At 43.5% G+C, this 72089-nt stretch overlaps 1 long non-coding RNA gene across 1 annotated transcript; it reads left to right on the top strand.

Annotated features, from left to right (window-relative positions):
- The first annotated feature begins 15511 nt into the window (after positions 1–15511).
- On the top strand, positions 15512–43497 carry LOC124053863. Its single transcript, XR_006842246.1, has 3 exons — positions 15512–15691; positions 41353–41502; positions 41830–43497. It is a non-coding gene; the product is annotated as an uncharacterized LOC124053863 (long non-coding RNA).
- The last annotated feature ends 28592 nt before the right edge of the window (positions 43498–72089 follow it).

The following is a 72089-nucleotide window of genomic DNA, read 5'->3' as shown; positions in this document are numbered from 1 at the left end:
TAGCAGGAAGCTTTTTGTGTATGGAGGATTTGATCTCATCCTGATCCTAAACACAGAAACACACACTTACTCTGAGCCACATACACTCGAATCAGACACACACACACACTACATTTGGCCCACAGGGCAGGGAAGGTGAAGTGTTTGGCTGCACACACAACTAGTCAATATGACAGCGGCCGTCTCTGAGAAGATCGTAGCCTGAATTGATTTCTTGCGACATTTTTATCAGATTTCACAAATGGATGCATGTTATTATTAGTAGCAATGGCAGCAGCTGTCATATCCCATAACAGAGTAAAATCTGTCTTACAAAGAGGAAACTGAAGGAAACATGATGAATACTCGATTAAGCACCATATTTTGTGTTCAACACCTTTTTTATATTCATTTTTGCAGGCTTCAGACACTTGATCAGGCACCCATGAAATGTAGGCCTAAATTGTGAAAAATACCACATACCAAATATGTACCAAATACTAAATATAATATAATTAAATATATACTAAAATATAATTTTTGTTTGTTTTGTTTGGTTATAGCATACCTATAATGGAACAATATCTACTCCAGTCACAGACAAACTTTATTTTGATCATCTCTTCTAACTTCCAGTGGAAAAGCAAAAAAAGTGTAACGGTCAAAAACAGTTACAGATACACAATACCAGCAAAACAATTATTAGCTCATTGTATCCTTACAAAAATCCACAGGTTATTGTCTTTCACCTCTCAAAAATCTGCATCGGTGCAGCCATAAAATGACCCCATGTACTATAGGTTCAAGATGCACACAGAAGAGGAAAGCAGCAGCTGCTCTGGTTATTGTGATTAGAGCAGCGCTTTAGTGATTTGGCAAGATGTTCTGGTGATAAACAAGTGATTATGTACATGATCCACTCCAGCCATCCCCTCCATCATCTCCCTTCTCCCCACACAGAAGCCAACATGTCGGCTCTGTGTGTCTGAGTCTCTGATTCAGTGCCGTGATTCGACGGAGGCTCTGGAGAGACGCTACCTTGGGGAGGTCTACATGGATAAGCATTTAAAAACACTAATCTCCCAATCAGGAGCGTGCACAGATAACCGTCTGCTTGGGCAGCGATCAGCATGGAGATTATGATTGTGATCTGGATCTGATCACTCCTGGTGATATCAGATGGGTGTTTGAAATAGATTTGGGGAGTTCTGCTCCAAAACTGAAATTATCCAGCATGTGGAAAAAAAAGGAAAAAACTTCACACTGAGAAAAGAGGCCCACACAAACTAAGATACCAATGAAACTCATGTCTGATGCTTGGAAACTATAGGAAGTGACAAAAGTTAGGTTAGTTTTTGCTACTAAATACTGAACAAAAACTTTCTATGTGTTTTTGTGCATTTATTACAAAATGTATAGTCAATAAGTTGTCATTACTAACTGTGGCCAACCTCATGTCTCATTCACATGTCAAACAGGCCTAATATGAAAAAGATGGACTTAAATGATGAACAAGTGTGTTTGTGTTACTCCCAGCTGCAAAGCTGAGCCACTCTACCGTCCTTAAACAACTAGCTCGCTAATAGCTTTAGCAATAAGTCCACTTGGCCTTGTGGAAGGTAGGCAGGTCTGTTGTTTAACTTGGGTTGAATGAAATGATTGGATGGACTTATTGCAGGCCTGTGACTGTAACAGACACTGGATTTTCTTCTTTTTTTTATTGATTACTGTGGATGTTAAGAGATTATCTACAAACAAAAAGGTTCAACCAAAAAGCTGTGTTATTTTTGGAAAAATCATGAATTGTGGCTTGTCATTTTAAAAGGTCGGTGCAAAATTACATCAGTTTGATGTAATTCAGTTTGGTGTATGCTATGATTTATGCCATAAAGGTTTGTGTCAGGTGGAGAAATTGATTTTAGCTCAGTTTGTTTTCTCTGCTACATGCTCCATTCTGTCATTTTTCAGCCCTTTCTGCCATTCGGCCACACAGTACCAAAGCCCTGATCCATACAGTGGATACTGGCTCCTTGTTTTGGTTGGGCCTCAGGTTAGCGCCGACCAAGCAAAGGCTTCAAAAAGGCCCTTCTCATCTTTCTACCTGAGCGTGGCGTAACCGCAGCACAGACAAAACACCAAATCCAAAGCTGATCGACATCAAAGCCACCACTCCTCTATCTTCTCTGTGTTCTCTGCCATCGCTCCTTTCACAACCCTTCCCCACAAACCCAGCTTCACCCAACTGTTTCCCCGTCCTTTCCCTGACCTTGTATCGCTCCTTTTATCCACTGATTATCAACGGCCGTGGCTGTTTTACCCCCCTCATCCTCCTTCTCTTTGCTCATCCCTCCTTTACTCTCAGTGTGTGGGCTGCTGCTCAACAGGAGGTCGTCCACAGGTAACTCAGTGGAGCAGCCCGCTATGCTAATGCAAAGAAAAGAAGAAGAAAGAGGGGAAAAAAAGTAGAAGAGGGGAAATAGGATTAGGGTGGGGTGTTGGAGGGGGGTCTAACAACACCACCATCACCATCATCGGAACCTTAATCAAGCCCAGTTACATCTCAAACCAGCCTTGAATGTTTGCCGCTCGTAATAATGTGCACCTTCTGTCTAATTTGGCCATTATTCAGGCCTGTCAGACTGCAATTATTTAGAGCTTATCTCTCTCGCACACGAAATGACGCGTTTGTCACGCTTTTGCTCCGCGCACAAACACACACGCACAGAAACGTGTGCGCGCACACACAGGGCAGGCGAGGCGCTTTAGAAATTCCATTGATGACTGCATGCGATAGGACCTGCTGCCCCCATTTCACCCTCCACCCCTTCCTCATCATTAATGCATTGATTACCTTGCTTGGCTTATCATCTACACATATTCAATCTCATCAAGGGAAGCCACACACACACTCACACACACGCACTCCATATTGTTTACGCGTAGATGGAGATTGCATTGTTGTTTATCCCCCGAGTTTGTTTATTCTATTGGCTGATTTGTGTTTAGTAATGTCATCTATCCCCCTCTGGACTTGGAGCCAAGCAGTGGAAAAGAAAAGAAACACAATCTCTCCATTCAGATTGGCTGAGAATAGGATGCATGATATTGGGTTTCTATGATCTTTTGTGAGCCGTAATTTGATGCCGCGCAAAGTGTTTAGCGGAACAAATATAGAAACGTTGTCAAATTATATCATAAATTAGTGATCAGGAGGAAGCGACAGAGAGAAGGAGACGCAGATATGTATGTATTTACTGCAGTGATTGGGTTACATTTGCCATAACAAACAAGACCAATGTTCCACATAGCTTTTTTTGTTTTTTTTCATATCCCAATTTAGTTAGTGTTATTTGGAGAACAAACCAGCCATGTAATACACAATAAAAGTTGGAGTAATGATGTTTTTAGGCAATAAAGCCAATGGATGCGGCTGTTATTAGAGCATCTTTAACAATTGAAAAACAATTCTTATCAACTGGGAAGCGCTACATTTTCCGAGGATGAGGAAATGAGGCCGCGAACAAAACTAGCCATCTGATAGCGCGCCTCCTTAATTCTCTCATCCCCTGTTAAATAATATCATTATCATTGCCTAATGACGATGGTGCAGCAGTGCTTATGGAATAAGCCGATTAGGACAGAGACAAACAGCATGGGGCCAGGAAGCACGGCGAGGCCATTTACCACTTCATACAGGACAAATGAGTGTGTCTCCGCCATCTTTCCTTCTCTCATTCCCTTTTTCAATCTCCCATCCCCTCCACACACACACACACAACACTTCCATCTATTTCTTCTCTTCTTTTTTTAACACCAGGTCATCATAAAGTATTTGATTTCCTCTCCTCCCACCTCTGCCTCCTTCCCTCTCTCCATTCCCCCTCCCTCCACCGCCCCTTCTCCTTTGTGCGGAGGTAATCGTAGATGCAAAGGGAAGGGGGCCGCGGGGCTCTTATCAGCCCATAACATCTGTTGGCGTGTCAGGTGATGAGATGGAGCGCTCGCGGCCTGCCGGCGGCCTGGACGGCTCCTTTAATGCAGAGAGGGGAGTGTGCAAACAAACAGCGGCTGATAGGGTCTATGCTTGTCACAATCGCTCAGGACCGTGATCTATCTTCCCCCTGCCTTTTTCGCTCTCCCTTTCTTTCCCCCTCTCCGTCTCCATCTTCCTCTCTCCTACTTGAGTGCTCTCGTTCTTCTTCGCTTTTCCCTAAAGATCTTTTTTTTTCCCCTCCTCACTCTTCCATGCACCCATAATTTTATTGTAAAACCCGCCCTCTTCTGTTCATTAGCCACTTTTGTTTGTTTCATGATTATTGATGTTGATCAGGTGGTTGTAATGGTTTTCAGGAGCCTGCAAGCAGAGAGGAAAGGGGAAGTGGCTGTCTGACAGTGAGATGTAGTAGATAAGATGGTCAGTGGGACTATCAGTGTAGACTTACAGTGCTGTTATCAGGAGCCATGCATGCTCAAAGAAAATGTTACTGCCTTATCAACATGCTCATTTCCACAATCATCAGCAGCATCAACAGTGCCAGCACCATCACTGGGAGCACCATCATTATCATCATCATCATCATCGTATCCATCATCATCACCGTGGTTATTAACAGTATTGGCATTGTGACGAAGAAAACCATCAGGATCATTATCATCATTATCGGCGTTGTGCATTTTCCTGTCATTTCTGCTCAGTCTGGGTTCGAGGACTGCAGAGGCCAAAACTAGGACTGAAACATGAGAGGTTCGGCAGCATTAAAACGGGTCTTTGGTTTGGTTTACCAACACTGGGATTTCCATAGTGCACCAATAGGCATGTCTGACATAAAGGTATATTAGAAAATAAGACCTAATAATTCTTGTATTGACCACAGTTTTCAGAAAGCAGACAAGGTAAAAAGAACTGGAGTGATGTGGAAACAAGGTGCCATCCTTCTGGTCCAGGGGAACTGAACTGGAAACCTCCCAGTCACAAGCTTCTCAAACCCTCCGGCCACCACTGCCCTTTGTACCGCCCTATTAATATGTTTGTTTTAAATATTACATGATATCGTAGTATTTGTATTATAATTTGTAGTTTGTCTGATTTGTCTTTGTGCGTATGCCAACAACTCCGCTTTGGTGTAGTGTTTCATTTTTCATTTATGTATTTATTCAATGGTCTGAATCAAGTGGTTTCACACAAACTACCGTGAACACATCACTGGACTTACTGTAGTCACAAGTGGCTCCCTGCACTCGAGACCCTCTCACGTCCATCCTTCCATCCAGTTTCTAAACCTGTCATCCCGTTCGGGGTCACAGGGAGCTTCTCCCAGCATGCAGTGTGTGGGAAACCCACACCTATGGGTAATTTAGGACCACCTATCCAACATGTCATAGCCATCACATCAGGCCTTTCTGCTGCATTCAAACTGATCACTGCACAGGAAACGTGAATCTGACGAGTCAAACGAGCACATGAACCAAAACTTGACGAAGTCAAACTGTGGGATATTTGTGGAAATATAACATGTCAGCATCCTCATAATGGCCAAATGGCCATAAGGGCACCCATCCACACACACACACCTTTACAACATGTGGAAGATGACATTTCAAAATTACATTGACGTTGTCACCATTCTGACACCAAGTAGTTGTCTGTTTCAAGACATAAAACGATCAGAAAACTGAATCAGACTGGAACTTCTACCCACAGCCAGCAGAAACCATTTGCTTTCCATCTCACAGGATTTCATCCCCGTGTCTGAGTGCTTTGCAGGGACTACGTCAGCCCCTGTGCTGAACTGTACGACTCCGTCTGAAGCTGCACAACTATAATGTCATTGTCAGATGGCTTGTGGCAGCAAGATCAATAGTTAGTAATTCCTTGGCTGGGGGTCTGAGAGTCCTCACCCTGCTCTCTCTGTCTGTCCCCCCCGAGCTAGAATGTCCTCTAATGGAGCAGGCCAGATCTAATCACTGCAGTAATTGAAGTTTACTTTGAAGCTTTCAATCTAGGAGAATATTTAAAGACAAAGCCACCATGAAACACTATCTACTGTCCCAGGCCTGATGTGATCTGGATCTAGTGGCCTCTTCAATAATAGATGAGAGTCTCAAACATACTTTTATCCCTCCTTTCGTCACATGTTTGCACATTAGATTTTACTTAATTCAAGAGTCAAGGATCTGACTGCAGTGAGCTTTTTGAAGGCCAACACTAATGCAGATAATGCAGTTTGTGTGACTTATACTTTTAAGAAGTATGGTTGCAAATCGAGAACAGAATTTGCTCCAACACACAGTTGAGTTTCCAGACACAGCAAAAAGTAAAAAGGAACACATTTTGAAGAAAAATAAACAAATGTAAACACACACACACACACACAGACAGCTTCTAACCTAGAATCTGTTTAGAAATGTTCATATAGTCGCAACAAGCCTGCAGCTCAACACAATCAAGGCAGACATCAATGGAATTACCTGACAAATAGCTGGTATTGTAGTAAGAACTGTGTCATCTGTTTGAAAGGCAAAGATAAAATGTCGATGTGGTTGTTCTCTTCCTGACAACCTGCTTTCAGTATAAAGAGCATTTTTAAACCCAACACTGAACACCAGGCCAGCATGCAAAGCTCCACAAGCAGAAGCAGCTGAGTTTGCAACCTCGAACATTCAAGCATGAGTCAGACTTCACCACCAGCTACATCAACAATGTAAAGGCACAAAATAATAGCATCAAGTGCTGTACATTTTTATATCAGCAACCACATACGAGCAGCAATAAGCAGCGAGCAGCAACAAGCAGCAGCTGAGCAGAACATCGACATGAAAACAGCAGCACTTACCTTAGAAAAGAGGAGCAATGATCCTTGTGATCCTCAGCAAATGAAGATTTGAGGTCGACATCTTACATAGCATTGATGCAGATAATCATGTACACATAGATACGAGCAAATTCCTGGAAAAGAGTGTGGCTTGAGTGTAGCAGCGGTGTAAACCATGGGAGGACATGTGAATGTGTTGGGTTTTCTGTGAGTTGCATTTTCTATGAAGGAGCAGTGCGAGACAAACGTCACCTTAACATCCCTACAGCAACAACAAAACCACAAACCGCTGCTCATTACACTCAAACATGTCTTCACCACCATGTGAATCGGGTGCTTGAAGGCCTCAACACCTGCAGCACATGAACTCACAGCTAACTGAAATGCCAATACTACACACAGCAGGATGAAAGCACCAAAAAGCAGATATTAGCAGCCAGCAAACACCAGGACAAACAAAAATGAGTATCTGACACACAATAGACAAAGCATCAGCAAACACACCAACAGCAGCTTAGCAAAGACCTGACAGGAGTTCACAGCCGAACTGAGAGCAGAAGCAGCCTTCATACCTTATTGAAATGAAGCTTTGACTTCTGGCGTCTCTGCAGAGAATCTCCTCACAGGATCCAGACAGTGGAAACAGGACAGCAGACCCTGGTGTGATGGACAGCCAGCACAAACCACAGAGTTAGCTGTTAGCTTAGCAGAGCTCATCTGGAACTTGATGGAAGCCAGGCTGGGCAAAATCAGTAGGCTGGGTATTGCTGGTTTAAAAGGCCCGCCTTGGTGCACTGGGGGTGCGTTTGATATGTTGCAGCCTGGAGAGTTGTGTGACATGTGACTGAAGTAAAAACCCATTCATTCTCTGCATTCAGTTTAAACTGAAGCTGAATGTTTTGAGCTCACATTCAGTATCTTTATTCCTCCAGATTCACTCCAAGAAAGATTACAATTGGAAAGGATTAATAACAGTTTTTTATTTTAATTCAACAACTCCCTCACCCAAATTGAAGCGGTGACATTGGATTTCAGTTGGATCTCCACTGACCTAACTTTAAACAAATCATATTCAGCTAAACTTTTCAACAGTCCTTTGCCGTAGTGACTGAACGACTCCTGTTAATTGCGTGTTCCACGGCTGTAGTGGTGTCAGCGGTTGCAGTTGCGTCTCTGGCATCTGTCCTGGCAGCGGCTCTCTGATTGATAGGCCTGAGCACAGAGGGGCAGTGGGAGATGAAGAGAGGTCTGATAGCGAGCCGCTAGATACTCCCTGATTCACTGTGTGTCAGATACTGATAACAGCGAGACTCAGAGACAGAAAAGCAGAGAGAGTCTGTGAGGGAAGTGAGAAGAGAAATAAGGGCGTGCATGAATACTTGGGGAAGGGGAAAAAGAGATGCCTTAGATGTCACGTCAGGAGAGATTGTGGAGTATGGGATTGTGGCCGGTAGTTTATTTCAGCACGCTGACAAATCGAGGTGTGAGTCCCATTGCTCTCGACGTCACGTTGTCAGGCGGACAAGCCTCCTCACAACATGATCTTCCTCCTTCGTCTCTCTCCTCCTCGACTCTCCGTCGCTCTTTCTCGTCTATTTCTCTCCTCTCTGTCCCTGTCCTGGTTTTTATTAATAACTATCTGTGGGGGATGAAATAAAGGCGGTGTGTTTTTTATGTGCTTGGCGTGGTCACAGTGCTGTCATCGTAATGTATGTCTTCCGATAGCACTTTGAGGGGGGATAAAAAAATGGAGTGTACCTTCCTCTCCTCTTTCTGCAGCTTCAGTGTATCAATAGCATCACTCTTCTCACTCGCCTCCCCCTCGCTTTCTTCTTTCCCCCTCTCCTCTGCCGCAATCTATCCGCTCTCCGTTTTTTTTCCTCTGATGCCCCGACCTTATCTATCCATTTTATCTTCCTCCAGTTTTCGGTGCCATTTCTCCTCCTCTTTGCCTGTCGCTCATCCTGGTGTCACCAGGTTTTCTGTCGCCGGGGGAAGGAGGCAGAGGGCGGAACTCAGTCAGGAGGTCACTGATGACACGTGTGCATGCAAAAAACCTATACAAGCTCACCTGATGGTCACGAGTCGTTTAGTGTGTAAAATAGATGAGCATTTTTGGAGGCATACCTGTCACAACGGTGATCCCACACAGACATCTGATCGAAGCTGTGAACGTTCCAGGCAACATTCCACACAGGAACAGCATACCTGAGCCTGTCATGTGGTCCTCGTGATCACGCAACACCTGCAGGAAGTGCGGCACACAGTGGTGGCCGTGTGGTTTTAACTACTGTGTGACCCTCCTCTGTCTGAACAACGTGTCTGACTTATTTTTATCAAAAAGCTTTCTGGGAATTTTTGCTTTTAATTCTTAACTTTTTGAGCTACACTGCATTGCGATAAAGTCTTGTTTTACTCATACACTTCTGTGTATTTCACGTTTGTGTTTATCTGCTTGGTTTCGTGAGGTGCTATGCAAATAAACTCTAGTGTTATTATAGTAATACTGACCTCCCTCTCTATTTACTGAAAACACAGAACAAACCTTTAATAGTCACTCTGATGTTTGAAAATTAAACTTTCATTTAATCTGGACTCTGCAGAGGAACGTAGAAAGAGTAAATGAACATATTGTAAGGATTTGGTTCCAGGTTAAAGAGGATTTCACTGTGGAGATTATTGAGCCAGTAAAACTCGTGCATGTGGCGAAACTGTCCTTTCCTCTTTGTTTTCTACCTGTGGGTGGCGTTCCCTACGTCAGCCAATGAGCCTGAACGCCTCGCGCAGCTTCTGTTATCTGCCAGCAGAAAGGAGAAGCCGCTCTGTGGTTTGTTATAGCACTGAGGCTTCTGCTGAAATCTAACAACCAACCAGCTCAGATTATGATTTTATATTTTTCATTTAAGAACCATTGTGCAGAGCTTAACTTCTGTGTGTCCTTAAAATATGATACCAAATTTTGCCTTCTTAAAGATCTGGTAATCATTACATGGACTGAGTTACACACAGGGGGATTTCAAGACGTGCATTTAACTCGTGCTTTAAACCACTTAATATCCATGCCACTTAAAGCGCACCACAGGTCTACCGTTGAATAGATTAGTCTGCCAATATACTGGGATTGTATTTGTATAGTGTATGTGATTTTATTGATCTGATCCAGCTTGCTTCGTTACATTTTTTATTGTATTATTGATCAATTCTGCGTTGGCTGTCTGTGAGAGGCCTTTGCATCACGATTAAAGCTGGGTTAAACGTGACGTGAGTGTGTTTCAGCATGCCTTTCACTGAAATATAGCAAATTAAAGCAATTAAAAAGACAAAAACAACTCATCTAGACACCTTTTGACGTGCAAATCACCACATATGCGGGTTATAGTGTTCTGTGGTCTCAAAGTGGTTTCACTCAGAGCCCCCAGTGGAGGACCAGTTTGCAGGTGAAGGGTAAGTACCATATGGTGGTGTGTAGGGGTGGAGGTTGAAGACAAGAGGATGTGCTCTGTGTTTAGCATCGATCAGCAGGAGATGGAGGTCTGAGTCGCAGCCCGGTGTTGTGCTGCGGCCTGCTCTAATTGATGTAATGAATGTGATTAGGTGCTATCGGAGGGATCGCAGAGCCTGGCCTTTTTCCTTATCTCCCGATGCTTCCTGGGCCCTACAGAGCGGACCAATAATGCATCAGAAGGCGGGGGGGGGGGGGGGTTGGACAGGCCTAAAGATGGACGAGTTACCAGAATCTCATCCAGAATGTGAACACAGTCCCATACATCAGCATCACGGCAGTGAAGCAGTGAAGCTCACACATGTGGCTTCCTCATAAAGTTGGAAAGAAAAATTCACTCACGTTCATCATCAGTGATGGATTTTCCATTTGAGGCAATCATGGATTTGACGGTCAGTTGTACTCGTTACTAATTGTGAGCTACTTCCATCAGTTATTCCACCGATCCTCTCATATTAGCTGACTTGTATCACTTGCGTCAGGCTGTGCAGGTTGGGTGGGGAGTGAGATGAGGAGACAGACTGAACATAGCAAAGTATTTCAGCAGTGCAACACTGGCATCATGTGGAGGAGTGAAGACTTGCAGATGGATAGAGGATCAACTTCCTTTAGCCATACCCCCCCCCTCCAAATGAGCCTTTTTGGTGTCATCTGGGACACTTAAGGACACTTAAAGTAAAGTCCAATTGCAGAAGTCTCTTGTTGACAGTACTGTGATGCTGTTGGTCAGGATGTGTAACTTAATGAGCCACCTGAATGTCGCAGTACACAGCTGACTTGCATGCAGTGGAAATGTGACCCTGAATAAGGATGAGAAGAAATAGTTGGAGGGATGATTCTGATGTGTCCGGGCTCTCCATGCCGCTCTGCAAAATCTAACAGCCTAAGGAGCCTCATTAATAAAAATGGCTTCATTTAAACTTAATTTTCAATTCCTTATTAAAAGAAGCTTCACAGTAATGAGGAGACGCCCGGTCGATGTGGTTACCCAGCGTTCATCCATTAATTACACATCTGAACACAGAAACTTGTCCCTGAGTCTCAATTTCTATTTTATTAGGAATCAAAAACTTGCGGTTCCCAACATAAACATAATACGTTCTATTAGTACTCCTTTTATATTGTCAGGAAGTGATACTTGGATATGACCTTTTATGAAGTATTAATTCAAAGGTCTCACACTCAGAGCATCACTAGACATTCTTCAGTCTTGTTGTTGTTGTTTTTGCAGAACAAAGATGTCTCTGCACAGACAAACCAGCTTAGAGTCATGTGTGATCATATTCTCCTTCGAGCCAGTATAACTTCAGTCCATGATCATATAACATAAACATAAAAATGTTTTTTCACCGAGCCATTAAATTAGATCATTTTTTGACAAAAGAAAAATGCATGCTGATCTTCTTAAAACCAGGCTGATACTGCCCCCGTGTGGTGTCATCAGTGAGGTTTTCTGTTTTCCACGTGCTGCTGTCACTTCCATCCCACATATGTCCTGAAGAGGGCAGTGTGACACAGCAAACACGCTCCCCCTGCAGGAATCCTCGGTCCCACCTGTGCAGATGAGGTGCATTATTGTCTATAAGATTTAACCTTTCATTTCTGCAGAAGATTATAGTCGCTGCACTGTGATTGGAGGTTTTGGAGCATTTCACACCGTTTCAAAACAGCACACTGGAATAAAACCGCTGAGAGCTGAAAAGTGGACACATAATATCCTCCATCCTCAGATTCTTGATCAGATGTGTAATTTTCCTGCGCTGGAGTCGATCGACTCGGGTTGTTACAGTGATGCTGGTGATTACAGCTTTCATGCACATTGATCATAAGCCATCCAGCCGTGTGCTGCTGCTGCTATTAATTACAGCAAATGCTGCAGAGCTTTCATATCATCAGAGGGCGCAGCCAGTCATTGAAATGACTGTCTGCTATTCGTGTCATGATGAAAGTTTTGCAGAATCCAGTAAGTTCTCAAAAGTGGCCGACGTGCAGTAGATGTTGCAGTCATTTCACCTGCAGTGGTGGCTGTTTAGCAGTTAAGACAACAACTCCCATGATGCTGCAAAAAGTTCTTCTTCAGACATGTGAAGAAGGGCTTCACATGAAGGTAATAAGTGTTCATGGGAGCGTTATCTAGTGTGTAGACTCTTTACTTTTGTAGCACACACAGCTCACCTCTTTTGTTTTTATTGAGGGACCCCTTTTGACAGAAAATGCATAGTGTGCTTTAATTAAAGCTAATATGACAGCAAATGTGAATAGCTGATGTATTAAACCGATATTGACTAATGTGAAGAGAAAAGAGGAAAGGAGGTATGATACTTCCTCAGTGAGAAACATCAGACATGCAATTTAGAACATGTTAGCATATTCGTCAGCCATTGTTTTCTAACTGGCAGCTAATCTCACAGCTTGTTGTTGATCCCTTTTATCTGAATGGTTGGATTAATATTCCAGCATGATACAACGTCTGGACTGTGTTGAGTCATGCAGTACCGAACTTGAAGGAGGTTGTTTCTGTAAGACAACACATGAGCCAGCTTTTACTGCACATAAAACCAGTCACAGTCTGGACTTACAAAATGTCTTTATTTGTCTTCACAGCAGCCATTTTGATGAGTCTGTGACGTCTGCCTGACGTTATCATTTTTCTTTGTTTTTCTTTCCCACATGAGCAAACTGTCAGGGTGTGACCCGTCTCTCCCATTGTGTGCTCGACTGTCCACTAGTTCTCGCTGCTGAGTTTCCTGTTCCTGTTTTCTTTACTCCAGCCGTTACCGACTGCACTGACCCGCTGCCTCACTGTCTCCTTAGCGTTGGATTTCTGGATGTACCTGTCACATGACTAATCAATCCAGATAGGCAATACAAATTCAGAACATGAACTAAGGTACACAATACAGACAAAAGTATTGGGACAGGGAGGTATTTCAGAGGTTGGGCTCGGCCCTTGACTTCCAGTGAAGGGAAATCTTTTTAAAAAAGAACTTTTTAAAAAAGTGGTATGACTTCCATAAGAATGTATCCTCTTTAAATGTACATATGTTTCCTCAAACAAGCTAATACAAGTTTTTTGGGGTTTTTTTTGTTTTTTTTTAAAGGCATCACTTGCATAGTTTTAAGCCTGAAATATTATAATGTAGGGATTATACTGGTTTATACTGGTTTACTGTTTCTGAAGACCAAAATCCTGGCTAAAGTGACTCACTACTCCCATCATGTGGTATAGATGCATAAATAACTTTCCACTGGATAAAGCTTTTCTACATTAGAGCACAAAAGCTTTCTGCCGTACTGTATTTACCCAGTGTCCTTTATGAAGGAAGCTTCTCGGCTAATGGTGAGATAAATTAATCCACAGAAAGCAGACCGCTGAAAGAGGTAAGAGAGCTGATAGCAGAAACAATGCGTCTGTCTGAAGGATGTCTGGAACTTTTATGTATTTCTGGAAATGCGATAATGGGGTGTTTTACCTTTCTGTGGAAGATGATCATCAATAATACGATTGAAAGACCCGATTTGGGTCTCAGTGCGTTCAGTTAAAAAAATACTGTTGTTAAGGATGTGTTGAACTTTGGTTTGCATAATCAAATGAAATGATGGCCTGTGATTATCCATAAATGAAGACAGATTGACTGTGAGTCTAAAGGGCAGCCATGTTTTCTCCTGATCTCATTGGTCTCTTTGTCTCCACACGTCTCGACTGAATCAACGAGGTTCAGAGGTTCTTTAAAACACTTTTCTTCTAAATGTGTCTCATAATGAAGAGCTTTATGAATGAAACGACTCCTCAGTTGCTCTCAAGTGAAACAACCTGATTTTTCCTTTCATCATAATCTCTGATATTATTGAGCAGGCCTGCTTTGACATCGCTGACACCTGCAGAATCCAGAGGCACAAATTTCAGGGTTTTGTCATTCTATTTTCCTGCCTTCTTTATGTTTAAGTATGGAAATGGACCTTGAGACTAGTGAAAGTTGGTAATAGAGCAGAACACCATTGGCATCCTGACTCAGATTTTAAATTTGAAGTGTCTAACCCTTAAAATGTGAAAAGGTGCGACAATTTTAATACATTTACTGCTAAAATAAAGTAAAATGCACCCATAATGGTAGCTGGAGTACTGGGACGGTTCCTCCTGTAGGCTGACCCAGTGTGACTCTTTGACTGGGCTTGTGTGGCAGCGCAGAAGGAATCCCATTAATGAGGCAGGGTAAGAGATGGGAGAAAGCCCAAAGACAGATTCTGTGCAGGGAAAGTGTCAATGAGCTGGATGGAGAGAGCAGATGCATGTTGGATGGCGAGCTGTCAATAGACACCTAGACAAGCAGTCGTCCAGTGTCTGTGCAGCCATAACAAGCTGTGGAGCCTCACCTCCTCCCCTCCTTCCAGCTCCCCTTTGGCCTCGGCTGGGCCTGCCGTCTGGGGCCCGGGTGCCTGAAATCCCGGTAATAACGGTGGCATTGATCGCTGTTGCCTGGGATGGCCAATTACAGCTTCCATGGCGTCTAATGAGGAGCAATCGCTCCGGTGGCAATTACTGCAGCTGTATAGCAGCCCAGAACTGAGATGGAGAGCTGGGAACACAAGGAAGTGCAAGAAAGACAAATAAAATAGGGCTGCTTTTACTGCTGCTCCCATACATAAACACACATGGAGGTGCACACCTCAGCTCACCAGTCAGCTGTTCAACCACAGTGAATAACGTCAACATGTTAAATAAAATCACATGTTCTTGTTAGATTAACACTGTATGTTTTAAGTGTGTGTGATTACTTTAAGTTAGCAGTGATATCTAAGTGTGTCACGTCCGATTTTCACTGCACACAAATACCACACATTTGGATTTTTTAAGGCTTTGAGGCACCTTGTTGTCTAAAGAGATTTTAGACAGACTTTTATAGGCAAACATTTCTGAGTACATTTTCAAAACACAAAACTAACAACCCAAATTCCGTAACTTAGGAGCTCAGGAAAGCTTTGAAACAACGTTCACACTGTTAAATGACTTACAGTATAACTGAATGTATAAACGAAAAGTTAAATGAGTAGAATGTGTTATTTGTTATTTTGTTGGGTCCTTTGTGCTATACGGTTGTTTAGTTTTGGGAATCAGTTTGTCACAGTCTGTGTTTTAGTTCAGTTACTTCCTGATTTATTTTGTGAATTTTTCTTTGCATTTCCTGTCTTTGACTTTTCACTTCCTTTTGGACAGCCCTGGTGAGTTTCACCTGTTCCTCGTTAGTTTCCAGTCAGTCCTCAGTTTGTGAGTTGGTCTGCGTTTCCTGCGTTTTCATGTGTCTTTTCCGTCGTCCTGGATGTCCCCCGTGTCTCCGTGTACTTTGGTTACCTTTCTGGACTCATTTTTTGGTCTTTTGGATCACCCTCATTTGTTGAAGTAAGTTACCCAAACTTTCCTTTTCTTCATTATACCTCCCCTTGTGTTCTGAGTCTGCATTTTGGTTTCTCTCCAATGTGACACAATTACTGTGAGTTGTGAGTGTCTTTTTCCTTTGCTGACCTGCTTTTTTATGGTTGTTGTTTGGCACTCTAATGCTTTTAAGCTCTGAATTTATTTAGCAGAGAGTTTTGAATACTTGTGGTCGAGTGTTTTGGGTGGTAGAATGAGTTGGTTTTACAGCCTATTGCTGGTGTTTTTCTTGTTTGTTCGGTGGCAGCTCGACGGTTGGCTTTTTTATTGGGACGGGGCTGTTTCTCAGGGTTTGGGCTCGGCCCCTGACTTCCACTGATCTTAATGCTTCAGCACACCAAGACATTTTGGACAATGCTTTGCTAACAGTTTGTTGAAGGCCCTTTTCTATTCCAGCATGACTGTGCCCCAGTGCACAAAGCAAAGCTCCATAAAGACATGGTTGGATGAGTTTGGTGTGGAAGAACTTGACTGGCCCACACAGAGCCCTGACCTCAACCCCATCCAACACCTTTGGGATGAACTGGAACGGAGATTGTGAGCCAGGCCTTTTGGTCCAACATCAGTGTGTGACCTCACAAATGCTCTGCTGCATGAATGGGCACAAATTCCCAAATTGTTATGGTCATGTGTCCCAATACTTTTGTCCTTGTAGCTGTAGGGGAACATGCATCATTGTCGCTCATCAGTTTCTGCTTGAGGAGGAGTGATGAGGTCACAGCCTGGATGTCAAGTATCACACATTGTGTTCACGTCAGTTAATCCACTACATGTGAGCTGGTGGACTAAACAGAGGACCAGATTAGGGGTTTTTGCCGTTGCTGCAGGCATCCCATTTTGTTCCTCAGGGCTTGTGCTGCTTTCATCAATCTAATTCATTGTTACAGAGGGTTAAAGGGCAGTGGTCACTGTTAAGAGTCCACCAGTTAAAGCAAAGGAGGTGGATTTGTACTTAGTGTGCCCGGATTGAACTCTGGGCAAAAATGTGTTCAGGTCTTTGTTTATTAAACTCGTTCCCAAGCAGGTACAGCAGCGCTCGCATTTTATTGTAAAGGAGTTTGTCAATATATTTCAGTACTGATGAGTCAGGAAATGGCACCATTTTAGTAATGGTTCTTGATCCCCGTCCTTACATTAACAGAGTGTGACAGGAGAGCAATACTCCTGTCATCTTTCACATTCTGCTCATTCATTCTCTCCTTTTCTATCACCATCTCTTTCTGGCTGTGGGAGCTGTCTGCAGATCTAACCATTGCTGTGTCTTTGTGATCTGCCTGCCTATTTGGATGTCTGACTTTCAGAAACTATTCCTTTTACTCTCCCACACCCTGCTTTATATATTTTTTTCCTGTGTGTAGATCTTCTATCATCTTTCCTCTCTTCACTCGCTGCATCTTCTCTGCTGTGTAGCTTTAATATCTGGGTTTAGAACAAGGACAGAGGCAGCAGCTCAGTGACAGTCAGACATGTGGGAGCAACACAAACACCCTTCAAAGCTCTTTTTTTATGCAAGCGAGGGATAAGAGAGAGAGAGAGACCCAGCACACACACACACACACACACACACACACACACACACACACAGCCATGAGAGCGTCTGACGGAGGCTTTGGCATGAACATGCCGAAGGAGGCTGTGGGCCTGTAGCTTTCATTAGCTTAAACACACACACACACACACACACACACAGATGTTGTTAGCTGAGAGGGAGTGAGGTGTGGAGAGAAGGGTGGAGAGGTTACAAGATAATCAACACTCTCTCTGCACCGTAAACCCACACAATAAAGACTTGACATCAATATGCCTGTGCAGTCATCACCACAATAGTGTCTGGCACTGAAGGGGGAAAGGGCCTCCACAGTATATCCGCACTGATTAAACCATGATGAGTGTGTGTGCGTTTTTGTACATGTGTGTGTGTGTTGTCTGAAGTGTAGCACAGAGTTTGCTTACTTTTAATTAGCAGGAAGGAGTTTGGCTGTCCTGTGTTAGTTTCAGGCTGGTGTGTGTGATAATGCATGGTCAGGTGGTCAGGAGTTAAAGAACATAATGGACTCCTCTGTCGAGTGTATTAATTTGTATAATGGGACACATCAGAATGCGTAATACAGCTGACACCACGATGACCTACTGAAGAGTCAGAACAGCTGAATGCAGTCAGCCGGCTGGTGTTGGTGAATGTGTGGTCAGGTTTGTACTCTTGGTGAGAGAATTAAGTCCTTTGAGAGAATAAAAAGTCTTAAATCTTTTAATTCAACCAGTGACAAATAAGAGCAAGAAATCACCTCTCTAACTGCCTTTCTGTCTTTATTTGTATTTATATCGGCCTCCCCAGCCAGGTGGGGAGGTGCATCACCACTTCACACGGAGGCTCTGAACACGAACTCTTGTTGCACACATGAGATATTTAAAGTTAGCTTGTATAAGACAGCTTATAAGGCAGGATGCTTATGCTTAAAGCATCCTGCCTCGGTGTTAACGATAAACTTGTCTGTGATGGTGACCACCTTTGAACACTGGCAGAGGCTCGAGTGCGCTGGACGTGCGCTTTAATGGTCTTAAGCTCTGGTGAACTATGAAATCCGCCGCCCCCCTGCAAGCAGGAGCACTTCAGCCCAATGAGTGTGCATCACGGGGTCTTCAGAGCTTCATCAGCTTCTCAATGAGCTTTCTGTTCAGCTTACTGTATGTTGTCATATGTTCATTAGAAGGGCCTGCAGCAGGGCTTCCCTCACTCCATGTTTGATGGCTTAAGCTCAGACTTGTTTATTTTCCACAAATATAAAGGATTTGTATCATATTTGTGTCAGGTTGGGTAATGATGATTGTGTTACAGGTGCACGTTTAGTTTTGTGCCTGTTGCGTTTGTCGGCAGCTGTGAGTATATGGACTGTATACAGGAAGCCTGAGGCCCTCGGCATAATTAGATTACTAAACACATGTTTGTCCGGCAGTAATACCTGGCCAGAGCTTACAGGGGATTACAGTGGTATCACTCCTGCCCGTACGCTGGACATTATTTGTCAAATTAAATCCCTCGCGCTCGTCCTTCTCAACCTCTCGCCCTGCCACAGCAACGAATCCTCAGCGACACAAGTGGCACTTTGAAGCCGTGAGCTGATCTTTTTTTTATTACATTTCACACAGAATAACTATTTAATTTGGACTGGAGAGAGATGTGTATGATAAGGCTGTAATGAAGCGTTTCAGAGTTCGGACACACACACACACACACACACACACACACACACAGCAGTGAGCAGAGCCTCGGTTAGGTCGTCCTCCACCTTTAGATGGCAGCAGCATGCCACTCCATCACACGGAGAAAGAAATGAGAGAGACGAGGATGTGATGGATGTCTGGAGCAAAGCTTCAAGCCAAAAACAAAGAGGGACAGTTAGAGCTCATTATTTCTTTGATTCTTTAATCTTCCTCATGTCTTCATCCAAATCGTTGTTATTGGTAATAGGCTGTCTCTTCCAGTGAGGGAGGGGGGAAAAACGACAATAACAAGAAAACCATCCTAAAACTGGAGCTGCTTCTCTCGTCTTGTTGTCTTAAGTTTGATGTCTCTTCCATGTAATTGAACTTGATGAATGCTGGCGTTGTTTTCCCGCTAACACGCTTTGTCCTTTCAACCCCGGCTGACATATCTGGGCCGGCCGGTTATTTTCAGAACGCGATTCGGTACCTGCTGTCTGTCTGGTGAACAGCTAAGGTTTGAATTGTCAATTATATGTAGTCATGAAGAAGGCAGGTGTTTCTCTTCCTGCGAGTGCTGCTGCAGGTTTTGCATGCAGCGCTGGAAAATCTGATTCTGTCAAGCCTGCCTGAATCAGGTAGTCAGTCAGTAGGAAGAGATTCAGAAAAGCTGATACTTGACTACAAGCAGATGGGCGTGTCCCATTGTCAGACGCTGAATCTGCAAATAAACTCTAATGTTTGGAAAGTTGGGGTGGATTTTCACAGAACGACGACGTCAGCCAACCAACAACCCAGAGACTCTTCATCTGCTCCGAATGACAAAGAAAAGCAACAGATCCTTACTTTAAAGAAGCTCAAACCAAGCAAATGTTTGACATTTCTGCTTCAGTGATCGTTAGAATCGTTGACAATTAATTCTCCTTCGGTCAGCCAATCGTCGCAGCTCTAGACTGGATTTCATTTCACGGTTTTCTCTCTCCTTTATGACAGTGAATGAAAAGTCTTTTTGTTTTAGACTGTTGGTTGGACAAGAAGACGTCACGTTTTCTGACAAAACAATCGATTAATCAATTAATCTTGAAAGTAATCATCAGATTAATTGATGCAGAAAACAGTTGTTGGTGGCAGCCTGTGCTCACATCACAATATTGATTCGATATCATCATATTGATCAGCCTTACTTCAGTGCTTTCCTGTTCCTGTCAGCTGATGTGGTCCCGCAAAGAGTTCACAGACCAGCAGGATTTACAGGTTCGGGTTCCGCTGGTTTTTGTGGTGTTTTCCTTTTAGCACAATGTAATCTAATGAAAAGTTTATTTGACAAAACTCTGGACAGTCACCCTACACCTCCCATGAAGCCAGGAAGGGAGAGAGTGCGCGGTAAAGGGAGGGAGAAACACCTATGAACTTAATTACCCAATGAATAATTAATGTTTGATTGCAGCGTTCCCCCAGGCTGTCAACACAAGATAATTTATCATAAGATTATAATTTATCACTAATTGCTTTGGCAAGAGGTTTATGATTAGAATAATTTGCTTATTAAATGCACAAATTTTATTAAGCAGCAAACTTTTGTGTAAAGTACGTATCGATTTAGCTGCGCCCACACCGTCGGAACGAGCGCCATTAAACCGCGTTTAATCGAGTTACACATTCGGGATTAAAAATAGTTGTTTGCTCAGTCATAATGCAGTCCTGCTCTCCATAATTTAGTTAAACAAAACAGGTGATTATTCTAATGCAGCGAGATGCATTCGACCCAGGGAGCGATTTTTAGCACAGAGAGGTGCCTCAATATCCTCAAAGCCAAGAAAAGCACAACAGCATCCTAAAGACTTAAGCTCCTCTGTGAATCCTGTTTACTCCTCTAAGCTGTAATGCCTATTTAGATGAGGAGAATTTGAATTGTTTGTCTCCAGCATAATGAATGTTTGTTGTCTGGCAGTGAAATCTTTGTGGAGTAGTCACAGTATCGTAGCTGTTGGCAGGACAGTTGGGTGGTTCGCTCTCGGTGGCTTCCAGGCCGTTCACTTCATAATAAATCAGTGTTTGGTGTCTGGCTTGGCTTTAGTCTTTGTCTCCGCAGCCAAATATTGCACACTTTTATTCTGTTTAATCATTTTCAATCTTTTCCCCGTTTTTAATACGCATATCGGTTGTCTTTCTTGTCATCTGTCATTTTGAAGCACAGGGTTGCAACAGTCATAATTTTTTATTACCTGGCATTTTAAGACACAGCTGATTTAATAGCATTTAAGTTTCGGAAAACAACTGGGATCACAGGAACAAGTAGGCCAGACTACTGTGCTGCTGCAGGAGGTCCAGACTGCCCTCATCGTTCTAATCTGTCAAAATGATAGAAGGCCTTCAGATTTTTCTGTCATTGTTAAAAAATTTTGCCAGTGATGAAAAATATGCGGTACAGCGATGCCTGCTATTGGCTGCATTAGAGATTTCAGATTGTGCTTCCAAGTAAAAATGTACAGGAACATCAAAACTGGTGGGGAAAAAAAATAGAAGCATCAAAAATAATTAAAGCTGCTCCACAGGAGAGTCCTGATGCAACGTGCAGTTTCAAAAGGTGCAATCGTCAGGCTCCAATTGCAGAACTTGTCGCAGAAACTGTATAATAATTCAATGTGAACCATGTTTGAAAAGATCTGACAGCACAATCCCGACAAAACACAACAGTGATGACAAGTTAAACCTGAGCAGAAGGGAAAGACGGACCCTCAGCAGCAATAGGTGCTAAAGATCCCAAAATTACAGCCTTAAAAATACCACAGACACACACTTTCAGTGTTCTGAGTGTCACAGAAATCTTATTTGCAGCAAGAAATTTCCAGGTGTACAAACCACTCGTATCCAAGGCCCGAACACAAAGACAAAAAACCAGGAGTCTGAGAGCTTTTCTCCTCGGTTTAGACTGCTTAGCGTTCAGAAACGCAGCCAAAGTGATCAGATTATTACTTTATCCATCAGTCAGCTGTTACACGCAGGCTCCCCACCACCAGCCACAGCAGCTGACTGCTGTTGGCTGACTGGTCTGCGCATGGTGCGTTCAGGGACCGCTTGGAAATTTCAAACATTGCGTTTCATTCCATTCACATTCAAGCTTTCACAGAGTTTTTGCTGCACCTGAATATTCTGCAGACTGGTCAAGAGAAATGTTAGTTTGCATGTTTATAAAACTAAACTTTTACTAGATTATCAAAGAATATTACAGAACTATGGCTTGAATTCTCGAAAGATCAAATTCTGAACTGACCCTCCTACAGCTAAGTGTGTCTGCTATGAATCAACCCTCAAACGTTTCCACTGCTTCTATCATAACAGACAGAAATCACATTCCTGGCCGAGTCACATGTTGTTTTTCTTTTAAATTACTCAAACCGCAGATGAACAAAACAACCACATGCACTTTTCAACATGACAGAATGACGAGTATTATCCATAAGAAACTTCCCAGACAAAACTGATAGTGACACACACATGCACACACACACTGCGTCTTGGCATTTCGAGGGAGGAGAGGAGTCGAGTGGGCTGCTGGAAGCGATGTGTGTACCTCGTCCTTCTGTCCAATCAATGTGAGAGGATGGTAGAGCGAGGGCTGAGGGCCAGTATAACACTTTGTAACACTCTCACCTCACAGTGTGCACACGTCACTAAACGTTACTCTCAACACACACACACACACACACACACACACACGCTGATCTCCAGGTTTTGTCTCACTGGTCGGGGAAAGGATGGTGTGTGTTTATCAGTGCAGCTGTGAGGTGCTCTTATCAGCCTCCTGAGGAAGTTGGACAGATATCAGTTCTGGTGGAAAAGATGTGGACTACATGTGGCACAGATAGGGCTCACTCTGACACAAAGACACACACACACACACACACAGTAGGAGACACCCCGTATTAAAGGGTTTGGCAGCCGTGTTGAAACCGTCAGACAGCCAATCAGGGGATCGATGGCAGCCGTGACTTGCCCAATGACCCACGCTGTTATCTCCGCTGGCCATCCTCCCATCTGTCCCCTCCTTTCTGCCTCTCCCTTTCTCTTTTTTTTTTTTTTTTACTTTTCCCTGCCTCCCCCCCTCCCCCCTCCGTCTTTACATCATCAATGGGTAGAAACTTTTTCCTTTTTCTCTTTCTCGGTCCCACCCCTCTCTTCTTCCCTTCCTTTACTGGCAGTCTGGTTTTTCTGGTCTAATGAACCTGGGGGGTCTCAGGGCGGCCTCCACTGGGTTGATTAGGATCCTCATTAAAGAGAGGAACAGACCAGACTCCCCTCCCTCCCCCGCTCTCCGTCCATCGCCCATCCCTCCTCCTTCCCTTCCCTCCACCCTGCCCTGTCACCCAGAGTGGCATTTTTAATTACCGCTGCTCATCATAAAAGGAAGCCCGATTATACACATCAGTGTGTGTGTGTGTGTGTGTGTGCGTGCGTGCGTGTGTGTGTGTGGTTTTGTCCATCCTTTCCTTTTCCTTTCTGCACTGATCTATTGTAATGAACTCAGAGTGTGGTGGAAACTCCATGGGAAGGCTCGTCATGCAAACAGACATTGCTGGCCAGCTCGTTGGCATTTTTAACACGCTAAAAAACACAACTAAACACAGCAGCCTTTAATGTTCGCTTTAGACTCTCAGGCTTCCGCAAGGCAGTAATGAGCATAAAATAACGTGTTTGGAAGAAAGGTACGCAGGAGAGAACAGAGAGAGAGAGAGAGAGAGACGGAGGAAAAATGCAGCATGGAAGTAAATGAGGTAGTAAAGTTTAGGGGTATAGAAAAAAGGATGGAGGGATGGAGTTGTGGAGGGGGAGGAGGAGAGCAAGATGGAGGACGGCAGGGTTAAGTCTGGGTTTTTGCTGTTGTGCTCAGCGACGGGATCAGATCAGATCAGCGCTGCTCCGGAGGATGCTCAGGGCCAAAAACTAAATCTGATTATGTCGCCTGAGAAGACTAATCTCTCTTGAATCTGTCTTCGTCTAATTCCAAAAACAATACTGTAATCTGTGTGTGTGTGTCTGTGTGTGCGACTTCTAACGAGGGTCACACACTTGGGTTGACTGACACCGGATTTTCAAACATCACTGAAATAAAAACATATGAAGCGATGGACTACGGGCCTTAAGTGATTGTAACCAATTAGCAGCCTGATAATCAGACTGAACTGCTGTGCTTGTTAGTTAAGTTAAGTTAAAGTTATTAAAAGTTATTTCTGTATGTCGACTCGCAGAGGGCCGCGTCATTCCCATCATGTGCTTATCTGGTGCAGGAAGCTGATGTCGCTATTCTTAAACCTGCCAGCAAAGCTCTGATTGGCTGGGGTGTATTTCATACCGTCCTCGGTGAGCAAAGCAGCTGACCTGTTCGAATCTCTGGAAACCAGGAAGTAAGGATGAACAGATTCAACTGTTTTAGAGCCAACCAGTTCTTATTATTAGTAATCTGTGATGCTGATATACATTTGCAGTAAAGATGGAAATCTTTAGAATAACCAGTGAAGGAATGGAACTAAGTACAATTTACTCTAATACTCCATTTTGTATGCTTTTACATGTATACTTTTCTGTCTGTATACTTTTTTCACTCCATTTTTATAACTTTAGTTACTAGCTACCATGCAGATAATTAATACAATATATAAATCTACTATTATCAACAATTATTTTAAAATGAATTTATTTTATCACAAAATGAAATGCTGAATATTAAATCTAACGACTGGCTGGGCCAATAATCGCCCTGTCCTGATCACGGGATCATAATAAGCACAGGATGGTTCTCCAGCTTTGTTTGGAAACTTGCAGCTTTTCTCAGAGTTAAAACCTCGTTGATTGAATATCTTTAGATTTTACATCCCCGTAAATCGGATATCTTTGGGTTTTGGACCATTAAACTATGAAACCATCACCTCGGGCTTCAAACAAATTGATTAGACGTGAAAACTAATTGTATGATTAATCCAAATTGCAAATTTTTGTTGCAGCCCTAATTAATTCTAAAAGTGCTGTCCTGATCCGGCCTGTCCTCCGTATGAAACATCCGGTCCATCAGACTTTAGAAAAGTTCTGTTACGTGACGCTCGCTCTCATAGACACGCATGCATGCGCACTCACACACATACTCTGTCACAATGCATTAGGTATCAGAACTGTTCAGTGAACAATCAGATAAGTACACACACACACACGAGTGCTTGTTCTGCTCTCTGACTTTCTGTTAGCACACCAGTCCACTAATTAGATTCCATTAAAGGTGGCGTTCATAACTCTAGAGGTTTCTTTCGCTGACACACCACTCGTTGTTAAAAATAACGCCAATTAGACACAGCTTCAATGCACCATCACGTCCGACCACCCAGAAAGATGAGACCTTGCCCTGCCTCGACAGGCGTTCGACTTCCAGCCCAAAAAAAGTCACAGGAGTTTTTCTGCCGTCTGCAATGGTCTGGCAACTCCTGGAAATTGAGGGTAGAGATAGAAATCATCCTCCCGGAGGGGGTGACGCAGAGCAGGCAGAGGGCTTATCAACAAAAGCAGCGCTTTGGGATTTAGTGGACAAAGTGTTGGACTCCCCGGGTGGCTGATGGGAAGGCAAAACAGGGGCTTTTTTCAGGCTAAATATCAGTGTTGTCTTCGCCTCTTCTCCGCTTTTGTCTGCCTTTGGTCTACTCACGGCGCCGTCTCTACCTGTCCTTATCAATGTCTGAAGCACCTGCTATTAGCTTAGCCTGCTAACTTGTGATAAAAACCTCGTGACAACATCTCAACCCTCTCCCCCACCTTCGCCCTCTTTTCATTTTGGAGAATGAAGAAGGGATGAGGAGGAAGAAAGACTTGGTGCACTGATATTTTGGGTCCCCCCCACCCCCGTCTCTGTAGCTCCGTCTGTCAGCACGCCAGCAGCATCTAAGCTAACCCAGGCTGGCGTCGGAAATGTCACTCGGTGCATTAGCATTTAGCCACCGTGCTCTGCTGTCAATCTGGGTTTATCTCTGACACCCCCTATGGTCTCTCACCTTAGCTTGCAGCCCCCCCACCCCCCACTTAGTCATTGTACTAATAAGGCAGGGGGACAGTAGAATTTATCAGGGCTAGACACTCCCGCCCCGCCAGCCATTACTCATCCACAGACCAGGACATGCCAACAGTGGCTAATTGCTTTCTTTAACATTGGCACATGTGACATTCAGCAAAGTCTTCACTGGAGGAAGACTGGCTTTTCTTCACAACAGCCATAGTGCTGAGAGCATATGGAGCTTATGAAGACCTGCTAGTTGTGAGTGGTTCTCTGCAGCTGGGGAATGAAAAAAGAAGCAACTTTGGTGGAAATCCATTTAGAAACATAACATAAACACTAAAGGGCCTAAGAAGGTAGATTTATTTGCACATTTGTGCTTCTGAGGCACAGCAGCAGTGTCTCCAGTCTAAATGTCTGCAGCCTGAAAGAGCACTGACCATTTGAAAATTATCGTTTATTTCTTGCTCGCTGTAACACTATGAAACTTGTTGTTTGCACCCATGCATGAAGAGCAGCAGGCAGTACAGAATCTCCAGCTCGAGGCCAGTCCATTGGGCAACAGAACTGGAGAATTAACCCAAAATACATGTTTTGGATGGTGGAGGAAAGGATTCACATGCAACAGGAGGACATGCAAACTGCAAACACGAAAGCCTCAGCCAGGAATCGAACGCAGCGCACACCTTCCTGCGAAACACTGGCCCGCCACCAAAGTGATTCTTTAAATGACTGAAAAGATGTTTCCTTCTGATGCAAAACCGGAACAGTAAGGCTCTGTCTGATACTGCAGAGCTGACCAGGTGGTAAATTTAGAAAATGATTTATGCTGAAATTTAGTTTGAGAAATTGCAGATGTGGTTATGAAAACCTGTGGCCCTTTGCACAAACGGTCCCTGGAAACCTCTGGTATAGTCTGTTCCATATACCTCTAAATGTAAAAGTAAAGGGAGGCACACAAAGGAATCTGATTTTGGTGGTGAAATTGTACAGTAAGCAATTTCCCCTTTGTTGTGAGAAAAGGGATTATTCATCAAAGCGGTGGTGTATGGACCAATATCTAACAAAGCTCTTTGTTTTGTTTGGTGGCAAAAGATTAATGAACAGAGCGGACTGACATTTCCAGCAGGACAGACATTGATCTGGAGGCCTTCTGAAGATCCTCATTGTCCTGTTTACCCTGAAAACAATGGATGACAGTGAGGAAATGTGTATGCTACACACACACACACACACACACACACACACACACACAGCGGCGGGGCGAACGCTCGTACACACAGACACAATCGCCAAACTCAGAGTTGTATAAGATACTATATTTGTTATTCATCAGGAGTTCCTTCATAACATCTGGAGGGTTTTTTTCCCCTCCATTTGTTTTATGTGTTTTTTTAAAGCAGCTGACTGGCGCCTGCTGATAGAACTTGTTGGCGTCATTCGTAAGTCGTCAGGGACCTAAACTATTTCTTTTGGAAATCAAACACATTCAAGCTATTGGGTTGACCGACAGTAAGATTAGAAACCAGCAACAGAACCGTTTTTTTTTTTTTTTTTTGGAGGATTTAAATGAGCCAACTGTCTCGATTCCCCGTTGACTTGGTCTACTATTGCTAACAAATGCGGACTGGAGGCTGGTGCCAATTTGGGGCAAACAAACTTTTTAGATGTCCCCTGGTTTTGGCAAGCTGATAAAATGTTTGAGCCCGTTCTGTCAGTGTTTTACTTGTTTAATGGGGCCATCAATGTGGCGCTGAATATCTCTTTGTCTATTTTTATTTTGATTTTTGGTATTTCTTTTAATCTTTGCAAGTTGCAGCAGAGAGTAAAGACCAACATACTGACAGTCAGGGTCTGAAATTAACGTTTTGGGTCTCTGGGCAGAATGACTGATAGATGGGGGAAAAAATCCAACAAATACACACAGTTTTTTACTGATCAAAATTAATACATGTTGGGATTGGCTTCAGTATTTAATTATTAAAAACTTTTGAATGAAAACAACTACCACAGATTATACCAAAATCTTGTTTTGAGCTTGCTCAGAACATTTTGATTTAATTTTTAGAACTCCACTTTGTTGAAATGAGTCGACTTCATGACTTCAGCATTTCATTCTTAAAAAATGCTGCAGTGAAATGTAATGTAATGTACAGACTTGGCTGATGTATTCCAACCAATGAAAATGAGAAAAATATAAACTTTCCCAATTAAACAACACTCGTGTCCATTTGAAAACCGGTTTCTGAGGTGCACTTCAATGCATCACGAAGTTCCCTTGGTGTATCAAACTCTGACACACATAGCAAACATTCACTGGTCAGTATGTTAGACAGCCTGGCGAGATTCCCTCACCAAATGGAGAATCTCCCCTGGTGTTGATTTCAGACCCTGCTGACGGTGTAAGTGAGGAGGGCAGAGGGGGACCGAATGGGAAAGGGACGCTTCTTGCAAGTTTCTGACCATTAACATCAGCGAAGAAACTGATGGAGGCCAACATAGTGCAGCTGTCTGTGGACTGTCTGTGTTGTGTCTGAAGAAGAGAGCCAGAAACCACACAGACCATCTAACCTCCAGGCCGGGTTAATGGCTCCTTGCCCTTTGCCATTCATATTAACATAACCCAACACTGTCTGATTACAATACCTAATGTGAGCAGATGGAGGCCCATTGTTGCTGCGCCAATCAAAATAATGTCATTATAGTGGAATAATGGCTGCGGTTGCCAGTAAAGCTGGAGAGGGAGGGCGAGATGAAGGGAAGACGGGGTGTTTTTATTGTCCCCGAGAGGCCAGTAAGATCCAATCAGCGGGGTGTGACTTACAGTGTGGGAGCCCGGAGCCCATCCACAGCACCTCCTCTCCACTCCAACTATCGCCTTCACAGACAGACGGGGTAGCCGGGGGAGCAGCCTCCATAACGAGGAGAAAGAAGCTGCACATAAACACGCTGAGAGTACAATGGCTGCTTTTCTGTTTGATTTTCGTGCAGTGTGAATTAATAAGCGACGTGAATGATACGCATTCGTGCTTGTGCAGGACTTTTGCATAGGCAGCTAATATTGTGTGAGTGTGTGTGTGTGTGTGTGTGTGTGTGTGTGTGTGTGTGTCTGCCTGCGTATTTGGCCAGCTCTCCAGTTATTGCTTTTGAAGTTGTTAATTAAACCCTCAACCATCTGGTAGCTCAATGAAATTACACTGAGCTTCTCAGCCATGGAAAAAAACATGACTGACTGACTGACTAAATGAATAAATAAATGGATTAATAATTTAATAAATGCTTCAAATATCTCTTGTCTAAGTGAGGGGAAAAACAAGAAGTCTTATTAATGTAAATTCGCTGCTCTGCGCTGTCACCCCTGTTGTGCATGCTTGTGTGTGTGTGTGTGTGTGTGTGCGCACGCTTACAAAGGCTTACGGGTGAATCAAAGACAGCCGTCAGTGTGACAACCTTTGATCTCCGTCGATGTCTTCTTCCTCTCCGTATGTATTCCTCTGTGTCACATGCAGGCCTCCTTGCATGGCAGAAAACACACACCTTGTTTAGATTCCCCTCGTCGATGCATTTCTTTGTAGATCACGAGTGAACCGTTCCAGGAAGAGAAAATGCTGTACTGTATTTAATCTTTAATAGCCTTCTGCTGAATGCGTCGTGCTGCTGCAGGAATATAATTCATCATAATGCACTGTATCACATGTTTCATCCTCTCCAATATTACATTGATGATATTTTCCAAATGTTTGCATTTCTGCTTATGTCCATGATGAACTAATCCCGGTGTAAATAACAAAGTGTTGGCCGACGTTAAACATTGTCTCCTGAGACAGTCAGTGTCTTCACCTAATGTTAGTTCATTAAAGGAAAGGGAAACCAGGACAGACCAGGAGATTATAGCAAAGTGTACTCAATAATTGAATTAGTGCACCTGTAAGGAGATGGTAGCGAGACACGTGCAGGGATGCGGAGACTGCAGCTGAACGAGACGGACATTAACGGACGATGCTCATAGGTCCAAACAGATTCTGGAGACGAGATTCAGGAGACCAGTTGTGTTTCCGATTGCAGTTACAATAGGTCACAAATGATGTCTGCCAACACATTTGTAGCTACTGTGTCCCTGTAATATCTTGAGGACATTGAGGACAATGCAACAGTGCTGCAGAGCAACATAAATAAATTGAATAATGTCCACCTCAATCAGAAGATGTTGGTCCAACCCAACCCAGTCAGAAGGAAGTTTTCAATCAGACTGAGAGGGATGTTTTAAACTTCTCTTAATTTGTTCAATAGGAAAATATTACCACCTAATAACCACACAAACACTTAATCTGATTGTTTCTCAGTAGCTGAAATAAATGTTTTCTGTGCATGGTTGCCCCAGTGTTGGGGTAACATTAGAAAAACATGGTTCTGAGGCTGATCTGATGAGCTGTGGCCATGTGAAAAGGTTGGAGTAGAAATATGCACTGCTGAGATTGTTGCTTAATTAGAAGAGCAGAAATGCAAATATTGTTCCTAGGACACAATGCCATCCATCTAAAAAATTGTAGTTACATACAGAATTTTCTTCTTCTGTTATATTCTGACAGATCAGATGCTTTGCAGCAGGCGGAGGTGTACTACATGGTGTTAATATATGTTGAAATAACGTGATGATGTAAAGTGCCATACAGTTTCAGATTTTATCCATATCAGCCCCATACAGCCCCATACAGCCCCCGCCCTTCATATCAGGAATCCATTCATGGCGGGTCCTGGTTTACGCTTCTTTCATATTAGGTTTGTGCAGTTGCAGTGATGGGTGGAGAAACGCAGCTGGGTGCATGCTGTGACTGGGTGGGGACTCACTGACGCTGCGACTGACAGACTGTTGTCTGGTGAAATGACTGTAATAACGGCGTCTTTTGAGGCCAGCGCTGGAAAATTCAAGGGAGAGACGGAAGGAGACGGAGCGAAATTATTGACAGTAACTTGGAAAAGTCATGTCACTGTGAGGTCAGTCACAGTTTTTGGTGAATGATAATGGTACATTTCCATAAAACAAAAGCTTTTTCACTTCACATGTCTGCGTGCACAATTTCCCGAGAAGACAAAGCTACTCTGAACATATCCATAGTCATTCTCTGTTTTGTTCCAGGACCAGTTATTATCCATTTAATGTTTTATTGTGGAGTCTTCATGTCATTGTTTGTTCTTCCAAGCACAAAAGTGTCAGTGAATTTAATTAAGACATGAATTTGTGAGCAGAGAGTCTTCCTTGTCAAAATAATGACGTGATACGTGGGTAAAAGTTTCAGATTCAATAGAATGAAAATCACTTACATGGGAGAAAGTCTTCCTGTACATGACCACTGACTGAGGACATTTCGTCTTCGAGATGTACGCGGCAAATGGGCGCTTTACACTTCCCACACTTTCTTTGTAACCTTGTCTAAAAGGCTTATGCGGCGGCAGACTACCCATTTGTGCTATACCTAGCGTCTGTGCTCTTTCTCTACCTTCGGATGATGATGATGAAGCTTTCTGGACTCTGCAGACTCTTATTAAGACAGGTCACTTAGAGATCCCCCTGGCGAGCAACAACCGTCTGGTCTCCTGCGTCTGCATTGACTGGCATTTAACCATGACCACTGACACTGCAATAACTTGTCATTTGTAACTGTACCGCAGAGGCAAATTTTTAAGATGCGAGTGGGAGGCTTTAACCTGAACGAGCTGGGAGACAAAAAGGAGAGAGAGTTTTTGCGTGGTCAAGAGCGAGAGGAAATATGAGATGGTTGCAAAGGGGATAAAGAGATATCCGAGTGAAAGAGTTAGAGATGCTGTCATTTTTTTTATTTATTTGCTTTAGGTGGAAATAAAAGTGAAAAAAAGAGGAGTGTGGGAGAGAAAAGTCAAAAGACCACTGAAGTGAAAGATGGAGATGCACAGAAATGTACATTTACTATTTCTCTAGTGACATAGTGATAAATTAAATGCTTGTTAGTCCACAATATAATGTAAAAGGATATACAGGATGAAGTCTCCCACACTAAAAGGTGCCTTCACCTTCTGGAAAAGAGACCGGACGCTTATTTGTTTATGTTTTCCAAATGGTTTCACCTGCGCCAGGCCACAGGACAACGATGGGAATCACATCACACCCATACAGCTGTTCAAACTAATGACAGGCTCTGAATTCTTTAAATGTGCCGCTGTTGGATCAGGACTTGATATCAGTGTGTCCAAAGCTCAGTCATCAGAACTGATACTAGAAAGGTAAAAATGGATTCAAAACATAAACAGCGAGTGTGTGTCACCATTAAAAAGGGGATAAACCTCTAAATATAAACACACACGCACACATAAGCGTATGTGCCGAGTATTTCATATAAAGTATCATTCAGAAAGGTAACTGCATTCACAGAGTGAAGGGCTAACTGCAAAGCAAAAGTATGCAGAGACATTAGTCAGTGCTCTCCCTCTCTGTCCTTTTTTCACTGTTGTTCTGTGATGAGATTCCATTAGACGCCATTAAATCTCTGCCTAAGAGCCCTCTGAAGCTTCACAATTACAGAAATAAAAAAATCACAATCCTCATTGAGCGCTCCTCTGCATTAGGGGCTGCCTGGAGTCGCGTGGGAGCTGTTACACAGGGCTCCGGCACAGACCGAGTCAGAGGCTCTGCAGAGCTGCACAGCTCATTAGAATGACTAAGAGCCCGAATGAAGGCCCTTATGTGAAAGCCATAATGGAGCAGGGCTCTTGTGCCGGAGCCGTAATGGAGGCTCTTGTGCGGTTGCGCTCGTCTCCCCTCCGCACAGCAGAGGCTTGAGTTGAAACTGTGTGGCTGGAGAGCTGACCCCCGCCGAGTGGCCGCTGAGGTGCGCTAAACACAGTGTGGCTATTGTGCTGGCTGGCTGGTCCCGGAGCAGAGGGCTTTCACAGCAGCCTGTCACTCAGTGAAGTGTGCGGAGGTGGTTCGTCAAAGGAATGTTTGATCGAGTAAAAAGCTTGGACACACACATTTTGCTGACATTAGTCTTTCAGTGAATGTTTTTGCTGTCAAGTCATCCAGCTTTGGTATGGTCCTTCCTTAAAAATACTCTGGAGTGGGTAAGAGGCAGCCACTTTACGCAGAATTGTACATATTTGTGGCATATTTTAAATAATTCTGGAAGATGAATTAGACAAACTGTGTCTGTGCTGCATTCTGCACACTCATCTTCCCATTTGTGTCTGATGTTTTTGATGCTATGGCAGGCTAAAATTTGACATTTTCACATTCTGCACATTTTAGCTGTAAGGAAGGGTTTTAATCTTTCAGATCAAGGCTGGGTGAGGCCCAGAGTGTTTTTACATGTCATTTTAAGTTAGTGAGATAAATAATACAGGAAACCTTTCCTGCCACATGCCATCACACTGTACAATAACAGATAAACTCTGGTCATAACAACAACTCTGGTCACTACGCACTTTATATGTTTTACACACTCGGTTCACTGCACCTTACATTCTACTTTATTTTGCACAACATTACAGTGTTTACTTGTTGTTTATACACATTTTTGTATTGCTTTGTATGTTGCTATTTTTAACATATTTTGTATAGCTTATTGTGTTGCTGCAGCTGCACTGTAATTTCCCAGCCTTGGATCAATAACGTATATCTATCTATCTATCTATCTATCTATCTATCTAAACAGTCTTCAGATAAGATGCAGGATTTACAGATTTTCCAAATCCAGCATCTACTACTTGCAGACAAAAATCTGTGTTGCTGAATATAATAAATGACTACTTGTATGATGCTGGTCGTAGCCAATCACTGCAAGCTTTCTTTAATTTAAACTTTGATTGGCTCCCAGCCCCAGCAGCTACACCCCATACATTCTGACGTGTGATCAATCCAAACCTGTTGTATTTGATAGAACTGGTAGATCAGCATGCTGAGATGCCACCAAGACTTTTGAAAGTGCGGCTAAACCGCACACCTGTGGCGTCGGATTAAAACAAACGCATGAAAGGAAGGATTATTTCAGGAAATGACTTTGGTTGATTCCTCTTTTTCTTGACAGAGCTGTTGTTTGAGAGGTCAGTCCTTGAACAATTACTTTCAGTAGGCGCAGGTTTCAGATTTCCCACCACTGAACCCCACTTTGAGGTGTAAGAATACACCCCATGTGTGTTTTCACTCACAAACTGTTCATGGCAGCTCTGAGAGACTTTCTGTGTTGTCTTAAGTTTCTTTAAAAATATGAGCTCCACGGTGCTTCTTTGAAATCAGCAACAGTGAAACTCTGAACACTGAAAATGGATTTTCATTTTGATATGCAGCTTTTGTTTTCGTGTCGGTGCTCAAAAGAAATCTTTAATAAAGCACTTACTGTTTTAATCTGGTCTTAGATACACAATGATTCTCAACTTGTTCCAAGTCAAAACTTTTGATTAAATTACTCCGTGAACCTGTTTAGTGACTTTGTATGTGCGAGACCTATTTTAATGCAGTCAGGTATTAGCTGGTACCGTCGATGTCTCTTTATAAATATATCCTCTGCTGTGAAGTTGACAAGCAGGGTGTTCTCGCAGCCTCTCTAATTTCTCTCCCTGTTAAATATCACTAGTCCTACTGCTGCTTATAAGCAACCCTGTTTTTAGCCGACTGACATTTAAAAGAAAACACAAGACCTTTTGCAACACGGGCTCTGTGCAAAATGAAACTCTTGAAATCTCCTGCATGAAACGCTAAAGCTCTGCTTTAATTATAGGAGAGTTGAAGTTAAAACTCATATTCATGTCAGAGGAGGTGGAGAAGATTAATTTGTGCAGTCTAAAAATGGATGAAACATTTAACTTGTGAGGGAGGAATGTGTGTATCATTCTCGCTCGTTCCTGTAATATTGACGAGATTGTTGGCAGTCGTGAATGCCAGGTCATCTCACTGTGTGTGTGTGTGTGTGTGTGTGTATTCCCGTCTGCATCTCTATCTCAGTGTGTGGGCACATGAGCCGCAAAGCTGTTGCATGGCCTCATCGATTTCATGCCCTCTTCTCACATCTATTCACATCTCCTCTCCGACTCACCTCCCTCCTCCCGGCTCTCCTCCTTCTCTTTTGGTCCATTGCCCATGGCGATGGTTCACCTTGGTAACCAGCAGCTGAGCAGGAAGTGGGAGGCGGCCTGGTGAGAAGAGGACCTCCCGTGAGTGTTGTGTAAGTCGCTCATGTGAGGTGTGTGTGTGTGTGTGTGTTTGGGGGTGGTGGGGGCCTTCGATCAGCGCCAGCGGGTGGGGTTAGGGGTCGATGGTGAGGGGTTTGTTCGCTGCAGGCTTTAAAAAGCGGAGGGAGTATGTTAAACATTTTATCGATCCACGTGCTCCTTCGAGGCCGGAAGCCACTGATAAAGAGCACACAATCACAAATCTTGAGCACACAAACTCTCCTGCATCATGGATAGGTGGAGGCAGTGAGAGTTGGAGAAAGGAAGTAGAACAAGAGACTTTGAGGGAATAAGAGCGAGGGTTTCTCAGAAGCTCTCTGCTAGGTGTGAGGACTTTGGGAAGTAGACCAGCGCATCCTGTTGGGAGGGCGGATTATTTTCAGCTTGGATGTTGTACCAGAGGAAGCCGTCACATACAGGGGGCCATTTTTCTTTACAGAAATGTTTACTACTTCAGTTTACAGGAAAATTCAAAATTGGGGGAAAGTGTTTTCTGTAGCGTATCATCTCCTCAGTCTGCCGTCATAATTTATTTGTTGATTATATTTTGTCATAATAAACTTAATCTGCAAAGTAACTAGTAACTACAACTAGTAAGTAGTAACTACAAGTTTACTCAAACAAAGTAAAAGTATCAGAGCCAATAATCGCTCAGGTATAATTAATATATGTGTAATTAACTAACTGACACTTAAGTACGTTCACATACTTTAAGACTTTTACTCATGTGGTATTGGAATAGGTGGTTCTCACTTTTACTAAACTAATATTTTAGCGTAATATCCTTACTTTTACTCAAATGACCTTTGTGCACTTTTTATAACCCTGCTTTCATGTTGTGATATTAATTTCAAAATCCATGGTGCTGCACACCAATCCATGGCTGCACCTGTCTGTTAATGTGCCATGCATTCCTATGACCCCCCCTGCACACACACACACACACACACACACACACGACCCCCCTCCTTCTTAGCGTGCGTGTGCGTGTTTCTGCGTGCGTGTTGCTAGCAGCTTCATGGGGCTCAGTGCTTACTCAGTAATTCCCTGGTCCCAGGCTGTGTATTAGCGGCTGATCCAGCCGACTGGGCCAAGCATCCACATTCAGTCAGCTTGGGATCTTCAGCTCAGAGCAGGATGCTGCCCAGGCTCTCTGATGCCTCCCTAAGCTCTCCAGCACAGAGCAATTTACTGGCACCGGATTGGCACAATCAGTGTGTGTGTGTGTGTGTGTGTGTGTGTGTGTGTTTGTGCTCAGTTCAGTTTACTCCTGCTTTTTGTCATCTTTCTAGCCTGTTCTCCACCTCGGTCGTTGGCCTGTCATGGCCCGGCCTGGCTCGGTTCGTTGGTGCGGTGCCCCTCGCTCGTCTTTCATGCCAGGCCAAGCTGACAGTGACGCTAACAGCCAGAAACATGAGGATTTCTCAACCAGCACAGCCTCTGTTTTCAGAAATGCTCGAAATGCTCTTTTCTCTGTCTTTCTTTCAAATTATCCGTGATGGTGCATGTTGTTTTCCTCCCTTGTCTCTTTTCTCTCAACTTCTTGATTTGTCTGATTTTAACTTGAAGTGTGTGGGAATACAATGACCTCCACAGTTGTAACCATTGAATAAGAAAATATTATTTTGCATCTCTGCCACTTGGTAATTTGCTAACAGGGCCCACTGGACCACTCTGTAGTCCGTTCTGTGATTTATTGTGAGTTTCTGTCAGTGTCCATCCATGTCTGTGTGTGGTTAAAGCAGCCAGTCTGTCTGCCAGCCGCTCCAGTTCTATGAAATTCAGCTAAATTGGCTCATTTATGTAAACATTCAGTCCAGGGCTGTCTTGCCCAACCGTCGGCCTCAAACAACAACAAGTCTACAGGGGGAGCTTTGGAGGGCGCCATATTGCGAAACTGCAGGCATTGTTAGAAATCAAAACAAGGCAAACAGAAGTATTGTTTTCCAGACATTTTGTATTTAGGATAATGATGCATTTGACAGGGAGCAGCAAAGTTCATTTGTTATTGTGTCACAGCATTGTCAGATGGTGAGGTGAGCTGGAAGTCGGCTGGAGTCTGCATCCTAATGATGAAAAACATCAGATAAACCGAACAGAAGAGTCCACATGTATTTGATCATAGCAGCCAATGTCTGTTGTTTGGGCTTTAATTTGAGGGTTACATAATGTCTCTCATAGCTCCACAACGATGTTTGAGTTGGAGGTATATTTCATTATGAGTTATATTCATATTGGTATCATTCTGCGGGACAGTTTATGCTTCAGTGCCAGTGCAGGAACAACTCTAAAGCATCTTTAAAAAAACAAGCCTGATTACCTGACTTTCAACGGGTGGCAATATTAATCAGTGGTCATATATCACCATTACATCTTACATCTACAGTTAACTGTTAACTATTAACTATGGCAACAGCATACTCTATATAGACAGAAGTATTCATGGGGCTGTTCCTCAGGGTTTGGGCTCGGCCCCTGACTTCCAGTGAAGGGAAATCTTAATGCTTCAGCATACCAAGACATTTTGGACAATGCTATGTTTCCAACTTTCTGCCAACAGTTTGGGGAAGAACCTTTTCTATTCTGATCACTGAATGGGTTTGGTGTGGAAGAACTTGACTGGCCCACACAGAGCCCTGACCTCAACCCCATCCAACACAACATGAGATGAACAGAGATTGTGAGCCAGGCCTTTTGGTCCAACATCAGTGTGTGACCTCACAAATGCTCTACTGCATGAATGGGCACAAATTCCCACAGAAACACTCCAACATGTTGTGGAAAGCCTTCACAGAAGAGTGGAAGCTGTTAGAGCTGCAAAGCTGTCTGAGTGTGTAGAATGAGATGTCATTAACGTCCCTGGTAGTGAAATTGTCGGGTGTCCCAATACTTTTATCCATATACTGTATACTGCTAATAAGTTTAACCGATTAGTATTTCCAGTCCAGACTGGCAAAGGTAGCAACATTTAATCAATTACATGACTAATCCCAAGTTTAAAACATGGGTCATAACAGAGATTAAGTATGCATATGGCCTTGGTTGCTGATTATCTTTTGGAATATTATTCACATGTGATGTTCCTTTGTAAGTAAAGACGCCGTCACTGAAAAGCGTGCTGGAGTTCAATGACAGATCATTACTGATAGCCAGCTGGTTGAGCTCAAAGTAGACAGCAGGACTGAAATCCAGTCAAATTTGTAGAGTTTAGTGGAACTGGGGGCTCTCACTCCAGTTTTAATCCACTGGTCTTTAGCCGTAACTCTAGAAAATAAACTTAAGTGAGTGCATTTGGCAGTATTGATCTAATCTGAGAGTTTTGTTTATTGAACGCCAGTGGTTAATGCTTTGGAAATTAGGTGAAAACGGCACACAGGAATTCTTCAGTTTATTGCACAAGATATTCCTGTTTCTGTCCAGAGTCTATCCTCAGTGGAGCTCGCTCTGCTATTCATAGCACTAAAATTCATTTCAAAGCACAAGCCAGTAACATCTGAGCACTATCTCATGAAGCCAGAACAGAGAACAAGATGCTGGTGCGTTGTGTTTGAGCTGTAATCTAAATCGTTTTCTCCTTTGAGTGTTTGGTGAGCAACTCTCTGTAAAAGTAATCAACAGCCACTGCGATGTATTTTAATGGCATGAAACACTCGTACCAGTGAACTCTGTGAATATGATTTGAGCACATGATAAGGAAACAAGTCAAATCACGTAATTCCTGTTAGATAATGAGCTTTAAATTCAGAGAATACATCTCTGCTGTGCATGTAGGTGCACATGAGTGAACACAGTAAATCACCTTATTTGTTTGCTTGTATGATGGAGCAGACGGGAATGCAAAAGCTCCAGTGGAGGAACAATAACCTAGTCCTCTTTTGTAAAACCGTGTGCTGAATGCAGGAACTGATCCAGGCTTTTAATTAGGTTTATAAAAAAGGAGCTTTTGATTTACTTGTAATACAGAAGGAAAGGAAGAGGAAAAGGGAAGAGTGCATATCAGGCTTCTAAAATGATATTCTCAGGGTAATGTTGAAAAGAATAACAGACACGTCGACCAACAGGAAGATTAATCAGCAATTTTGACAGTCAGTTGATAGTTGAAGTGATTTATCGAGCAAAAACACCAAACGATTGTTGTTTTCAGCCTCTGATATGTGGGAATTTGCTGCTTTCCTCTGACTTGCATTACCATAAATTAAATACACTTGAATATTTTCCACTGTTTGCTGGTTTTTATAAACCAAACACCTTGAGTATTTGAAAAGACAACCGCAAATTAATTCATAATAAAAAACCAAGTCACATTTTATCATTCAGCTTTGACTTTGACAACTTTTTCTGGCTCTTGATTTGGCCTACAGTCAGCGGCTGCCTTTCCCAGCCTTCACATCCCCCCCTCTGGTTAAAATAACCATCCTGGATTTTATCTTCTTTATGTTTCGGATTTCCGTTCTTCTTCATCACAAGAGCCAGAACTTCCATCTCCCAGATTAGCTCACTTGACGTTTGACAGATCAGAATACATTTGAATATATCTTAGCACGGGTCTGCACACGTGAAACATGTGATTGTGTGTTTGTGGCCTTGTGTTATTTGTGCCCTGGCATCCATCAGGACCCAGCTGTGTTGGCGTCTCCTCTATCACGGGAAAGTTAGCTCTTTGTGAGGTAATTAAAGTGGAAGCATCTGTTCCAACTCTACACATCTCACACCTGAGCTGCTACTAACTCGACCAGCAACCCGCCGCCAAGCCGGCTTCTCTGCTGAGGCTGATGACACATGATGTCGATGTGTTTTCATCATATGGATATTCAGGACGAGACAGAGTCGCTGCTGGTTTGCAAAATATTGCGAGAAAAACACTCAAAGCTTGTGTTTTCGGACTTGATACCTCAAATGAGGTGTGAACCTTAAAATTAACTCTTCAATTCTCTCTCTCTTGTTTTTATCTAATTCTTTCGTCATCATTTAATTGTTTACCTCCTCTTTTATGTTGGGTCCAAATGTCGACAGCTTTAGCTGCCTGCCATTTCCTATCTCATTCACAGTTCCCATATTGTAATGGATTGTGGATAATTATAATGGTGAAGTGTGCACCCCAAGAAGCCCCTCTGGAAGCCTCCAGAAAACCTGTTTGAGGCTCCTTGTGGGCTTATGAAATGTGAGTTTGGTCATCCCTCAGCACTTGCAGATAAACAAACCCTTCAAGTCTGCAAGGGTGTTGATGTTCAGACATTTGGATTCCGTCGGTGTGCATGTGATCATGAATGGTTATTTGTGTCAGCCCTGCGATGAACTGAGGGCCTGTCCAGGGTGTACCCCTCGCCCAGTGTCGGCCAGGATCGGCTGCAATAATGTCCGCTCATTCAGTCAGCTCTGCTCCATGTCCTCAGGTCGCCTTCCCAGACAGATACCTACACTGAATGTGGAGGTGTCAGTTTCATTTTTTTATTTTTTGGTATCATAGCTGTGACTCCGGTTCAGCTTTTTGATCCACTGTAACAAGCTGAAGCTGCAAACCTTTCAGAGCCGCCTTTCAATCCTACAGGTGCCGAATGCTCTCAACACAGGTGTTTGGAAGAGAACTCCTTTCAAACCAGCGCGTTATTCTCTCGAGGAGAACTTTGAGTTTGGATCAGTTGTTGGATAAATTGCATCCCTGGAGATGGTGAATGCAAAGTGCAGTCCCTCCGTCCTGTTTTATTTGTCCTGTGCGTCCAGCAGAAAGTAATGATGCAACACTCCCTTCACTCCAAATAATCCACATGGTGCAGAAAAGTGGATGAAACTTATCAAAAGTATTCCTTTATTCTGACTGTCCAGTTTAAACTGCGAGCGCAGGCACGCATGCACACACGCAGACACACAAGCATCTTACACAATTACAGTCAATTACATCTGCTGAGGAAAATAACTCCTTGTGTCATTTCACTTCCAGTAGGAAAGCTGAGCTGATCACCTCCTGTGTGGCCGCCATTTTCCCCCAAACTTGACTTAACTGGAGATTGAGTAACTGTGGGACCTCGGCCATAAACGCGAAGCCAAGTGTCAGAGCCACAGGTTGGCTGTAGCAAAATGGAGGAGTGTGTGTGTGTGTGTTTGTGTGTGTGAGAGTGTGTGAGACAAAGTAACACTATGTGTCTCTGTGTTTTAACAAGAACTCTGTCCTCCCTGTCCTTTCCAATCTCACACACAGCAGTGGACCTATCACTGCGCAGGTTTACTCATCAACTCACCCGTGGAGCCCCTCGATTTGAAGGGATGCTACATTAGTTCTGGTAGCTGAAAGCATAAGAGGAGCTGTGGGGGACGCGCTGTTGTGACAGCCTGCTATATGGAGCAATTTGTAAGCATGCAGCAATACATTGTTTTAGTCACTTCCTCCAGACATTTGCAAGATTCTTTTCAAATAAGCCATGTTTTTTTTTTTGTTTTTCTTTTCTTATCAAAATATGAAGCATGTGATGTCCACTCTATGCACAGTTGCTTTGGCAACTCCCTCCTGGGATGCAAAAAGTAAAGAAATAAAAAACACTAGATGCTGTGCATTCAACTGGACAAACAGAGTTGGAGAGAATTCAGGCAGAAGGCAGAAGCAACTTTCATTCGAACATCTGTTCTCAGACTGTGATGATGATGATGATGATGCCTCTGCCCTCTGATATGCCCTCAGGAAAGGATGCCTGGAAACCCTCTCACCGGTTCTCACGCGACACAGAGACGTCAGTGAAGTAACATGAAGAGATACCTGTCCGGTTAGAGTGCTCTCTGTAGCTTGTGTCTGTACTCAGCCAAAGATCGCTTGTGAAGAAAGAAGCTCCACTCTGTAACACCAAGTAACTTCATGAAAATTGAGGCGTGTCAGGTTAGGTAGTCAGTTGTATTAAAGACAGGCTTTTATTTCTAATTTGCTCATGTTGTTCACATTTAAACGTGAAGTTTCTCTGATCGGTGATGTCCTCCTCCTCCTAAGTTCTTGTCACTACATTATGCTGTTAATACAAACTCCTGAAGGAGAGAGTAAAATGAAGACCAGTGTGTGAGATGATCGGCCATGTCAGGCTACAAAGGAAGCTCAGAGAGGCAGTGTAGGCTCCTTGCAGCTTATGCGTTACAGTCGCCATCCAGTGGTGGGCAACAGTCACTGTTGACTTTTTCTTTCGTGTAATGTACTTTGTAGGTGTCCATTATCAGGAATAATTGGACAACCTGCAACCAATCAGAATTGAGGATTCCTCCTGACCATGGTATGAGCATCATTGGTATGTGGATTAAATGAAAGGAACCAGGAGTATCCACTCTTGGTCTTTGCCCTCATCTTGTGTTTGGGTCAGCCTTTATTTGTCTAGAGCTTTTATTAAAGACTTGGCTTTAACTGCAGGCTGTTATTTGCAAAATGTACTTACATGAAAGTATCAGACTGAACTTCGTGTTTTCCTCTTCATATCACAGCTGTACCACTTTATTGCAGCTGGAGTTTCTTATGCCACTCGGTGGTGGTGAGGCAGGTAGCGCCAGTCTCGCATGAGACACCAAGGCATCCGCTCTGTTGAAATAAATCTTTCAGTCACATGAGCCCTTGACGTATGTTCAGTGCTCTTGAACTCTGCTGTACCTGTTGCACCTACTGCTCCGGTCTACCTTCTTTGGCTTTCATTAGAGATTTCATTAAACAGCTGTCATCACACTGTGAGATTCTTGATGCTTCTGCCCTTTGATATCCACCACGAAGGAAATTCAAAGGACGCCTGGAAACACTCTCATCCCTCCTTACATGACACAGCAACACCGTCAGGCCCCGCCACAGCTTAAAAGCCAGTGTTGCATTCAGGCTCCCTGAAGTCTGAGAAGACTTAATGTGCTCATTCCTTGTGTTGTTTGATCAGAAATCAGAGGCCAGCTCTGTTCAAGTTGCCGCTTGTCCTTGGACTTTTTAAATGATGGAGAGAGGAAAGAAAAAAAAGGGATTCGAATAGAATGAGAAGTTCAGCTATGTTCAATCTGCCATCATTACTACAGTCCCCGCGTGAATAGATGGAGTCCAGTCCATGTGTTTGTGTGTGTACCTGTTCGTGTGCAGTGTCGGCACACGTCACTGTACACTCAAAAGGCTCATTAATTATAGTTGGAGTCATTATGGAGATAAGTGTGAGTCTGACTATTGGTGCTGAAGATAAGAAGAAGAATTACCTGTTTTGGTGCTTCTGCTTTCTAATCAGCTGCCCATTAGAGATATCAGGGGACTTTTATTATCACTTCTGTGTTCTTCCATGTCTCTTTTTCTTTTATTTCTCTGTTCGGCATTTCTCCATCGTTCGATGTGTCCTCGCCACCAAGTCTGTGCGTGTGTGTGTGTGTGTGTGTGTGTGTGAGAGTGTGACTGGCAGCTGTGCTTCCCATCGTCATCTAATACCCATCATAATAAGCAAATAATCATGTAATCTGGAACCCTTTGTTCATGATTTGATCCTTGTGTGGACATACGTTTTACACAATTATCTATGCATAACAGCAAAGGTGCACTGCTGCAGCCTCAAACTGATCTGCAAACACCAAATACCAATTTGTACAACAGTATTTTCAGCTCGAGCTTAAAGGATTGGAAAGATAACTCTTGAAATTCCCTCGTTAATTTCTTGCTGATTCAGAATTAGTTAAATCTTTGGGACATTTAAGATGTTTTCAAGTGTAAAACACTCAAATACAAGGTCAAATATAATACTCAGTTTGACTTCAAATATATGATATACAACATTCCTCACCTCGGGTGTTGCTGGTTTTGTCTCACTGTTGCTTCCTGTTGGGAATCAACTGTCACATCATAGCTGTTTGTAAGTTTCTTTCTTGAGTCCTAGATCTTAATAGTGTTATTAAAAATGTAAAAATGTCCCTCTGTCCTGCAGGAATGGACTGTATGTGCGGATGTATAATATCTCCCAGCCATGTTTTAACATACTCAAGTTTTGAGCAATTAACTCAGAATACGTAATACCTCCTTCGGGGCGGACTTTGCCTTCGAATGACTTCTGCAAAGTTTCGGAGAGAAATGCACCTCTGGACTGTTATTCGAGTGAATATAGGTCAGGCCACGTGTGTTTTGTGTGCGTCGCTGTGAGTTCTGCTGTGATTTCACCTCCGTTCTGTGCTGATGCAAATGCTGATTGACATGTTTCTGATGTCCCCAGCATATGGCTAATAAAGGTTTTAGAGCAGCAGAGCCACAGGAGCCCCGAGCTGCCAGGATCAAAGTGACAGAATCAAACAGGCCTTTGTGTTCTTCAGCCATTAGGGCATAGCAACGCCAGCACCTGGTGTGAGCCATATGAATACCATTAGCTCAGTTTATATTTTGTGTGCAGGTGGATAAATAGATGTGAGTAGATGAATTTAACTGTTATATGTCCTTTGTGAATATAACATTTTGGGTCTTATTTTCTTATTGTGAGTGTAAAAGGGCAGTTTACATGAATGCAAGCATTCAAATGATATCCAGAGTGTCAGTGTCTGGAGTAACGCTGTCTGTACAGTAATACAGGGAAAGCTGGCTATGCTAGCCAGTTAGCTTACAGCTGAAACACTGAAAAAGTTCATGGTTCCAGCTCCTCACATGAGTCTGGTGCTTTTCCTCATTGTAAATCACATTAAACCATCCAGTCTGATCTTGCTGGGGACTTGGACTGAAGGTTCGACACGACTAGCAATTTGAAGATGTCAGTTTAGGATGTGGGACGTAATGATGGGTGTTTCTCAATTAATCCGGAAAACAATCAGCAGATGGAATAGGAAAATAATCACCAGTTGCAGCCTTATGTGATTACAACCAATATGAATGGAAGCCAAAAGTATTCAATTAAGGTCGCTTGATTTGAGCCTCAAAACATTCTTGATTGCATTCATTTGTATTTGCAAACAGGATATTATGTGATTAAAGTTGAATCTGTACAAAAAGAGAACAAACAAGTTATGAAGTGTTAATTAGTGAGTTTTAGAGGGTCTGGTAGGTGGGTTTTGTTACCTTTGTACAGAGCCAGTTTCGCCCTGGTCCTCATGCTGAGCTAAGCTAAGCTAACTGGCTACTGGTTGTAGCCTTATATTTAAAGCACAGACCCGAATGTGGTATTGATTCTCTAATCTATTGTTACAAGTTGTTACAATTATTAATTATTTACCAATGCAATGCAAAATATCAACACACTACCAGCTTTCAGAAATGCACATCAGTCAAACGCCTTGTGAATATGAACTGCCTGTCTTGTCGTATGTTTGTGTGGCAGGCAGTCAGGAGTCCACAGCTGTAAGCCTGGACCTTTGCGCCGCTGTCACCCAGCGCCACAGATAGAATCGATTAGCGTCGGCAGGCCATTGTCTGAAAAGTCACTGCCGTCCTCTGATAGACAGACACACAGCACGGCGAACTTCACAAAAACACACTCAAATGTCAGGGGTTCAACCTTTGTGCGAGTGCGAGGCGTGAGTGTGTGTATAAATGTTTGTGTCGGAGGTGGAAATCAAGCGACCGATCGCGGAGTGTGAAGCAGGGCAGCGGCCTTGACGGTGCAAGAAAACAAGCCGTGACTGGCAGGGAGTGATTGAGATGGGTCTGAATAGGAAGTGCTGTTGTTTGATAGTGTATGTCTCCAGTGTGTGGTACCTGTCACTAATCCATCACACCTATTGATCCTCTGAGAGCGAGAGAGCAGCTGGACGAGGGGGAGAGAGACCCTACGTAACAGCAGGAGAGAGAGAGAAAGGAAAGAGGGGACTCACTCACTTTGTCTCTCTCTCTCTCACTCACACACACACATAAACACACACACACACACAGGTCTGTCTGTCCTGTTCAGAGGTGTCTTTGTATGCCATTCATCTGTCTACACCCATCGATTCTCAGCTGAAATATACGACTGTTTATTCACATTCAAGCCACAACAGCAGCCTGCTGAAAGACGTATTGATTTTGCATGACTGTGTGTATCTGTGTGTGTATCTGCGTGTGTATCTGCGTGTGTGTGTGTGGGTGGGTGGTAGGAGGGGCAGGAAGCTGTATGTTTTTGGTATGAGCAGCGATCTGTCTCTGATGTGAGGGGTAGTAAAGAGACAGAGTTTCAGTAAAGAGAATATTTAATACTTTTAATTTCATTAATTAATTACAGTATTTGTACTTCATGCTCATGAGTTATTGTTGCTACAACTCATAGCACATATCATGTTTGGTGTCCCTTTCCGATCCTGTCCTCATTTTAAATCGCTGTGCCCCAGGTACGCTAGCTGTCAAAAATACCATATTGTGCTTCATTACGCCAGTGGAACTTGTATTTCTGCACAGTGCAGCAAACGAGCGAGCAGAAGAGTGACACAAACAAATAACACCCAGAAGTTTCAGTTAATGAGCGAGCAGAGCTGTGCTGGGTTTAAAAAAACACAAAAACAAACTGTAGTTTTGTCTCAATTGCAGCGACGTCGTGCAGGTTGAGCATGACAGCCTGTTAGCTGTGCTGCTGTCGGGGGAAAACTTCATTTGTACTCTTAGTTTTTGTACTTTTAGTATTTTGCTCATCCTGACAATATAGACAGTCTGTCCACAAACTGCCCAAGCCTTCCTGACCTAACAGTTACCAACACTGCAGAAATTTTAAAGTACTGCAGTACACTATACAGGCGATTTTTGGCACAGATTTTATGGAAAAAAATAAACTCCAGCAGGATTTCAGCCTGCATGCAGAACGTCTTTAGGTGAGCAGCTGTGGGAAAAGAAAACATCAGCTGGACTCCTCCTGAAAACCCACAGGCACATAAAAGAGAGGAAATAAGTCATCACAAGGAATGATGGGAAAATCCAGAGGTTTGGCTTGACTGCTGGATGCAAGGAAAGATGAAGAGGGGTGGAGGCAAAGCCAGGTTGGAGGTCAGCAGGTTGATGGACGCCTGCTGTGTTGGGGTTAGACACCCACCATCGCTCGATCTCCGCCTCTCCTCACCTTCACCTGCACCCCCCCTCACCCACCCTCTCTCTCTCTCCCCTGTGGGTCTTTTGTAAGGTTATTTCCGGCCTGGCGGAGCCCCTTGTTTCAGCATGTTGACCTTTAAAAGTGAGTGATGGCTGTTCTTATTGTCTGTAAGGCAATAACTGTCTGGACACAGGTAATCTTCACTGTGTTCGTGTCAAATCGAGTTTCCTGCACGAGGCCCGGATGACTTCGCAGGAGCCGCAGAATCAGCAGCACGCACACACAAGCACACATGTAAACACACACACACACACAAGCATGTTCAACACACACACACACACACACACACAGAAATGCTAGAGAGCTCCACTCCATAACTATCAGAAGCACTCAAAGGCAGCGGGGAACCGCATGGTGTAAAGGTCAGGAATCTCAGCACCTGCACGGAAAGGTTAAAGGCAGAGCTCGAAATAACCCTCCCATCCCAGGGCATGAGTGCAGCTGCCATCACCGCAGTCCGATGATTCATCCCATGCGATGTCCTCTCCTCACCGTTCATGTCGCATGATTCCTAAAGCCCCATTTCCACCTTGCATTGTCATCGTCTCGTCTGAATCGACGGTGAAGAAAAAAGATGAAGCATTTAAAAAGATGTGACGGAAAGAAAGAAATAAATTGAATGAAAAACAGGTGGCAGACGGCTCAGGCTGTAACATCTTTGCCAGAAATGCTTCAGGATAGGGAACAAGCGAGACGAGGTGTTTACTGACAGTTTTTAAAGCATGTAAATATGACAAGCGAAAGTGATGCAGCTGGCAGTCTGCTGTGGAGATGCAAGGGGAAAAACCAACTTCACTGCACATACTACAGACGCATTAAGTTGTCATGTCGAAATGTATTCCAGATCCATCAGAGCCACTAGAACATACCAGATGTTTGCTTCTGCCGGGTGGAAAGGTCTTCAGGCTTTTTTAGGTCAGTTTTTTTTCCCCTCAGACTTACATGAAGTCTTCAGTTTGGCTCATTTGGTTGGCCAGAGGAATGACATTTGAACTGACTGAGTCATCCTCAAACCTTACAGTTAGCATAGTTTTGGTTTTTTCCACTTCCGTCTTAATACTCCATGTGACCAAAGCTTCTTTCTTCCATTTCCCTGTCCATCATGGTCGGAATGGTTATCCTTTCCACCAGTGCCGATCTGTTTGGAACATAATACAACGTGTCAGTTAGTGTATTGTTTTTAAATTACAGCTCTTAGCAGGACAACATTTGCCTCAGTGGAAATCCAACCACTCATACTGTCAGTGTTACCGCCCTGCTCAAGGCCCCCGTCTCTGTATTTATGTCTTGTTCCCCACCTGACAGTATATCTCTGTTAATCTTGATGTTGAACTTATTTCACAGTCGGGCCTCCGACATGTCAGCCTGAGTAAGGAAGGAGAACGAGCGTGGCACCCGTTACACAGAATCTGCAGAATCTCCGCTCTGACAAAACAATCTATACAGACTCCCATCACCTTTCATTTACCTCAAAGCGTCAGCTCTCACTGTGTGTTGAATCGCTGTGCCTGTTCTGATCAGTTCTGCTTACTAGATGACTGCCGAGCGTGTGGCGCGCTGCACACGCTTCAAGACAATTTAATGGGTTGCCACATGTGTTATCTCTTTGATGGTTATGATTAAATGCACACCACATATTCATTTTTGAGTGATTTTTTTAACTGCATTTTTGTCCATATTTATATATTAGAGAGTGTGATAGCAGTTTGCTGCAGTTTAAGAGACATATGTTTACAGTGTTGCCATATGCATCCAGGTGGAATTAGGCCGCTGTCACGCCGTGTTTATTCATTTAAGTTTGAACAGCATCTCAGTTGTCTCCCCGTGCTGCACCCTCTGCATTCACACATTGTTGTTCTGTTCTGCAGTTTGCTTGTGCACTGCGTTCACTCGTTGTTAAGTGCACATGCTTGTGTTTGCGTTCTGCGGGGAAGCAAACAGGTTTTCTAACTGCGGTGCATCGTGAAGGTGTTTTGTTGCAGTAACTTAATCAGCCACCGGGACAAGCTGCCTCGAGGCTTTATATCAAGCTCTGTCTGTGTGCCCAATCTACAGCTTCTCTTAACTTTTCTACTTAAGCTTTCGATGTTTTGGCCACACATGGCAGTAGTACATCTTTGCTGTACTTGTTTAAGTCCGCTGGCTGATACGGCACCGTTTAAAGTGAAAGGCCGGTCTTTACTTTTAAAGCTCCACAGAGGGAGAGAGGACATAGAAGCAAGGCCAAATATTTTACAAAACTCTGACACTGAGCTAATGATGAAACATCAGAAGGCAGTTGAAAATGCAACAGCAACACTTTTTATTTTAAGTTCAAAAAATTGTCACCGTCCTTTCTATGAACTTGCCCCCAGTTATGGCGCTGGAGTCTGTAGAGAGGAATATATGGAGATCATTTTGCTCCAGCTTCAAAACTAATCACCTCTGCCCTCAGCGAATCCGGGACATTTATACGCTTGTCAGTAAACTGAGATTTGAGAGCCAGATAAGTTTGTTAGAAAGTCTCTTACCTTTGGCTTGGTCAGAATGTAACTTTGACTGATGACTTGCATCTTTACAGTTCTTTCAAGTCTTTAGAGTTTTTGTTGATGACCTCTAAAGCTAAGGTAGATTTTGACTTGTCTGATCCTCCAAGACTGCAAAGAAACCAAGTCCAAGGGATTCAAGTTAGCTGCCTTCAGCCTCAATAGAAACCAGAATAAAAGACATCCTCTGGTTATGTCAAAGAATCCCTGAAGAAGACACTGTGTACAAGTTCTGTTGCTTTTTGCACAAAAAGTGAAATTTTGTAGATTTTTCTTTCAAGATCCAAGTCCACAATCAGTGACCTTACTGGTGATTTGGACTGAATTCTTATGCAAAATGATGCTTTTGACTTGTGAGGGACGCAACAAAAGCACTGCACAATCTGCTGCATCTTTAAGAGCCGTTGAGGTACCAAACCTTCCCTCTTTGACTTTTGTGTCTTCCTTTCGGTTTCTCTTATTACTCGCCTGCTCTCTTGTCGCACCGTCTTTTACTCTCCGCTTCATAAAGGAAAGTCTCTGTTTTGCCTGACTCAAACTTTTTCATTCTTTTTTCAGCCTCTTGTCTCTGATCAAGTGCCTTTCATCTCTGGCCCTTTCGGCGAAGTGCTCGCTCTGTGGTAGACGCAGCGTTTGCATGCGCACACACACACACACACACACACGCACAGGAAAGGTCATAGATCGGGCCAGAGCCATCACACACGTCTGCACAGATCTGTGTGATTGGCTGTATTCACACAAGGTGCCCTGCTGCCCCTGAAATAACCTGAGGCTTGTATTTCAAAGAGTGCTGAATACTGCACAGAGGAATCAGCTGACAAAGTACTGATATGTACACTGTGTACAGCTGGGTGTGGGAGCGTTTACAAACATTTATTCAAACTCAGAATGCAGTGGGAACTTCAAGCAAATTGAAGTAAATCCAGTTTTGTCAGATTCGGTTGGAGCTCATGATATTGTCATTTATCTGAATCTTTTATGTGTTTTTAACATCTCTCAGATTAATCTGATGGAATAAGTTTTGGCTCGATGGCAGCAGATGACCGTAAACGTGACATCAGTGTTCAGATCTTGCATGACTGGGGCTTTGTATTGTCAGGAATCTGCTGATAGGATACGTATCACAACACAGGGGTTTGAATCTGTTAAACATCTAACTGCAGGGAAATAGTCATAGTGTAAAACACACGTGAATATAACCTGACTAAAAATATTTACTTGTTTTGAGCAGTCAGAACTGTGATGCCATTGCCTATATCAGTACGAAATAAAATAAATTAAAAATAAGCCATTTTAAAATTGAGACAGAGTCACTACAGTATTACAAAAGGTATCGTGTTACATACGTCAGTCAAACATTAATCTCTTCAGAACTCAAACTTATCAGTCTCTGTAGCTTTTATCATTCTGAAGAAGAAGAAGCCTCTAAAACTCCATGACACCAAAACCATGACAAACCAGACCTGAATCAGTTGTTGTCCTGCTCAATTAATGTGTGACATACAGTAAGGACAACCGCGATCAGTGTCAAGACTGCAGGGGCTTTATGTTTGACACCAACTGCAGAAGGTTTAAACAACAGGAATCTGCACACTCTTCCCCCTTCACAACAAATAAAGCACACACACACACACACACACCAACCGTTCCCTTCCCTCTGAGTGACGCCTCGCCTGCCTGCTCAGCCAACAAAGTGAGGCCTTTGCACGATAAAGTTCAAAGCAGGATTATTAAATTAGAGAAAGACAGAGAGACAGAAAGAAACTGACACAGACATCAAACAGAGAGAAAAGGCCTTGTGAGGGGGAGGACTCCACCGAGTGGAAGTGGTGCCAACCTCTGAATCGGCGCTCTGAAGAAAACAGTCCCCATTTCCTTGCCCACACACACAAACCCCATCCCTCACCACCACCACCTTTGTGATGTATCTGCCATGATGAAAAAAAGAAGAAGACACAGAGACGGTTTTTAATCTTCTGTGACTGTGGACATCATAAAAAGTCTGTGTCTTTGCGGTCTCTATGTGGCCTTGCAGTCACTGGGTTTGTCTTAAACAAGCGTGTGGTCTTTTGTTTGTTTTTTTTTTGACGGTGGGGGGGGGCAACAACGGCTGACATCCACAGAGGAAAAAGTCTGATAGCTTCACAGTGTTGATTTTTAAGGAGACACTTCTCTGCCTTTGGAGCCATCGGCCATTAGGTCCCCTTTAGTCAGTGTGTAATGAGAGAAGTAAGAGTCTATTTATCGTGCGTCCATTTAGGTCTGTCTTTGATTAGAGGGTCCTGATGGAAATGGGATTTACTCTGCGCACATTAAAGCATAGGTAAGCACAGACCATTAGGCCTACAGGCCTCTTAACACAACTCAACTTAGTCCCCTAACAAATTAAGCACGAATGTATCATTATCGCTGATGCAGATTTAAAGAAGCGGTTAGTCACATCAAATGGCGCCTAAATTAATGGGTGCGATTCAAGTCTGGCACTTAAACTGATACTGGGATTCAAATCATATCACGTGGAGACAGCTTATCTGCAGTTAAGAGCAGGAACTGCAGGCTTTTCCTCGACGAGTATGAGGCGTCTGAGCAAATCTGCAGCATCCGTGGTCATTGTCATCTGTGACCTATTGCTGGAAGACGCTGAGCCATAAATAGCCTTCAGAGGAAGGTTTCTAAATGGAGACCTCACATCCTCTTGACAGTCCTGAACCAAACATGAGACATCTAGCACACGTTTTGTTTTTTGTTTTTTTATTTCATGCTGGCTTGATCTGATGCTAACTGATGTGGATCATAGTGTCTGTCACGATCCGTCTCCCCCTCTCATAGTTCAGACAGGCAGGCAAGCCAGGCAAGCTTCCGCTGCGAAACTCGGCGCCACGCATGGGGCCTCCTCTTCTAAACTATACCACAGGGAGCCAGAGAGTGGTATGTTTCGTTTGAAGCCAAAAAATAGCCGGTGACATCTACGGGCTCTTTTTGAAGTCAATTGCATGCAGTTGCGTATCTCGCGAGTAAATCCAGGGAGACAGCACATCATTCTTTTTCTTCATCCCGAGTGCCTCCCTTTTTGGGTGTAAATTCAGAGCGAGTGATGTGTTCACACAGTGTGCATGTTGGCATGTGATTTATATGTGATCAAGGTTGCATGAGAAAAGCTTTTATTGTAACAAGCATGTGCAGTGTGACAGAGAGACCACATCCTGGATAGGACACTGGTGAAGACGGCAGGATAAATACGTCATCAGTAGACTTTGTCAAATCTTCTACCAACCACTTGGGGCCGATAGATGAACTGGGAAAACAGACCAAACATGAACGCAGTGTGCTGGTGACATCACCCCTCAGCTTGTAAAGAGACAAGAAGTTTTGTTGTTAGTGACACTCGAGCACTCGTGTCATGTGTAGGTCTGCAGATTTATTTAAAAAGACTATTTTTGTGATGATCGCTGGGATTTCCAGAGTTGCTGTGAAAAACATGACTTCTGTGCCTCCTGCAGGCACATGTGCCAATTCCAGCATCTTATCCAATGTGGCAACAACTACGTTTCCATGTTGACATGCAGAATTTCCTTGTGTGGCTTTTAACTCAGTAAAAATTACGTTTGCTGTGGACAGTTTTGTTTTGGTCTCTTGGCCTTATAGAAGTCAGATCACACAGCTGGGGAAGCTACCGATGTCTTGGTCGTCCTGCTTTGTCTCTGGCTTGATTTGATTGCTCTCCACTTGAGGAGGGCGTTCAGTCAAATTCACACAGTAAGCGTAAGTGCTTGCAGTAATATGCTGAGATCTAGATTCATTTGAGCAGAGCTTTTACCTAGAGCAGTTCACAAAAAGAAAGAATCAAAGGATATGATTGCAGGAAGTGCTATGGATAAGAGAGAGTCCACTGAAGGATGGAGACATTATCTAAATGAGCCATCATCTTTAGCTTAGCCAGGAAAAGAAAGGACGAAAAAAAGATAGAAAACTCCAAGGTTACTGACCCGAAACTTTGCTCAGTGATATTTTTAGTTTGAGTTTGACTCGGTAACCTGCAAAATCCTGCCACGTGAAGAAAAGGAGGTGAGGACAAGAATGGAAGCGGAGGGCCACTCCAATGAGGACGCTTAATGTCAGCCTCGCATTTGTGTCCAGTTGAGAAGCCAGAGACGACACAAAGGCCAAACAGAGTTGTGTCTTTCCTACCACACTGGACTTCAGTTAGAGTCATCTATACTTAGCAGGGAAGGACTTGACTTTCTGTTTCTGACTGTAGGCAGATGTAGGAACCAAATATTCGGTGCCAGTTCACCCAAAATCACAAGCAAAGTAGAAATAAAAAATGTGTGTTTATTCCTCGTGATTTGTTTGGCCATGAAAATAATGTCAGGTTTTTACATTAAGGTTGTGGGATATCCACAGCGATGCACAGTGAGTTTAATTCTTACTTAAAGGCACTTCAGTCTCCTCATGGGTCGAAATTTTTCTGACCCGATCCAGAAAAGACGACCTCCCTGAGCCTTACATTCAGAAAGTAAACTTTTATAAAGAGCAGATCTGAAAGAAGAAACTTTTCAGAAACACGCCCATGTCTAAGAAGACCCCGTTCTAAACTGTAATTGGCGGGAACTGACCCAATTAGAGATGCATCATCAATTGCCAGGTCAAAAAGAAAAACATAATTTTTCGCATCTCACCGCTTAGAGCACATTTTACTGCTGCAACCCACCACATCAGAGCCAACAAACCTAATAATGAATGTTTTCAGTTATTTTTCAAGAACAAAACATCTGCTCATTTCAGCTTCTCAGATGTACAGATTGTCATTTATGTTAGTGACTGAAGAGTCTTTAGGTATTTTACTCTTGACTGGACAAAAGAAACAATATGAAGACTTCAGGCTCTGGGAACTTTAACAGATTTTTGGACATTTTATTGTCTAAATGATTAATAGAAAAAATAAGATCAGCAGCCCTACACCTACTCAACCCGATTGGCCTGGATACAGTTTGGACCTGGAACAACTAGTGGCCGTGGCACTTAAAGTTCCCAGATTTTAGTCCTGGTGTACATAAACACGATCAGGGATCCGAGTGCATCTGCCCCTCTGCCTCTCTGACAACTGTTTTCACTATTTCTTTGATGGCAGAATTTTTAGAAGCAGATATCTCAGGATCACGTCACTGAAGTCTGGCTTGACACCATTTGGCCTCAGTTAAGAAAGAAAAAAAAAAGTTTCTTTTTCTAATTCAGATAAAATGACCCTTTAACTCCACAGCAAACACTTCAGATCAAAGCGGGTGTTTTTGGGCCTGCTGGAGATGATTAAAACTGTAGCAGGAGCAGGCAGAAGAAGAAGCCCGTTTGACCTCGTCCATTAGTCACACAGCAAAGGAGAGACCGCCTTCCTGTGTCGGCAGTCCATAACAAGCAGAAATGAGTATCCGAGGGCCTCCAGTCTGTATCCCTCCTCCCTGCCTCCCCCCCTCCCCCCGCCTCCACCCTCCTGTACTCCCCTCTCTGTGTGTGTTAATGGATATTTAAAGGGTATGTCAGAGATCAGGAAGAAAAAGTGTGTTGAGAGGTCAGACCAGACACGCATTACCACCCCCCCTCGAGGAAACACAGAATGAAACATGCATTAAACACATCTCTCTCAAAGCAGAGGCCCCCACCGCCGCCACCCTTTTTCGATACACTCCACTCCTCTGCTCCACCACCGCCGCCACCACCACCAACTCTAATATCTTATGGAATTAAAGCGGTGACAGGTTATCATAATCCAATTTCAGAGACAATCGCGCCGAGCACCTCGCAGCGCACCAAGAAACCCGGATCGGAATTGAATATGCACTCGGCGGATTAAATTACGCAGGGAGAAATAATTATGGCCTACATCGGGAAATATCTTTTCGTGTTATTGTGAGTGCCGTACTGTATTGTGTACAGTGCTCACTCTGGTGCACTCTACAAGATATCCAATCCAGGGTTGTCAACAGCAAGAGGCTGAGGTGGGAGGCGGCGGTGGCAGCAGCGGTGGCGGCGGGTGATGGTTGTTATTGTGTTATTGTACACTCTGTCTCATAGCGCAATATCTGTTCTCAAAATAATGTCACCCTCTAATGAAGTAAGGCTCCTTTTATTATTTATCATTTCCTGCCACAGCCAAGAACTGCGCCGTGCTGTATGCCTCGGAGATGTTTTTAAAAAGGCCTCTTTAAATGAACACATTTGAATTGTAATGTGATTTTTTCCCCTTCTCTCTCTCTCTCTTTCAACGAAGAAGAAAATAATGTATTTTCTCTGAGGCTGCTGTTTGGTTTCCAGAGTTGCGGGGTGTAGTGACTTGGAGATGTTGCGCTCAGGATTCTGTCAGTTTGGGTTTGTGTTTGGACTGCTCCAGCTGTTTTAAAAGCTCCCAGAAAAAATGGTGGTGTAGCCCAACATCCCTCCTTAACCACAGCTGGAATGTATGTGTCCATATTCCTTTCATTTTTGACTCAGATTTTCAGTCTTATCTTGCCTTGCTGTTCCTCATGTGTCACGTGTTATTTACCTTAGTATATTTACCCTTCTTTCAAGATAAATGGAGTTTTTATGGAAGCAGTTTCTCAATGGTCGTGGGCACTTTCACATTCAAGGACTCATTTGACATATGGATGTGTAAAGAATGCAATGTAAGTCAATAACTTGAAAGCAGGAAAGTGGTAATGTCAACTGTTGGATGTTTGCTTGAGATGTGTGTTAAGTGCAGACAAACTGCTGTGCTTTTAGCATTTCTCTCTGCTGATAGGGTCTTGATGTGAGGTTGGACCCTTTCAGAGTTACGTGATTTATATAAACTTGAAGTGTACCGTATGTGCTCCTTATCCACTCTGCTTAACATTTCTGTTCCTCCCATAACATGCTGTTAGCCTGTCATTAACATGTTTTCGCTGCCCTTTGAAGATGTCAGTATGTTTCAGTATCAGTTTGTGAGGATTTTTCACCTCGGTGAGACATACGGTTCAAGTTGAAATGTACATTTAAATTGTGTGGAAATTTGGGGTGTGAAAGTGGTCAAGGTTCTTTTGCTTGGCAGGAAATCGATCTTTGGTTACCGCATTCAGCTGCGATAGCCGATTAAAGTCTTAAATCAATGGCTCCCAACCTGAGTGGGGCTCCCATATGGGTCAAAGGAAGCGGAAGAAACACTGAGTTTCATTATCGACCGTGAAAACTTGACAAAAAAGCAACTGAACCTTCTCCATGTCAGCTGAGCAAACTCCATCTGCTGATGAAGGACACGAAAATTTCAAGTAGGTGGTCCTTGTGCAAAGGTTTTTCCTCCTCAAACTAAAAGAAGCATATTTCTATGACAGTTTGGTTTATTTTGTGGATTCTATTTGCTTTTTTTTTCTGATTATCTGACACGTCGTCTTACCTACATGACAGAACTGCCGTCGACACACATATGACCTTTCCCAAAATGGCATAAACCAATATGACAAAGTACCAATGACAGACGTACCGAACCTTCATTATCACTTGGTTACATTGCAGTTTAGTTAAGTTTAGGCACCAAAACTACTTAGTTAGGTTATGAAAAACATCACGATTTGTGTTGAAATAAGTACCTTAATATGTTACATAGCTTAAATTAAGCTATGTAAGCTATTATTTTAAGTAAATTAAAATAAGCCAGTGCTGACTTTTGGTTTCACTTGGGGACATTTTAGTGACTGACTTATTAAAAAAAAGAAAAGAGGCTACAAATCAATGGCTTCAGCATTGTGAGCATTTATTGCTTGTGTCTGTATTATATCATTTTAAAGTGAAAATCATTGGTTAATTAGTCAAGAAAATAATCAAGAGGTTTATTGTTAATGAAAATAGTCATCGGTTGCAGCAGGTCCTTCAATAGTTAATGTTTAAAAGAGCTGAATGCACTGCAGCAGACCCAGAGAAGGAAAGGAAGGAGCTGGAGGTGCAGGTTAGGAGCTAACAGAGAGGCAACATGTTGACAAAAGGACGAATGAATAATGTTGGTGAGCGGCGTAGAGGAAAGAGTGAGTAAGGTATGAACGAAGGAGGAGGCCGACCGGAGGGGTAACGGGGTCAGCCACCCCTCCCTCCCTCCTCCACTGCATCCCTGCTGCTGATTTTTATATCAGCTGTGCACCCTGGAGACTTCTCCCTCCACCTCCATCCATCACACGCCGCACATAATTGTGAGTACACAGATACGGCCATGCTTCACTGCATGGGCCAGAGAGGCGAGGGCTTCGTGTGTCGGCCACTGGAAGAAAAGAGGCGTCTCATATGCCATCATGCACAGGAGGCGAGACATGAATGCATGGAAGCCATTTGTTCTGGCTGGATAAATAGAAAAACACGGTCGGTCGCCCGGATCACTTTCGAACCCGTTTCCTTTGCCATCTGCATTTTTTATCTGCAGCCAATTACGGTTCAGCTAACGCTGGTCAATGCTTAACTGTTGTGCTCTGCTTTGATTGGATGCACGAACTTTCCTAAATGAGGAGGTCTCTTCCTGTTTTCTTCAATTTGTTCCTCCCGCTCGGTGTACACAGTATCCCTTTCATTTTATTGATGTGTTTGTCGATCTCTGTCATCTAATTATTTCCCTGCGCTGTGTCTCTTGCTCCTCTCTCGGCTGCAGAAGGTGTCTCTTTGATTGCCAGGGCTACACTCTGCTCGGCGGAGATAATACCCCCCGAGTCGAGCCAAATTGTTGCTTTTTGGTTAGTCCACACTTAAATATTTTAAGGGACAGGGCTTTGAAATTGCCACAAAGGGACAAAGCTGGAAATTTAAATGACGGGAACATGAATAAGGATTTGTAGGTTTGCAGCTTTCATCTGAGCGCTTCGTGCCGATTGCTATCCAGCCAAGAGGGAAGGAAAAAATGACCATCATAAATATGGTTTTGATTTTCTAACCAGGCGAAACAACAAAGTTACGGCGAGAACATTAGCCGCATTGATCCCGTCTGGTCGATAGAATAAAGCAGGCAGTGACCTTTCCCTCATTTGGAGGCATAAAATTCCTTGTTGAAAGTCTCAGAGGGCTCAGACTGAAAGCATTAACACAAATTACCAGCCGCCATTAAAGGCCTGCATCAATTCCACCCTGCGCCATCATTACCAGACGGCCGATAAAATGCTGGAAAGCCATCGTCTCGTGCTCTGGCATGCCTCACGCTCACACACATCCACACACACACACACACACAGAGGAACAAGTGCAGACGCTAAAACACACTCAGCCCTGGAGACTGCTGTGAAGCCTATTACACACAGTCTGATTTACAGCTGAGCTGCCCGTAGCCAGGACCATCAAGCCACCGGCGCACCAACCTGCCGTGACAGTGCAACTAATTGAGCCCAGATATATCTGCACCCCCCCAACCGGGCCTTGAAAGGGTGATAACGCACCTACCTGCACAGCACTGCCCGTACATATTTTACAGCACAAGAAGAAGAAAAAAATAGAGGTTGCACCTTTTAGCTTCACGTGGAGATGTTTGTTTAAGAAAGGGCTTATAATTTCCATAAACATGTAAATCAAAAATAATCTATAAATAAACAGAATTTAAATTATCTGTAATTAATGAGCCTTAGCTAGAGGACCACTTCACTCAACAAATAGAGGCCTTCCTGTGTGTTCTGTCAAACTTATTACCATGAAAATATTCAGCAGCACAGACCACTAGCATAACTAATCAAGCTACCTTTTAATAATGAAATATTCAATAAAGTGGACACTTGTCAGCGTTACACGTCCACCTACACGCACTCACCCACATCTGGTGCGTGTTGTTGCTAGGCTCTGAGCTCCTGACAGACTCCAGATCAATGTCATTAAATTAGGTCTGTTTCTGAGTGGATAATAAAGAGTCTGTCACCCTATGTGTGCTCTGATAAAGCTCTAATCTCATTAGAATTTACAGCACTGTTCTGCCACAGACTGCCAGGTGAACTGAGAGGAAAGGATGAATAAAATGAGCGCCCCAGACTAACAGGCTTCATGTAAAAAGTTGCAGCAGGCAGCATGTTGTTGTGAAAACGCACTGCAAAATATATTTGTTTAAGATTGCTGCTGAAGTGCAGACTGTCCTCCAAACGGTTCAGCTGACCTGGATGATGACGGGGAGCCCTGGAAGAAGCCCGAGACGTTACATGTTTGTTAGATACGAGGCTTGTCGTGTCTTTCTTGCGCATGTCAGATCTGCACTCTTTGCTGTCTTGTAATCAGCGGTTTCTGGTGACACTGGACAACAAGTGCGTGCTGTCTTGTTCTTGAAGATTATGGTGGAAATAAACGCAGTAATTTCAGTCATGCATCGCTCTAAGAAAGCTGATGTTAGTCTGTCTGACTGGTCTGCCGCTTTGGCCCAGACTAAAATAACTCTGGAGGGATTTGAGCAGACAATCACGGTTCCCAGAGGATGAATTCTACACATTTTCTACCAGCAGGTTGACTAACTTGGCATTTGACTGTCAGATGGATTGCATTGATATTTGGTACACATTCATGTCCCCCTGAGGATGAGCTGTTGGCTTCGTTAATCCGCTAACTTTTCATCTTCCACCACATTCAGGTTAAAATTTGACTTTTATGACCAAAGAAAATGACTTCAGTATCAGCTGTGCTTGATGTTGATGTTAATCAACTGATGTCAGAGTGTTGATCTAACGTTAGCATTGCATTGTGTGTTAGTGTGCCTCACAGAGCCGCTGACATTTCAGTGGACTCTCGGTCTCGTCTTGTTTTATGTGAAGTCAGTTCATTTAAACATCAGACCACTTCATGTTCACGTTTAAAGTTAGAATTTTTCAAACTCTACATATATTGGCTTCAATGTTTTACTCTGAAAGTGTAACGGAGCTTTCATGTGAAGCATCTTTTGAAGCCCAATGGACAGTTTAAGCTTTATGTTTGACCATTTTCATTTAAAAGGCATATATATATATTTTTTTTGTACATCCAGACTAAGAATCCAGAGTAGAGACAAGAAACTGTGTCAGCCAACAGCTCACTATCATGTTGCATAATTTCTGGGCAGCAAAGTCCACAGGCTTTGAAAAATGAAAACTATTACATCAGGCTGCCACATGAGGCTGTCAGAGTTTAAAACAGAAAGCTCACATTAGCTGTTTGTCTTGGTTTTTGGATGATTTATGCATGATGATGACATTTCCAGTCACTTTTTTTGTTCTTTCCCCTCATATTTCAACCTACATATTATGGGACATGACCTGACATGTAGAGCATTGAGAGTTGGATGGTTGTTACTGGTGTTATGATTCTATGCGAACATGAGCGTCTGGGCATGTCCAAGCCAATGGATGCATATGATTGTTTTTCTGTGTGTGTTTGTGTGTGTCCCACTGCAATTCACGTATTTGTGTGCTGTTGGCCGTCGGCACTCTGCGGGGCCCTGCTGCTCTCTAACCTTCACAGGGAGCGTTCAGGATGTCCACTTCTCTCTGATTCTCACCTCTCACTCACTCAGTAAGACCAGAGTGGGTTTCATTCGCTGACAGTAACAGGTTATCTGCAGGTCCAGTCATGTCAAATTAACGTCAGTGTGGAAACTGTACAAATCGCGTTTTTGCGGCCTCGCACAGTATCCTGGGGCATTTATTATTCACGAGGAAACGGGCACACCTGCTGCCGCCGTTCTCTGGGAGGGAGAAGGATTAGGCGACGGTCGGGTGGAGGGATGATGGGACACAATGCTAAGATTAAAGCCCGTACTAGATGGAGCACTGCACTGCGATTCTTTACACCTGCTGGCTTTAAGCAAATGCTGTAATCACAAACAGGTGCAGGTATGTGCAAAGGTACTGAAGGAGAGGAAGGATAAAAGTTCTGACACAAGAAAATTGCAGTGTGGGAAAAATTGTACATTAGTGCATGAAGATGCTTTGCACCCATCAGGAGCCAAACTGTTCAGGGTCTGAGATAAAAGTGAACATAAATGAGTCCATGTCTGTGGTTCTGAAGAGGAGCAGAGAAGATGAAGGACAGACAGAGCCCGTCACTTAGTCCTGCTGCAGTTGCTTGCTTCACAGCTAATCTACAGTAAGGTATTCTGGCTTTTTGGGGCAAATGAACTCAAATGATCCTGCAGTCAAACGTGTGCTTTGCCTTTTGTGCACACATGCACAATTTGAATTGTGTTAAATAAAAAAAGGTAGTTGATTCTTACGTTTCGTTTTAAGTCAGTCATCCAATTCCCACGCTTTGGGTTGGCGATTCACAGTCATGTAGCATTGTGATTGACCCGTAACCCATCAATCGCTCATTGGTCGACGACTGGGTCTATTGAACAGCACAAAGGAAGTGATTTTATTTCCTCAGCTATCAGAAAAGCAGTAGCTCCACTTGCCCACGAAGAAAACGGCTCTAGCTGGTTCTCCTGTGTTATACAGGAGGCTGTACTCTCTGGGCGTTCCGTCAAATCAGATCCAGTGACAGTAACTGCACATTGTCGAGTAGAGGCTTCACTCACATCAATCAATGTTCTAATTTGTCATAAATGAATACAGTCATTTCTACCAGTTCACAAGGTCAGGATTTATTGACATTAAAAAACTCTATGATTTTCACATCTATTGGATTTTAGAATGCGTCACTCAAAGAAAAAGCCCCAATAGCAACACCTGCCTTTCATTAATGACACAACCACTGCACGAGACAATAAACAAAAGTCCAGTTGGGATCAGACCAATAGGAGGAAAAGTGATTTCGTCCTGCAATTGCACACCGCTATAATGAAAATAGAGACAGCACGCGGTCTCATTGTCAGTCTGGCCTCCCAGTGATGCTTCTCTGTTTCACACAGAACTCAACCTGCGACTCTTGGAAAGGATTTCCAGGCCAGCTGTCAGCACAGGCACCAGACAACACACACGAAATGAGCTGACACAAACCCGTGCAAGGCAGAAGACACAGAGACAAAGATGTGAGGGAGGGAAGCAATCCATGCTGGACTGTTCTTTGAACAAAGCTTTGCGCTGGCTGTGTGTTCGCCACTTCGCCTTTATCTGCCATCCCATCCTCCCACTCTGTGGGTGGGCATTTGCGAAAGCGGTCCAGCCTTCGTCCTGGACGCCTGCCCTTGGCCGAGAGGGATGATGGGAAATCGAGGAGGTTCCAAAATTCCCACGTTGCTCGTACGGAGCAGGTTCTGAGATAATAGGACAGCAGGAAGTAGGGATGGCTCAGAGCTCTGGACAACAGACACGAGGGAGTGCTGATATGTGTGTTTGTGTAGGTGTGTGTGTATGTGTGTGTGTGCGCGCTCATGAGTGTGTATGAACGCTTCTGAGGAGCTGGCATCAGGACTGCGAGTCTGTTGCCAGACTCCCTCCATATGTCCATCCCAGTCTGTCTGGGCTCACTAGCATCCAGCACTAACAGGCTAAAAGGCATTACTGGCTATTTAACCGGCCGATACAGAAGGGATCAGAGGAATAGATGGAATGGAAGTGACAGCACTTGAATGAGGCTGTCTGTCCTTAAGGACCACAGTTACAGTAAGTGGAAGGGATATGATAATTCTGATGGTTACTTGGCCCTGCACACGCTGTGATATCCAACATGCAGCCTTCGCAGTGCATCTTGTCTTTGTTTTTGTGCTCTTGGAGTGCAGAAATGCACATACAGATCATGAACTGCACAATATAAAAATGAGATAAGATTGACGCTTAAGTGCCAAAGAGGACAGAGTGCCATTTTGATGAAAAAAATGAAATGAATGACTTCTTGAATCTTTTTGTCCATAAAATGCCAAGAAGAAAAAAAAAATGCTGTAAAAATACTCATCAGTTTGCCAGAGCCCAAAGATGATATGTGCAAAGGACAAGATGAGATAATCTTCAAGATGAAATGGGATCCGAGTAAAGACAAGAAGAAGATAAAGATAACAGTGATATGGGTTAAAATGAGACAAAGGAACAAAGATCAGCCTCAGTAATTTTTAATGCCCCCCTTGGCTCATCAGGTCACTGGCTCATTGAAGCAACCAGATTGGTTATATAGACGTATGCAGATGGAAGTTCATTGTGTTAAGTACACTGAAGTGCAGAAGCGTGCGCGCACACACACAGACACACACACACAGACACACACACACACACTTTCTGTGCTTGCTCATATGGGGCTGTAACTTGATATTTCTGACAGCTGCAGAGAAGAACCTGAGGACTTATTATTACATTCAGCCCTTTGGAGGAAAAGAACATTAGTTTCAGGTTGCACTTCCCCCTCCTGCTCTCCATTTGTCTCGTGCTCTTTATATGCAGTTGCAGTGGATTCCTAAGTTGGGTTCTGGGATCCCCAGGGTTCTTGAAGTGGTTCCTGGGGGGGGGGGCACCGAAACGAAAATTCAGTATAATTCAGTTCAGAATGTATAACAGTGAGTAATCAGGCTTCAGCCCTGCACATACAGTGTAGTCAGTTCTGAAACTCAATACTAAATCAACAAAGATCCTCCCATATGGCTTCCTTGGATGAAATCTTACTGGGGGGGGGTCTGTGGACTAATGTGGGCTTATTTGGGGGTCTCTGACATGAAAGAGTCTGAGATCCCCTGCGGCAGCATCCTGCAAGTCAGAACACAGAGGAGAAGAGTGGATGAGTGTTCCAGAGAAGGAAAAAAGAAAACAAATGGGGAGTATTTCTCAGAGCACAGATGGCAGTCAGCTCTGGGGGAAATGGCACGGGGTGATGAGAAGGGCTGAGGACGGTGGGAGAGAAGGGTGGTGGCATTTCAAAGAAAGGGGGGTTAGGGGGGAGACTACGAGCAGCCCCCTCGCACACCTGCCGGGCTTGGCAATGCGTTTGGCCTTCATGCCGAGTCACCGTGGTAACAGTGACATCACCGCGGGGACGTGCAAGGCGGATTTCGCACCTCTCACACCTTGATCTCCAGTCAGGAGACCATCGACCTCCAGCTCCTTTACATCAGGTGGTCTTCCTCCTCCTCCTCCTCCTCCTCAAGAAGGACGCGGAAAAGATCGAATGAAGTCGAGCAGAAAAAGTGTGTGAAAAGTGCAGCACACATTCTTCTTGTTCCACAGAACAAGTCACAGCGAAACACAGGACGCAGTTTCAGCCCGTGTCCATCTGTTATCTGCCATGACTCATAGTCACATGAGTGCTGCCGAAGCCTCATTGGAACTGTACTTTGTCAAATGCCAACAATCACAAGTTATTAAAATCTTAGTAGCCGGTACAGCCGTTAGATACCCATTTGTTTTAGAATATGGACAGAAGACTGCAGGAACATGTTGTCAACACAGAGAATATCTTTGTATGGCAATATGTTGTCAAGTTGTTTATGTAGAATAAAGTCTTGCAGAAAGGCTAAATATTTCTGATCTTCGTCTTGAAACAAGTCTTGCTGCAACTTGAAGACAGCGAACTGAACAGCCTCGGCCTACTTCTGAACCAATCACAATCATCGGTGTCATTGGCTTGAGTCAGCAGAGCATATGAATCCCTCAAGGCATCGCGGGGCAGCCTCCTTCCTCCCTCACCCTCGGCCAGGACCATCCCCTCTCTCTCGGCTGCTGCTCTGCTCCATCTGTAGGGCTCCGAGGGCTCACGGGTTCTCCCACCCCCCCCGGGCCTCCCAGGTGTGGGGCAATATGGTGCTCAGAGACAGAACTCCAAGGTCGAGTCATCGCTGCTACTCCCGTCTCTGCTTGCAGGGAGAAAGAAGTCGAGCACAGACTCCAAAATATAATTCCTACATTGTTACTGTCTGAGGAGAAATGGAAAAGGAGGTTGATATAAATGTCGGCTGTTGAGATACTGGAATAATTCAGAAGTAGTTTTGGAGAAAATGAAATTTGGACTTAATTGAAAGCTATTTGACAGGTAGTCTGAAATACTTCCTATGACTGACGTTAGTTTTACTTTGGTTTTCAAAGAATTGCGAGCACTCGTTTTTGTCAAATTAGCATATTTTAAACAAAAAGATACACCATATAGACAAAAGTATCCAGACGCCTCTTTATTGCTCTACTACTTTAAATGCTCTACTGCATGAATGGGCACAAATTCCCACAGAAACACTCCGACATGTTGTGGAAAGCCTTCACAGAAGAGTGAAAGCTGCAAAGCTTTATTAAAGTCCCTTTTGGTGTCATGGTCAGATATCCCAAAACTATTGTCTTCATAGTGTATGATACTTGTGCCAACAGTCAATTGACTGGCTCTATTTCCTTTTTATCTGCAGTAATAATATTATGTTCCCTGGATAAATGTATGCCAAGTCCTTCAGCATTGCTTTTCAACTGAGTTGTACAGGAAGGTATCGCTATGACCTTAAACCATCATGTCTAATAAAAATTAAATTCTGTGAACTGCGCCGTGACGGCTGGAGTTGCAGCAGTCGTGCAGAATAACTGTTTTCAGCCTGAGTACAGCTTGTCTTGTCTTGACCCTGCACAAACCTTTTCTGGACTTTTCAACTGAGCTTAAAGCCTTTCTTTTATTCTTTCAAGCGAACTGAGTGAAACAGTGCATATACTTTCAGAGCGAGTTGCAAAATCAGTGCGGGAGGAATCGGAACAGGAAAGGAAATGAGAAGGTCTCCTCTTTGATTGAAGCTTGAACCGACAGACAATGCAAGCTTTTTTGTTAAGCATCATGAATGTGTGAATGAGCGTTTTCTGAGGCATATGAGCTCTTGGTGAAATGCAGACCAATATAATCATCTCATAAATGTCAGAAAAGTACATTAAGGTCAATATAAAGCTGTCGATAGCATTCAAACCCACTGATGCATTTGCACGTGATGTTACTCTGACCATAATAATTATTGTGCACACAATGTGTTTGTAATGCACTTGCAGTGTTCTGGTGCCAGTTCAAGTGAAGTGTTAGCCAGCATTTGTGCAATCATCATTTTATCTGGATAAGACTATGTTGTCTTTGCTGCACAAGGGACCGCATTGTAGCGAAAAGGCATTTCTTTCACCACGTCGTGTACAGTGAATCAACGTTCCCGAGAGGCAAAGATAAGATTGTCAGTCGGTGACAGAGAACGAGATAGCAGCTACGCGAACGCTGCATTCTTGTCGCTCGACATGTCCTCTATTTGTTAAAACAATTATCCACTGTTTTCCTTTCTTCTCAGTCTTAAAAAAGTGCAGCAACGAGAAAAACAACAAAATGTGAGGGGAGAACATTTTGTGCCCCCTCCCTCCACCCCTCCCTTCCTCCACCCCCCTCCCCACTCCTGGATGCTGATTTTCATTTTAATTGCGTCAAACCGCTTTTTCTCACATCTGAAAAATGTGTACGTGTGAGGGTGTTGATTAGAGAAAGTAAAAATACAGCATGTAGGATTTTTATGCTAATTACCCTTTAAACCTCGCTCACGTCAGTCGGCTTCCCTAATTAGCATGTTTCCGACAGGAGCGAGGAAGAGTGAGAGAATGGTGCGATGGGGCTCTGCACGGCTAAATTAACGGTGTGAAAACCCAGACATTTGAATTTTTTTCCCTCCTCCCCCTCCCTCCTCTCCTCTTTCTCATTCTTTCCTCCTCTTCCACCCACCCACACCTGCGAACGAGTCTGTGAGAGTTGGAATTAACTCTCCCGCTCCGTCTATCTGTCTGCGGTGTGTATCAATCTGTCGATCTGCAGCGTCCATCGATCCGTCTGTCTGTCTTTCCCTTCCACTCTGTCTTTCTCTCTGTGTGTGTGTGCGGTATCTGTCCACGTTTCTGCGTGTCGAGCGTACTTCTCCGATTCTCTCAGTGTTCCGATCTCCCTCTCAGGCTGCCACCGTCTTTCTGTTTCTCGTTCTGTCCTCTCCATCCATCCATCCATCGGTCTATTCATCTCTCATCTGTCTATTTCTCTATGTAAGCCTACACAAGTACGTGCAGTATGTTTACTTTCTCACTCTATCTTTGTCTCACCATCTCTTATTCTCTCTCTGCTGCCTTTCTTTTCCTGCATCCCTCTATCCCTCTGTTTACTTACCCGTCTGTCATGTCAGTGGTTTCTTGCTACATGCGAGCGACGTGAGCAGCTTTCAGTGTGACTTTTGGCTGAGTTGTTGCTGGTGTTGTGATGATTTCCTGTTGTCCCCTCTCCTTTGGTAACATCCAGGCTTCCCAACACACTTTGGCGAATTCTCTGCAGAGCTGCGATGGTTTCAGCCGCTCATTTGACTGACTCTCACCACATTCAGCACACTGTGTCTTTGGCTCACCTCCTGCAATTGTGAATCTAAATCTGGTGTGTTTATTGTCTCCCGCATCACTTTTACCAATTGAAAAAACATGACATATTTTTTGTGTGACTGCAGGCAAGCGAGCAGTGTCGAAACACGTTTGCGTCTACCTGATGATGTGCTGTTATTGGCGTGGTGATACTCAAACGTAGCTCGTGATTGAAATGATTTGACGTTTTCTATTCATGTGAATTCTTGCACTCATTTGAATCTAATAATAACTAGCTTTGTAAATTAGCCCTTTTTGTTTGATTTGAATCGAAGCGTCTGGCAGTAGGCCTACCGCTGCCTCCACATCTCGCTGTTTGAGAATGGCTGATGTCTTTTTCCTCTCTGGTGGAAGTTGTGTCTGTGCGTGGGCTGTTTTCCAGCACCACTCTCCGCTTGTCGTCTTTCAACTTCTTTTTTAGTCACCCTTTTATTCTTGAGTTTCGGTATAGTTTTTTTTCCTTCTCGTGTACTTCTTTTATTAATTATTGGTCTCACAGACTGGACTCAGTGTCCACAGCAAGCTTCTGGTTAAAAGCCAGCGATGTTTTGACTGTCAATTTACAGCTTGAGTGCCTTCAAGGCCAGACACTTTCCATGCTGTGAGAGTGGGAGTTTTATGGTTACACCTGGCTGATGGAGGCGCCTATTCAGCAGGTCAGGGAGAAGCAGTAATGAACACAGCACCACAGAAATGCTTCTCTGTCTTTTAGTGTTGTTTCCTCTCTCACAGCTCAAGGTATTCCCTAAATGAACGTTGTGCATGTATAACTTGTGGTCTCGTCTGTTTCTGGTCAAAACACTTCCTCTACATTGTTTACCTTGGCCTTTCAGGATGCGATGTTCCCATAATGACTCATTTATTTTTGAAGAGGATGAGCATAATTGGCTTAAACACAGGTGCAACCTCTAATTGAGATGCTGTCGGCCAGCATCTCGATGCCAGGATTCATTTTCAGTTGTTCTTGCACGTTAGAAATTGTCTCAGGAAACACAACAACGGGACGTAAATTTAAGCTTTTGTAAAGAAATCAAAATGATCTCCAAGAAGCCTACATGTGTGCCGTAATTTCCATGTAAAAAAGTCTTTAGTTTTTTCAAGACATTTGTTTGTTTTTGTTTTATTCAGTTGGAAAAAAAATCCACAGTTGCCAGTTTATTGGTGTATATTTTTGCAATTTTTTCATGGTTTTTTGTCAAGTAATTTTTTCCATAAATGAGCCATTCTATTAGGATGTTTGCTAAAGAATGTTCAGGACTTTGAATTAGAAGTGATAAGCAGACACAAAAGTTAAAACAAGCTCCAAAACAGCAGCTTATAAACACTTCGGTCTGTGAAGTCCTTCAAGCTTTGACTGAATTCGACTTGTTATCGCCTGCTGCCACTTGAGGTCTCCCAGTTGTAAATTCACCCGTGACTTCTGTAGCTGAATAATAATTTGTTCATGTGTTAGAAAATCAATCAAACATTTTATTGCTCATTTAAATGCCCATTAGCAGTTTTTTAGAGCTCAAACTGACATCCTGAAGTTGCCTGATCAACGGCCCCAAAAACCCAAAGATATTCCATCAGACAGTAATCACAATTGCTTTTTTTTCCTGCCAATCAACTTATCGATCAAGCACAAACTTTCATTGATGCGTGTTTTCTAAGTGCTGCCCTTGACTTAAAATTCAACCGGGGTGATTAAAAATTAAGACGGAGCTGCTGCTCTGCTGGTGAACTTCTCGTGATTCTTTTGCTGGCTCACCTTTTACTGGTACAGTGTGGTGCTAATTTAAACACCAGAGAATAAGAGTGTTACGTTCCCAAACTCTCGTCTTTGTCATCCTTTTCCTGGCAGGTGAAAATTAAGAGGCTGATCTTTTTCTTGCCTTTAAGGTGCCGTAACAGGAGGAAAAGGTGGCTAAAACCTCTCTCTTCTCTACCTCACAGGTGCATGAGAAAAAAGCTTGATGTAATATTTTTTTATTTTACCTCATCTGCTCTGAGAAGACTCATTTCCTGCACACAGTGGTGGTAGTCATTCCAATTAATTAGCCAGAGGAAGGGTAAGAAAATCTCCATGTAATTAGCTGATTTAGCCTAATGGGCTAATCCCTATAACTCCACTTGAGGCAGTTGTGTTCTTTATCAGCATACTGCTGTGATAGCTTCGTCATCAGAGAATACATCTCTACACTGAACAAATCACAATTTCATAGCTGTCAATATATGACATTATGTCCTTAAAATAAATTTCCATTCTGTAATTTATGACACAGGCCTAATTTTAATAATTTCAGCCATTAATCCCTTTAATTGAAATTTCTTGCTGTGATTTGAAAACTGACTCTTTCCACACCATTTGTGTCTTGTTCTGAATCTGACTGCCAGTATGTTGCAATAAGAGATCTATTTATTGACTTTCATGTCCTTTGGTTATTGATTGCTGAAGTTTAATAGATTTTTGCCACTTTGCACCTTTCTCTCCCAGCTCTCTTTTAGACTCCATTTTGAGACCCAGTACTGGTGCGTCTGAACCGTTGTCTGAAGGAAACAATAGATTTGATGACATTATCTTGGGCCTGGAAAAACTTTGAGACATTTTCGAGATCAATCGGTGAATCTTTAATGAAAACAAATGTTTGTACAGCACTTCAGCAGGTTGTAGTAGTAGTAGGCAGTAGTTACAGCATCACTAGGTGTTCTAAATTAAGATGTTCATTTATAATGCAAACATTGGTTACTGGTCTCATTGATGAGTAATAGGTATCAGCCCTGAAATAATGATATCAGTTGATGTACAATCAATAACACCACAAACACCTGCCAAGAACATCTGGATCCTGCTGTGCAGTAGTCTCAGCAGAGGGTACTTTATGCTGAAGCGTGCGTACAGCATTACTGCAAATAATCTCGGTCTGTTTCTTTAACGAAAACACACCGACTGCAGCTTCCTCCTGCTTTTTCTCTCGCTGTGAACAGCTATTATATCAAGTGGAGACAGAGAGGCTCGGCTTGCTGCTATCGAATGCACTTTGCGCCTTTATGCATTATTCTCGACAAGTTAACTTACAAAAGGGCAAAGATATTGTATCGAACCTTAAGGCATCTTTTTTAACCTCCACAGTCCAGCCAGATTAATAGGCTCGGATTCGAGGAAGCAGGGCATAAAAAATGTAGCGTTGTTATTGATGTTAAGTCGGATAAACTGTGGTCAGTCGCACTCAGAAGTCTTTAGCGAGGAGCGGTGCTCAGTGGCCCACACCTTGTTTATCGATGAGGAAAGTGTTATGTCCCCGAGCTTGGAGGCCTTATGAGGGAGACAGATGGAGGTTGAATGGCCTTGTTCCTCCCGTTCCCCTGTGGGTGGAAACTTTAAATGTATCTTGGTGAGATCTCTGGGGGCTGGATACACTGTGTGCATTAGCGGGAGTGTGGGCCGCTTTTGTGTTTCCAATTAAATGTCTAAAACAATGGATGATAGCTGTGGGCAATTGTGGCCGCGTACAATACAAGTACAAGCATCGTGTGAGCCTGTGTGTGTTATTACAGTAAGAAGCTCAGTAGTTATTATTCATGATATTCAGCTCCCTCATAAGCTGCACATTCAGGCTCAGCTACAGCTTTCTGGATCCAAACGGGCGGATGTCCAATACGTATTAGGCTTGTTGCTCGTAAAGTAACACTATCGCGGGAGGAAGAGGAAGAAAATGTCCAAAAGGAGACGGACACTAGGCTCAGGACGACAGAAACTCAGGCGTTCTGTTGGATGGAGAGTGGAAATAAAAGGGGGAGAAAAGGGGGTCAAGCTGAGGTATAGAGAGCAGGAGAAAGCCACGAGAGCTGTGAGTGTGAGCGTCGTGCCGAGCGAGAGGATGGTCTCCAGCAGCTCCATTGATTTTTCTCTCCGTCTCCTCGACCGGCCTCCAACGCTCTCCGCTTCCCCCTGCAGTCACAGAGAGAATGGGCTTTAACAAAGACCTCAGCGGACACCCTCCGACCATGACCGCTCTCCAACCTCCGTCCCAGACCTCCGCCGTGGAGCTAAAAGCACCCCCCACCCCTTCGCTGACATTTGACTCGACACAAATTGCTGAGGTCACTGCCGTCCTTCCTTTCTTTCTATTTTTCTTTCTTTTGCATACTTTTTGTGCCTGTGCGTTCCAGTGTTCAAGCCGA

Source organism: Scatophagus argus, chromosome 22 (assembly GCF_020382885.2).
Source record: "Scatophagus argus isolate fScaArg1 chromosome 22, fScaArg1.pri, whole genome shotgun sequence".
Classification (NCBI taxonomy): domain Eukaryota; kingdom Metazoa; phylum Chordata; class Actinopteri; family Scatophagidae; genus Scatophagus; species Scatophagus argus.
This window is presented reverse-complemented; position numbering and strand designations above follow the sequence as displayed.